The 72089-nt window shown below is 47.5% G+C and overlaps 1 protein-coding gene across 3 annotated transcripts; it reads right to left on the reverse strand.

Annotated features, from left to right (window-relative positions):
- Positions 1-10532: 10532 nt before the first annotated feature.
- LOC122934759 (gastrula zinc finger protein XlCGF26.1-like) lies at positions 10533-55672 on the reverse strand. Of its 3 annotated transcripts, XM_044290450.1 has the most exons (8): positions 55571-55672; positions 40631-40786; positions 40351-40518; positions 40144-40267; positions 39929-40026; positions 25931-25988; positions 16990-16993; positions 10533-11012 (listed from the first exon to the last, which is right to left on the reverse strand). In XM_044290450.1, the coding sequence occupies exons 2-8, from the start codon at positions 40736-40738 to the stop codon at positions 10955-10957; spliced, it is 618 nt and encodes a 205-aa protein (XP_044146385.1). In that variant the 5' UTR covers positions 40739-40786; positions 55571-55672; the 3' UTR covers positions 10533-10954. The 3 variants fall into 3 exon arrangements, with proteins under 3 accessions (XP_044146385.1, XP_044146384.1, XP_044146386.1); XM_044290449.1 differs by lacking the exons at positions 10533-11012; positions 16990-16993 and adding an exon at positions 17148-19931; XM_044290451.1 differs by lacking the exons at positions 10533-11012; positions 16990-16993 and adding an exon at positions 20120-20154.
- Positions 55673-72089: the final 16417 nt, after the last annotated feature.

The following is a 72089-nucleotide window of genomic DNA, read 5'->3' on the forward strand; positions in this document are numbered from 1 at the left end:
TTAGTTTGCTTGTATATGGAGGTGTATAAACTCTCATTTAAATGTGCCTGTTTTCCATCTACAGGCTACATTTAAGTGCACCTGTGAAGCCTGGGCCATACCAGCCAGTCTTGATTGGGACTTGCAGACTCCTCCCTACTCCCATTGCTGGCATGGTAGATGCTGGAGTGAACTTGTGAGTGGTCTGTGAGTCGGTCCTCACACTCCTGTAATTTGCCCACTGGCCCCTGGTATTGCCCATACAGCTAAGGTAGGTGAGTGTTAGGACCCGAGCTACTTGAGAAACCTTGGCGCGGTGCTCGGGCTCAGACATGTCCTCATGTAGGACATGTTGGCTAATCTCTCAATTTTAACACCAGTTTGGGGGCTTAGTAAGATCGCAGAGTGCACCTGTCCTTGTTATTAGATTGTTATACTGCTTATCACATCCACACAATTGATATCTTGTGTAGGATGTCTCTTGTAGTACTTGTGGTCCACTGCAGGCATCCTCCACTGTATGCATTTTTGCTAGGGATCACCATTAGCAACGGGCAACAAGTGAAGGATTTGCTCCCCTGTATATATGTGCATAACTGCATATGGGTTTGAGCATTTTCTGCCTGTTGAACACCACGCTATTTCTGTTAGTCTGCTTCCTGCTTCTCTTAGAAAGACAGAAAACTCCCCTCTTATAAATATTGTAACATAAGCAGTCTATTAGCTGTAACTGGGAAACAGCGGCATCTTGTGGCCAAAACGCAGAATGACAATCCTAATACTTAAATATACACAAACATTGAACAGTGAGAGCTGTTTCACAATCTCACAAAGGCAAAGAATTGTTCTTTCGTCTCTGGTGTCCTCTGAAGTTTGTGTTTGAGGGAGATACGTGTAAATCAGCTGTAGACAAGTTCTTTGTTGTTAGGTAAGTGTTGTCTCCGGGGTTTAAATGGTAAAAGTGTGACCCAGCTTTTTGACTTGTCTTTTACTATTCCTTGATTCATGATATCCAAGAACAGCCTGTCTTCTATGGACATTGCAACCCTGTTGTCTTCTCTTGTCCTGTGGAAAACTGTGTACCCTAAGTGATCTAGCTCACCATCGCAGGTGTGGTCTTCACAGGAGATATCTGCGAATGGACAAGGCACAGGAGCACCGTGTGGCAGTTCTTTTATCAGGAAAGTACTGTGACATGGCTGAAATAGGGAAGGACATCCATTTTCAAGTGTGTTGGTGAGCATAATGTTGACTGAGGTCGGCTTGTGTGCTCCTGTAGCTGGCCAGCTAAGACCTGTCCTAGGTTGCTAATATACAGTACAGACCAAAAGTTTGGACACACCTTCTCATTCAAAGAGTTTTCTTTATTTTCATGACTATGAAAATTGTAGATTCCCACTGAAGGCATCAAAACTATGAATTAACACATGTGGAATTATATACATAACAAAAAAGTGTGAAACAACTGAAAATATGTCATATTCTAGGTTCTTCAAAGTAGCCACCTTTTGCTTTGATTACTGCTTTGCACACTCTTGGCATTCTCTTGATGAGCTTCAAGAGGTAGTCACCTGAAATGGTATTCACTTCACAGGTGTGCCCTGTCAGGTTTAATAAGTGGGATTTCTTGCCTTATAAATGGGGTTGGGACCATCAGTTGCGTTGTGGAGAAGTCAGGTGGACACACAGCTGATAGTCCTACTGAATAGACTGTTAGAATTTGTATTATGGCAAGAAAAAAGCAGCTAAGTAAAGAAAAACTAGTGGCCATCATTACTTTAAGAAATGAAGGTCAGTCAGTCCGGAAAATTGGGAAAATTTTGAAAGTGTCCCCAAGTGCAGTCACAAAAACCATCAAGCACTACAAAGAAACTGGCTCACATGCGGACCGCCCCAGGAAAGGAAGACCAAGAGACACCTCTGCTGCGGAGGATAAGTTCATCCGAGTCACCAGGCTCAGAAATCGCAGGTTAACAGCAGCTCAGATTAGAGACCAGGTCAATGCCACACAGAGTTTTAGCAGCAGACACATCTCTAGAACAACTGTTAAGAGGAGACTGTGTGAATCAGGCCTTCATTGTAGAATATCTGCTAGGAAACCACTGCTAAGGACAGGCAACAAGCAGAAGAGACTTGTTTGGGCTAAAGAACACAAGGAATGGACATTAGACCAGTGGAAATCTGTGCTTTGGTTTGATGAGTCCAAATTTGAGATCTTTGGTTCCAACCACCGTGTCTTTGTGCGACGCAGAAAAGGTGAATGGATGGACCACGGATGGACTCTACATGCCTGGTTCCCACCGTGAAGCATGGAGGAGGAGGTGTGATGGTGCTTTGCTGGTGACACTGTTGGGGATTTATTCAAAATTGAAGGCATACTGAACCAGCATGGCTACCACAGCATCTTGCAGCGGCATGCTATTCCATCCGGTTTGCGTTTAGTTGGACCATCATTTATTTTTCAACAGGACAATGACCCCAAACACACCTCCAGGCTGTGTAAGGGCTATTTGACCATGAAGGAGAGTGATGGGGTGCTGCGCCAGATGACCTGGCCTCCACAGTCACCAGACCTTAACCCAATCGAGATGGTTTGGGGTGAGCTGGACCGCAGAGTGAAGGCAAAAGGGCCAACAAGTGCTAAGCATCTCTGGGAACTCCTTCAAGACTGTTGGAAGACCATTTCAGGTGACTACCTCTTGAAGCTCAACGTGCAGTCTGATATTCAGCATAAACCGTTCCTGTCTTCCAAATAAGAGGACTGTTTTCTGTAGTCTTACTTGTTTATTGGTAAAACAGGAGTATTTGATTATTGGAAAACAGGAGTATTGTTGGTAAATCTACAAGACTACAAATAGCATATATAAGAATAAAGCATAGAATGAAATGTACTGTGACATTACATTGACTCCGAAGCACATGTTAAAAATGGCTGCCTGTACATAGGACTGCATGTCTAACATCTAACAGTTATATCAACTCCCTGATTAACATACAACTAACTAAACAGCTCTGTCCCTGAAACAAAGTTAGATGTTTCACCAGATATGCTTGCACAAGGATGGTGGAGTTTGAGAAGGAGATCTGCATAAGACAGCTCTGTACTGTCTCCTGGAAAATAGAGACTGGAGACTTCTCTTTCCCAGGATTCTTTGCACTACCCACAATGCAGCAGTCTTTGTAATAAGAAAAACAAGGTGCAATACATTTTTAAGACCACTAGATATAGATATAACCAAGCCAATCACTACAGAAATACAGAAACTTAGACAGACGTAATTTGTAATGATTCTTATCTCTGCTGGGGCAGAACATTCGGTGATTGATTATTTCAGTGAAAAGCTCTCAAGCCGAGTTCGGTTTCAAGGTTTTTCACTGTAATAATCTATTACCAAAGTTATTAAACGAAGTCTCGTGCAACTTCGTGAATAACTTACTTCGGCTCATCAGAGCCCATATATTCTAATACTGTACGGAGACAAATCTCCGTACAGTATTATAATGAATTTTTTTGTGAAGCGACTTCGGATGTAGCATATGAAGTTGCTTTGCTCATCTCAATTAATGACCTATCCTCTGGATCAGTCATCAATATCAGATTGGTGGGGTCTGACTGCCGGCACCACTGCCGGTCAGCCGTTCGAAGAGGAGGTGTCTTCTGCCTGAAAAATTAGCGGCGGTGCTGTCTAATTCAAACTGCTTGTCCCATTCCAGTGAATAGGAAGAGCAGCCTATCAAGCATATACAAGGTGGAGTTCCATCGCGTCTGGCTGTCACAAATCAAACGTCTGACGGGCAGGTGGTGTCGCCACTGAACGTCAGCAAGGCGAGCCATGGCCGTGTAAAATCTTCTAAAATGGCCACAGATTTTCCTGGCCTGCCACAAGACGCCCTGAACCCCAGGGTATTTGGCAATGAATCGCTGCATGACTAAGTTCAGGACGTGTGCCATGCACGGCACGTGTGTCATTTTGCCCTGTTTCAGCATGCTCAGCAGATTGGCACCGTTGCTGCACACCACTTTACCAGCTGTCAAATTGAGTGGGGTTAGCCACTGATTGGCCTATGACCGCAGAACTGAAAGCAGTGCAGGACCGGTGTGGCTCTTGGTTTCCAGGCACAATAGCCGCAGCACAGCATGGCAACGTCTCACCTGGCACGTCGAATAGATTCTGGAGAGCTTGGGGGGTGCAGCGGAAGAGGCGGTAGCTGTGGAAAGGGAGTCAACCGAGGAGGAGATGGAGGATGAAGTAGGAGAAGAAGAGGCAGGCCTGCATGTAATCCATGGCGGTAACACCAAATCTACACTGTGAGGGAAGGCGCAAGGGTCCAATTATTGACGGAAGGTACGTGTCACCGAGATTCCTGGCCTCGGTAAGGTAAGAGACGGCAATTTCATGTGTCAGCGGCAGCTAGTGCTAGCTGACATGGTTTTGCTATTTAGTATGGCTGTAAAGCCGATCCGGGCCGGCTCTTACTGGGAGCAGCCAAAGTGCAGGGTGGGTGGCTTCTCCCCACATTCCAGGCCGAGTCTTGGTTTAGGCTATAAAACACAGGCAGCACTGTCAGGTGGTGGGAATTGACTCCTCTCTGACACTGAAGCTCTGTCAGTCTCTGTGTTGGGACCTGGGAGTTTGGGCCTGCGTAAAGGCCTGCTACCGTGTTGGCGTGAGAGCAGGTGGTTTCTGCTATGTCCAAAGACTTCTGCATTGCTGCTATAATATACTTTCTACATTAAAAAGTATATTATAAGTATCTCACACCCCTCAGTATGTCACAACTATCAATAGCACACCTATACCAGTCCTTTAAAGGACTTTTGTGGCCCTGTTAGCTAGCGTTTGGTGTCCCTAACAGTCTGTCCCTGCTCCACACAGCAACCTCTCCCTACACTGGCAAAACACTGAATGTAAAATGGCTGCCAGATCGGGTTTATTTATAGGGTGGGTGTGTGTCCATGTGCTGAAACGTCTCAATTGGCTGTCCTGTCCCACCTAATAGATGTGTCATGGGTCAAAGTTCAGTACAATGCAAAAGAATATGGCGCTGGCGGACATCGAACGAACAAAGTTTGCTGCGAAACGACCACCTGGCGAACCGCAAGGCCCATCTCTAGTTTTCAGATCCTTTAAGTTTTTTCACATTTTGTTATGTGCTAAAATAAAAAAAAAAGGTTCAAGTTTTTCCCCATCATTCTGTACTTAGTCCTTCATAATGAGAACATAATGTTAGAAATCTGATAATTTATTGAAAATCTAATTCTAAAATTTAGCATTAACATAAGTATTCAGACATTTACTCAGGACTTAGTTGAAGCCCCTTTGGCAGCAATTACAGCCTCCAGTCTTCTTGGGGATGATGCCACAGGATTTGCACATCTGGATTTGGGAATTTTCTGCAAATCCTCCGAACCTCTGTAAGGTTGGATGGGGGCTGTCGTTAGACAGCCATTTTCAAATCTCTCCAGAGATGTTCCATTGGGTTCAGGGCTCTGGCTAGGCCACTCAAGGACATTCACATACTTACGCTGCTCCAGTGTTGTCCTGGCTGTGTACTTAGGGTCATTGTTTTGTTGGAAGGAGAACCTTCAGCCCAGAGCACTCCACAACACTGTACTTTGCTCCTTTCAGCTTTCCCTCAGTTGTGACCAGTCTCTCTATTCCCCACAGCATGAAGCTGCCACCACCATGCTTCACTTCACTTTCCTCCAAACATGATGCTTAGAATAGAGGCCAAAAAGTTCAATCTTGATTTCGTTAGATCAGAGAATCATATTTCTCACAGTCTGACAGTTCTTTAGTTTTAGTTTTGATTTTTTGCAAATTTTCATGTGTCATTTACTAAGGGAAACGCTTCTTTCTGGCCATAAAGCCAAGATTGTTGGAGTGCTGCAGTAATGGTTAACTTTCTGGAAGATTCTCCCATCTGCACCCAGGATCTTTGGAGCTCAGCCAGAGTAACCCTTGGGTTCTTGGTCACTTCTCTTACCAAGGCCCTTCTTCCTGATTACTTAGTTTGGTGGAGCAGCCAGGTCTTGGAAGAGTCTTGGTTGTTCCAAATTTCTATCATTTAAGAATTATGGAGACCACTGTGCTCTTGGGAACTTTCAGTTCAGCAGAACATTTCTAGTACCCTTCTCCAGATAATCCCTCCTTGGCTTGGTTTTTGCTCTGATATGCATTGTCAGCTATGAGATTGTACATAGACAGGGCTGTCTTTCCAAATCATGCCCAATGTCATGAAGCAGCGGGTGTAAAGCCACTGTGCCACATGTCCTACCTCCTCTAAGGGCAGTGTCTAAGTGAACCCCTCATTCTTCACAGTACCTCTGATGGTTGGGATAGACTTTCCCCAGGGGAACACCAGGTCGCTAAATCTTGAGGAGGATAGGCACACGAGGCAGCTGGTTCCAGCAGACCAGGGGGTACCTGAGAAAGGTACCAGAGGTACAGGTGTCGTCAGCAGGCATTACCAGGAGCAACAATGCAGGACCGAAGGATGAGGCAGAGGCGTAGTCAGACAGGCAATAGGTTAGGGCAGGCAGCACAGGTACAGGTCAGGCAATCCGGGTCACAACAGGAGAGTCAAAGCAAGCAGACAGTGATGTAACAGGTAACAGAGTCCAGGAATACAGGTACAAGTCAGGACAACAGGAACACTAGCAGAAATCAGGAACCTTAGCAGGACACAAGGACCTTGACACTGAGGCATCTGGGAAGGGGGCTGAGTCACCTATATATGTGCAGAAGAGCTAGGATTGGTTGATAAGGTCACATGATCCAGCCCATAAAAGACAGGAAGTGATGCGCGTCGGCCCTTAAGGAAATGCTGCATGAAAGAAGCAGCAAGCAAGCTGTGGCCAGAGCTGAAAGGAAACCCTGACAGCAGATCACCGCTGAACACGGCGCCCGGGTACGCGACGGTAGGCAGGGGAACAGCAGCGCACAGCAGCCGCTGTTACAGTACCCCCCCCCCTTTACGCCCCCTCTTCTTGAGTCCACGACAAGACAGAAACATTTTAATCATGTTTGGAGCATGATTGTTCTCCTCTGGTTCCCTCCTCAGGACCAAAGCCCTTCCAGTCCACAAGATAGTAGGTTTTGTTGCCACGCTTCTTGAAATCTAGAATGTCTTTGACCTCAAATATCCTGTTAGAATCTTCAGATACTGGAGTTGGAGTAGAAGGAGCCGTCGAGAAGCGATTAAGAACCACTGGCTTTAGTAAGGACATATGGAACGCATTAGGAATCCGCAGAGAGAGAGGCAGATGTAACTTATATGTCACTTCGTTGATCCTCCTCAATACTTCAAAGGGTCCAAGGAACCTAGGAGCAAACTTGAAACTGGGAACCCTTAAGCTGATGTATGGAGAGCCATACCTTATCTCCAGGTGAGAACTGAGGCGGTTTTCTTCTTCTCTTGTCTGCATTTGTTTTCATGCGGGTCAACGCTTTGTTGATACAGTCCTTGGTGTCACGCCAAATCTTCAAAAAATCCCTTAAAGAGGAATCCACAGCTGGTACCCCAGAATATGTAGAAACAGAGAGAGGAGTATGAGGGTGTTGTCAATAAATGACTCACTAGAGTGGTTGTTATAGGAGAATTCAGCCTAAGGTAGTAATTGTACCCAGTTGTCATGTTGGGCTGAACCAAAATGTCAGAGATGGTTCTCTAATATTTGATTGACTCGCTCTACTTGCCCGTTGGACTGGGGATGAAAACCTGAAGAGAAGTCCAGCTCAATTTCGAGCAGCCGGCAAATAAATCTCCAGAGCTTAGAGGTAAACTGGACTCCACGATCGGAAACAATATGCCAAGGTAGACCATGCAAGCAGAATATGTGTTTCACGAACAGTTTAGCAAGTTCAGCAGCCGAAGGCAGTCCAGCCAAAGGAACGAAGTGCGCCATCTTGGAGAACCAGTCCACGACCACCCAGATAGCTGTACAGCCAGCAGAAGAGGGCAGATCAGTAATAAAGTCCATGGGGCATCGGGAACAGAAAGAGATAATAACAGCCTGGGTGGTTTGGTCCTGGAGACTTTATTCTGAGCACAGACGGTGCAGGCAGACACATAATCACGCACATCCTTAGACAGTATGAGCTACCAGTAGTGACGAGACAAAAGTTCTGTGGTCTTGCGGATCCCTGGGTGACAAGACAGTTTGGAGTTGTGCCCCCAAGTTAGAATACATTTTCTTTTGGCAGATGGCACGAATGTCTTCCTGGGAGGGATGTCTTTAACCAGGACAGAAGCCACTGTGATCAGGCGAGCAGGATCTACAATGTACTGGGGCTCCTCCTGCTGGTCGGAGAAGTCAAATGATTGAGACAGAGCATCCGCCTTGATGTTCTTCTCTGCCAGGCAAAAGTGAAGCTCAAAATCAAAACGGGAGAAAAAGAGTGCCCATCTGGCTTGGCAAGGGTTCAGAAGCTGGGCCGTCTGCAGATATATAAGGTTCTTGTGGTCGGTGAAGATTATCACTGGCTGCTGGGCCCCTTCAATAGATAACGCCACTCCTCCAAGGCAAGTTTTATGGCCAGAAGCTTTCTGTCTTCTATACAGTAATTCCTCTCAGCAGGGGAAAAGAGCTTGGAGAAAAATCCACATGTAAACATCTTGTCCTTGGAACCTTTCTGTAGTAAAACAGCACCGGCTCCTATGGAGGAGGCGTCCACTTCTAAAAAGATTTGGCAGGAGACATCGGGGTGGCACAGAAGCAAAAGACTTCTTTAATTGGACGTAGACGGCCTCTGCCTCAGGAGTCCAGACACTGGCATTCACTCCTTTCTTAGTAAAAGCAGAGATCAGAGATGTAAGAAATAAAAAATTCGGGATGAACTGACTTGAGATTTGCTTCGAATCGCGATTAAAAAAATGCCTATTTCCAGCCTGCAGAGAGCCTTTATAGGGGTGTAGAACATTGTGCCTTGCAGTAACACGCATAGGGAGTCTGCTTTGGTAGTGAAATAATACTGTGAGTCTGTATGACATGCAGATGACATGCGTCACTCTTAGAATCACTGCACACTTAACTTATTTGGACAGTCACGAGGCCAAAACGGACCAAATAACTCAAGTATGACCTTACAGGTCAATGTTAGTTAGTGTCAAGAAAAAGTGCACTCCTTTTACACATTTGTCAGCTGATTCCGCATAGGTGTCTACAGAACCTGATCTAGTAAACGCTTATACAAGTTGAGCCCCCCCGACAGAGTGGAGAGGGTGTCAGCAGAAAGTTTGTGTTGAAGTCACTGATTATTTTGCCCTTCGTCTGATCCGGAGGAACAATAACCCCCCAAAATACGGATCCTGTCTGTTGAGCATTTGCCTTTACTCGGTCAGTATTTGGTCAGTAATCCATCAGTATTGGCCCAGTCATGAAGTGGGGAGGGTGGGGACAGCATGAAAAGTCCAAAGAGTGGCACAATGACATAGTGGTGAGGTGGAAACAGCATGAGGGGAGCAAAGAGTGGCACAATGACAGAGTGTGGAGGTGGCAGCAGCAACATCAGGAGAAGGCCACTGGGTGACACAATGACAGTGTCTGGAGGTGGCGGCATCATCATCAGGGGAAGGCCACCGAGTGGCACAATGACAGAGTGTGGAGGTGGCAGCAGTATGAGGAGGCCACCGAGTGGCACAATGACAGAGTCTGGAGTTGGCGGCAGCAGCATCATGAGGAGGCCACCAAGTGGCACAATGACAGAGTCTGGAGTTGGCAGCAGCATCAGTAGGAGGCCACCGAGTGGCACAATGACAGAGTGTAGAGGTGGCAGCAGTATGAGGAGGCCACAGAGTGGCACGATGACGAGAGATTGTAGAGGTGGTAGCGGCATGAGGAGGCCACCAAGTGGCACGACGACAAGAGATTATAGAGGTGGCAGCAGCATGAGGAGGCCACCAAGTGGCATGATGACGAGAGATTATAGAGGTGGCAGCAGCATGAGGAGGCCACCGAGTGGCACAATGACAGAGTGTGGAGGTGGCATCAGTATGAGGAGGCCACCGAGTGGCACAATGACAGAGTCTGGAGTTGGCCGCAGCAGCATCATGAGGAGGCCACCAAGTGGCACAATGACAGAGTGTAGAGGTGGCAGCAATATGAGGAGGCCACAGAGTGGCACAATGACGAGAGATTGTGGAGGTGGTAGCGGCATGAGGAGGCCACCAAGTGGCACGACGACAAGAGATTGCAGAGGTGGCAGCAGTATGAGGAGGCCACCAAGTGGCACAATGACAGAGTCTGGAAGTGGCAGCAGCATCAGGATAAGGCCACCCAGTGGCACAATGACAGAGTGTGGAGGTGGCGGCAGTATGAGGAGTCCACAGAGTGCCATAACAACGAGAGATTGTGGAGGTGGTAGCGGCATGAGAAGGCCACAGAGTGGCACGACGATGAAAGATTGCAGAAGTGGCAACAGCATAAGGAGGCCACAGAGTGGCACAACGATGAGACATTGCAGAGGTGGCAGCAGCTAAGGAGGCCACAGAGTGGCATGACGACGAGAAATTGCAGAGATGGCAGCAGCATGAGGAGGTCACAGAGTGGCCGCTTTGTCTATTCATTTATAGGGAATATAGGACAGAACAGAAGGTAAAACATTTTCAACTTTATAAAGTGTTGTTTAAAACACAATGTAATAATACACGTTCTCCAGCACAAAAGGCTTTTTTAAATTGATTGCCCGTGAATTTCCCTTGAAGATTCGGATAATATATTGGTGAATTTAAATTTACTTTCTTAGAATTTTAATCAAGTTTTGGTTAAATTTAATAAACTTAATAATAAAAATTAATAATGTTGCCTAAGACAGGAGAGAATCGGCCAGGCATCTAGTAGCTACAGACAATAGGAAGACAAAGGTTCAAGATTGCTTGGAGCCCAGAAGAGTTGCGAAGTTCATCATGATTCAAACAATAACTACCAGCCCCTGGTCTCTTCATCAGGGAAAACTTCACGAGTTCCCAGTCATCATGGATGGGAAGGAGGACATCTTGTGGTGCACGGAGATGGAGAGGGTCTTCGGATTCTTCCCGCATTATACGGACGTCAATAAAGATTTTACCACATACAATCATGGCTGTAAATGTTGGCACCCCTGAAATTTTTCAAGAAATTAAGTATTTCTCACAGAAAAGTATTGCAGTAACAAATGTTTTGCTATACACATGTTTATTCCCTTTGTGTGTATTGGAACAAAACCAAAAAAGGGAGGAAAAAAAGCAAATTGGAAATAATGTCACACCAAACTCCAAAAATGGGCTGGACAAAATTATTGGCACCCTTTCAAAATTGTGGATATATAAGATTGTTTCAAGCATGTGATGCTCCTTTAAACTCACCTGGGCAAGTAACAGGTGTGGGCAATATATAAATCACACATGAAGGCAGATAAAAATTAGAGAAGTTCACTTAGTCTTTGCATTGTGTGTCTGGACAACAGAAAGAGGAGAAGAGAACTGTCTGAGGACTTAAGAACCAAAATTGTGGAAAAATATCAACAATCACAAGGTTACAAGTCCATCTCCAGAGATCTAGATTTGCCTTTGTCCACAGTGCACAACATTATTAAGAAGTTTGCAACCCATGGCACTGTAGCTATTCTCCCTGGGCGTGGACGGAAGAGAAAAATTTATGAAAGGTGTCAACGCAGGATAGTCCAGATGGTGGATAAGCAGCCCAACACAAGCTGTCCTGCAGGCTCAGGGAGCATCAGTGTCAGCACGAACTATCCGTCAACATTTAAATAAAATGAAACGCTATGGCAGGAGACCCAGGAGAACCCCACTGCTGACACAGAGACATAAAAAAGCAAGACTACATTTTGCAAAAATGAACTTGAATAAGCCAAAATCCTTCTGGGAAAACGTCTTGTGGACAGATGAGACCAAGATAGAGCTTTTTGGTAAAGCACATTATTCTACTGTTTACCGAAAACGGAATGAGGCCTACAAAGAAAAGAACACAGTACCTACAGTGAAATATGGTGGAGGTTCATTGATGTTTTGGGGTTGTTTTGCTGCCTCTGGCACTGGGTGCCTTGAATGCGTGCAAGGCATCATGAAATCTGAGGATTACAAACTGATTTTGGGTCACACTGTAGAGCTGGGTTTGCGTCCGAGATCTTGGGTCTTCCAGCAGGACAATGACCCCAAACATATGTCAAAAAGCACCCAGAAATGGATGGCAACAAAGTGCTGGAGAGTTCTGAAGTGGCCAGCAATGAGTCCAGATCTAAATCCTATTGAACACCTGTGGAGAGAACTTAAAATTGCTGTTGGGAAAAGGCACCCTTCGAATAGGGGAGACTGGAGCAGTCTGCTAAGGAAGATTGGTCCAAAATTCCGGGTGAGAGGTGTCAGAAGCTTATTAATGGTTATAGGAAGCGACTGATTTCAGTTATTTTTTTCAAAGGGTGTGCAACCAAATATTAAGTTAAGGGTGCCAATAATTTTGTCCAGCCCATTTTTAGAATTTGGTGTGACATTATGTCTAATTAGCTTTTTTCCTCCCTTTTTTTGGTTTTGTTCCAATACACACAAAGGGAATAAACATGTGTATAGCAAAACGTGTTACTGCAATACTTTTCTGTGAGAAATACATCATTGTCTTGAAAAATTTCAGGGGTGCCAACATTTACGGCCATGACTGTATAACAGCAGAGCAGAAGGCTGAATACAATTTTGTTTTTTGACCGAAATACCTCCAAAAAGATTTCACAAGATATAACAGCAGCGCTGAAAGCTGAATAAAATTTAGTTTTTCGACCAAAATACCTCCAAGTTTTAGAGGAGGACAATAAGAAAAAAAATATTTTGAACAAAAAGGTGTGCTTTTGGTGGGTTTTGAACTAATGGTGGTCTGTGGATGACACTATTATGGGGGATCTGTGGATGACACTGTTATGGGGGATCTGTGGATGGCACTGTTATGGGGATCTGTGGATGACACTTATGGGGGATCTGTGGATGGCACTGTTATGGGGGATCTGTGGATGACACTGTTATGGGGGATCTGTGGATGACACATATATAGCATCTTATGCTATATATGTGTCATCCACAGATTTCCCCCCCTCCATAACAGTGTCATCCACAGACCCCCAGCAACAGTGTCCTTGTGTAAAATAGTGAATGACCCCCAATACAGGGGGTGGGGGCCGGCATCTGGTGTTGTAATTGTAGCGGGGCCCGGTGCAGTCACTGTATTCTATTACACTGGGCCCAGATCACTGTAGTATTAATAGGTAACGTGTAGGCATGGGCGCTGTTTTAAACTATAGTAATCCTCTGCAGCATAGAGAAATCCATGTAGTACGGTACACACTTGAAACTCCTGTAGGCAGGCCGTTATTCACTACGTCACGCGCCTGCTCCTCCCACTTTATGAATTAAGCAGGTGATGACCCCCCCAGAAGACATCGAAACCTACCTGGCGATGTACAAGAAAGTGGCCATCAGGGAAAAGCTACCCCGTGACCAGTGGGCTGAGGTCGTCGCTCCATTCCTGGCATCCGATTCCCAGCGGGTGTATTTAGACTTGCAGAACGATCAAGTGGCCAACTACCAAAAAGTACTGGGGGTGAATATGTTGGTCCGGGTACATCAGTGGGGGTTTAAGCCAGCTGAGCCTGCGAGGACCCAGTATTATGACTTACTCCACCTCTTGCAAAAGTGGCTACAGCCTGATGTGCCGAGTCCCACGGCTATGCTGGCTATACTATTGGCTGATATGTTCTAGAGGGCTCTGCCACCCCCTCCCCAGCACTGGATCGGCCAGGTGTCTCCTGGCAACGCCCTAGAGATGGTGGACCCTCTACGGACCTGGCTCCGATAGTCTGCTGGCGGTGTCAGGAGCCGGGCTATGTAAGAGCTGACTGTCCTCATCAGGTAGAACCCATGGATACTAACTATGGCCACGTCAGTCGCTATATGTCAGGAAGCTGTGTGCAGCAGGTACACCAAAAACTCTAAACCCCTTGTGCCAGGTGGAGGTAGGAGACATTCCAGCAGAGACTCTGCTGGACTCTGGTGTCCCTAGTAAGGGCTCCCCTGGTACGGTCAGCAGAGTATACTGGCCGGAAAGTCGGGTCATTTGCATATCCATGGAGACTTGACTATCCCACTGCCCTGGTGTCTCTAACCACAGGGGCTGGCAGATTGACTCACGAAGTAGCAGTTGCCCAAAATTTACACTATGAATTTATAATAGGAGGAGACTTCCTGGCACTGTGGTCTGCTATGAGTGTAACTGATACCCATGAGACAGGGGTAACCCTAGCAGAGTGGCCAGACTGAGGGGGGAGACCAGAACCCTGGGAACCTGAGACTGAAGGGCCAGCGGTAGGAGTGACCGCCACTTCGGTGGAAGAAGGGGAGACAACCCTGCTAAGTGTGATGGTGGGAGACGTGAAGGACTTGCCGCCAGGTCCTGAATTGGCAGACCTCAATGTATCTGGGGATCATTTTGGTACCGCCCAACATCGGGACCCAACCCTATCCCGTGCCTGGGAAAATGTGTTAATAGTAGATGGTGAACCACAACAACCTGGGGCAGAGTCAGTGTTTCCCCATTTTGAGGTTCATCAGGATATGTTGTATCGGGTAAACCAACTACGGGGTGAGCCTATTGAACAGTTGGTGGACCCCAAGGCTTATCGCAAGCTTGTGTAAGATCTAGGCCATCAACACGTTCTCGGGGGTCACCTGGGGCTGCAGAAAACTCAGGATCGTATTCTACAGCGGTTTTACTGGCCCAGCATATTCAAAGAAGTGGAAGAGTTTTGTAAGTCTTGCCCGACCTGCCAGATAACTAGCCCCCAGCCACATTTCCATAGTCCCCTAGTACCTCTCCCGATTATTGAAGTACCATTTGACCGAATAGCTATGGACCTCATAGGCCCAGTACCTAAGTCCACCAGAGGGCATTAACACATCTTAGTTAATCTAGACTACGCCACTCGATACCCAGAGGCGGTGCCACTGCGACATACCTTGGCCAAACTCATAGCTAAGGAGTTAATGTAGATGTTTTCCCGAGTAGGACTACCTAAAGAGGTTCTGACCAATCAAGGGACCCCTTTTATGTCCAATGTGATGAGGGAACTCTGTAAGTTACTGCACATAAAACAACTACGGACGTCTGTTTACCATCCGCAAACGGACGGTCTTGTAGAACGGTTTAACCAAACATTAAAAATTTTTGTTGAATGACTGGGACCTCCTTCTGCCCTATCTCACCACTAGGCAAATAAAGTCATTCCTGGGAATGGTGGGCTATTACATGAGGTTTGTTCCCCCACTTTGCTACTTCAGCCGCGCCCTTGACAAGGATCTTGAAAGGACAAAAATAAACTATGGTTGGCTGGGATGATCAGGCAGAAGAGGCTTTCTCCGCTTTGAAGTCGGCCCTGTGCGGATCCCCGGTTTTGGTGACGCCTGACTTCAAAAGGGAGTTAATAGTACAGACCGATGCCTCCGTTCTGTACTGTCTCAGGAAGTCAACGGGGAGGAGCATCTTGAGAGTTGACAGCAACAGATTCCATATGCAAATAGCACACTTGAAATGAACTCTGGACCTTTTATCTGCTCATTGTAATTGGGATAATGAGGGATTAACACACACCTGGCCATGGAACAGCTGAGAAGCCAATTGTCCCATTACTTTTGGTTCCTTAACAAGTGGGAGGCACAGATGCAAACTGTTGTAATTCCTACACCGTTCACCTGATTTGGATGTAAATACCCTCAAATTAAAGCGGACAGTCTGCAGTTAATGCACATCTTGTTTCATTTCAAATTGTTTCAAATCCATTGTGGTGGTGTATAGAGCCAAAAATGTTACAATTGTGTCGATGTCCCAATATTTATGGACCTGACTGTACATACTTCCGGCTAGTGGTCAAATCTGGAGAATAGATCAGGTCCCGGAAGATATCGTTTACCAACTCCTGGAATACTTCGGGAGCATTGCACAGGCCGAAAGGCATGACAAGATACTCGTAGTGAAAAAAAAAAAAAGATACTCGTAGTGTCCATCACGAGTGTTGAAAGCAGTCTTCCACTCATTGCCCTTTCAAATGCGGATAAAGTTGTTGAATTTTGTGAAGACCTTAGCTCCCCGGATTCTGTCAAATGGTGCAGAGATTAGTGGAAGAGGGTATCGATTCTTGACTGTGACCTTATTCAGCCCTCGATAGTCGATTCAGACATCGCTTGCGTCTCAAGAAGTGAGAGTGGGTAGACTCGACCACGAGGAGGAGTAGCACCAGGCAGAAAGTCAATCAGGCAATCATAAGGACAATGAGGAGGCAGGGTCTCGGCCTCTTTCTTGGTACCTGAGAAATGTACCAGAGGTACAGGCGTCGTCAGCAGGCTGAGTCCTTACCAGGAGCAACAGTGCAGGACCGAAGGATGAGGCAGATGCGTAGTCAGACTGGCTATAGGTATGGCAGGCGGCACAGGTACAGGTCATGCAATCCGGGTTGGCAACAGGAGAGTCAAGACAAGCAGACAGAGATGTAACAGGTAGCAGAGTCCAGGAATACAGGTACGAGTTAGGAACACTAGCAGAAATCAGGAACCTTAGCAGGACACAAGGATCTTGACACTGAGGCATCTGGGAAGGGGGCTGAGTCACTTATATAAGTGCAGGAGGGCTAGGATTAGTTGACAAGGTCACATGATCCAGCCCATAATACACAGGAAGTGACGCGCGCCGGCCCTTAAGGAAATGCTGCATGAAAGAAGCAGCAAGCATGCTGTGGCCAGGGCTGAAATGAAACCCTGTCAGCAGATCACCGCTGAACATGGTGCTCGGGACCGTGGAGGTAAGCAGGGGAACAGCAGCGCACAGCAGTTACACCCAATCACCTGAATTTACCACAGATGACTCCTATCAAGGTGTAGAAACATCTCAAGGATGATCCAGAGAAACTGGAGCCCCCAGAGTTAACTGTCATAGCAAAGGGGTGTGAATACTCATGTCAGTGAGAAATTTTGGTTTACTTTCCTTTTTAATAAATTTGCAAACATTTTTAAAATTCTGTTTTCTCTTTCTCATTATGGGGTAATGAGTGCAGAACGATAGGGAAAATTTGAAAAAGTGAAAAAAAAAAAAAAAAGTCAAAGGATCTGAAGACTTTCCGAATACACTGTACAGGGTAGGTCAGTGATGGCTAACCTCCGGCATTTCAGCTGTGGGGAAACTACGACTCCCAGCATGCTCCATTCATTTCTATGGAGTTCTGAGAATAGCCAAGCAAGTACCCGAAAAAAGATCTGATTAATACGTGGGTTTCTGGAGTTATAGTGTCTGGGCTGTAAAACTTACCGAACTCCAAATTGAAGTCTGAAACACGTGGGAGGCCGAAAGTGGAGTCTCAGACACGTGGGACGCCGAAACTGGAGTCTCAGACACGTGGGACGCCGTATACGCACTTCACAGCAGACAGTCCTCTTGCTCTTGCTGCTGCAGAAGCTACCAGCGGATGGCTGAAAGAAAGACAGCATCTGGAGAGATAAGTACATACTCTCTGTATTCTGTCCTGCTGTGTGGGTGTCGATAACTGTTATATACATCCGAACGTGGGACGCCACAAACTTTCTTTAATGTATTGAAGTATCCTACATGTTGCTGTCCGCACTGCACATTGGAATCTCTTGTGCGCACACGATCAATCGATCGCTAGCGGCTTAGGACTGGTTGTACCATTAACCATTTTTGGACATTTGATTTAATACTTTTCTCCTTCAGCTGCGGTTCCTTAGGTGATACTTGATATTTATTTGACATTTTTATGCATATTCCATACACTGTTTCATCTATTTATCTGTTGTTTTATATAAGTGTCGCATTAAATTGCATCTTTACATTATTTCAGATTTCTGTGTGACTCTGACTGCTGAGTGCCCATCTATTCTATATATAATTCCACAATAGAAACCTAATCCGTCCCCTATTGACGTTCAATGGTGTTCATGACGGATCCGTCATGGCTATAGAAGACATAATACAACCGGATCCGTTCACGACAGATGCCTGCGGTTGTATTGTTGTAACGGAAGTGTTTTTGCAGATCCATGATGGATCCGTAAAAATTCCTAGTGTGAAAGTAGCCTAAGAGTTAGAGAGGTTATCCAGGAATTGATAATGATGACCTACTGTATCTTCACGATTGGTCATCATTGTCACATTGGCTGAGGTCCGAATCCTGGCACCCCCACTCATCGGAATTCGGCAGCTTTCCAAGCACAGAGGCATACATTGTATAGAGGCTGTGCTTGGTATTGTAGCTCAGCCTCATTCACTTTAATGGGGCTGAGCTGCAACTAGGTCATGTGACCAATGTACAGTGACATGATATCGCCTAGGAAGAGGCCACGGCGCTCACGAAGTGCTGGCCTCTTTTAAAAGCTGATCGCCAGGGGCCCCTGGTGGCGGGCACCGACCAATCTGATATTGAAAACCTATTCAGAGGTCATCAATATATATATTGCAGGATAAATCCTTTGAAACACCATCTTGTTACAGCACAGGTTCTAAATTGGTTAGGTAATTCATCAGAAGGCATCCTAGGCAGCAGGTCTAACAATGAAGCACCCCACCTGTTCTTACATTTCCTCTATGTGACTTCTCCGATGTTTAACAAGTCCTGATTTCTGTCTAAAACATTTCCCACATTCTGAACATAAAAACGGCTTCTCTCCTGTGTGAGTTCTTAGATGTTCTGTAAGACATGATTTCCCACTAAAACATTTCCCACATTCAGAACATGAATATGGCTTCTCCCCTGTGTGAATTCTGTTATGCTTAACAAGAACAGATTTTTGGGAAAAACATTTCCCACATTCTGAACAAGAAAATGGCTTCTCTCCTGTGTGGATCCGTAGATGTTCCACAAGATATGATTTCTGACCAAAATATTTCCCACATTCAGGACAAGAAAATGGTTTCTCCCCTCTGTGTGTTCTCAGATGATGTTTAACAAGAACTGATTTCTGTCTAAAACATTTCCCACATTCTGAACATGAAAACGGCTTCTCTCCTGTGTGGATTCTCTGATGTCTCACAAGAAATGATCTCTGACTAAAACACCTCCCACACACTGAACAAGAAAATGGCTTCTCTCCTCTGTGCATTCTCTGATGTTCAACAAGACCCGATTTCTGCACAAAACATTTCCCACATTCTGAACATGAAAATGGCTTTTCCCCTGTGTGGATTCGGAGATGATCCACAAGATTTGATTTTCGACTAAAACATTTACCGCATTCAGGACATGAAAACGGCTTCTCTCCTGTGTGAGTTCTCAGATGATGTATAACAAGACTTGATTTTTGACTAAAAGGTTGTCCACATTCGGAACATGAAAATAGTTTCTCCCCTGTGTGAATTCTTTGATGTTCCCTAAGATTTGATTTCTGACTAAAATACTTTCCACACTCAGGACATGAAAACGGCTTCTCTCCTGTGTGAGTTCTTAGATGTTCTGTAAGAATTGATTTCCTTCTAAAACATTTCCCACATTCAGAACATGTATATGGCTTCTCCCCTGTGTGAACTCTTTGATGTTCGCTAAGACTTGATTTCTGACTAAAATACTTTCCACATTTAGGACATGAAAATGGCTTCTCTCCTGTGTGGGTTCTTTGATGTTCCACAAGATGTGATTTCCTGCTAAAACACCTCCCACATTGTGAACATAAAAATGGCCTTTCATGTAAAGATCGATTAGATTTCTTTCTAAAGTGTTTGCCATGTAATATCTGCCCATGTCCTGTTCTTGTGTTCCCAGTCAGTGATTGATTAGACCAAAGTTTTTTGTGAACAGTGTTATTGGTGGATAGATCTCTACTGCGATGGGCTGTATTAGGAGATACTGAATTAACTTGTGCGATACTGTTTACGTCTTCGGATAAAAGGAGATGTCCATTAAAGATGTCCTTACCTGTAAAAAAAAAATAATTTCTCATTTTCCCACAGTAATTGATTTTTTTAATTAAACAAGTAAAGCAACAATATATAGGACAGAAAACAATACAGTGTATAATTTCATTAAAGTAGATGCACTTGTAAAAAGAGAGGAAAGAAAGAAATCATGATAGTGTGCATGAGCTCTTTGTCTGTACAGGTTTGAAAATATAACAAAGTTCAAAAACATTCCACAAATCCTGCAAAAAAAGTGTGTATAAGATATACAAGTGGAAGCAAATGCAGCATAGCATAAATAAAGACATGTTACGTGTCATGGTCAGGTAGGCACACAACCCGACAAGCTACGATAAACACTCTGGCATTCATTGCACCTGTGACTATAAGAGGGAAATCTGCTTCCACCCTCGCCTAACACATTATAATTCCAAGGAGTAACACAACCCCAAAAACATCCACATACAACGCTGCCACTGTCCATCATTATGGCCGAAGGAACACTCCAGACACACAGCACTCACAGGAGCGCACTACGTTCCGGCATATGAGAGGCAAATCTCAAGCGCACTGGCCTTCAATGGTAACACGGCAAAGCAGTACTTAGAGGTTGTGGGTATGTTTAGAGCAGCAAGGAATGCCTTACTAAAATGAATATGTGATATACAAAAAGGTTATAAAAAGATGGCAAGAAGAACACACAGATAAGCAAACAGTACAGAAATAAAATGGGGATAAAATAATGAATCGCATACCAATTAGATTGGTTCGAGATCCATGCTCGGAGAATCGCTGAAAGTTACATACAAGTAGAAAGTTGTATGGCATAATTTTAATTTGAGCCAAAAGTTCTTGTAGGAATCTCTGAGAAGGATAATATGACCAGCAGGTTTTACAGGATATTTTTACCAACCCAATCATTCGGTAGGTTTCCTAAGGCCAAAAATCCAGAGGTCTGAGACCAAAGAAGTTCCCCAGTTCCCCAATCATAAAAACACAGGTTATTTATTACAAATCATGAATTATAACATGCCTGCTTTTGAAGTGTATCTTCTGATTAATGGATCCATACAGCCCTGGTCCCAACCATTGGATGGGGTGGAGACATATGTCTGTGGCATGTATTAATTCAATTAGCACCTCTGTGTTAACTGCCAAGCAGTACAACACAGTCAAAATACCGTTAAAACAAATCAGCACAAATATGCAAAATTCTGCAGTTGCTTTTTAAAATTGGAATCAGGACTAATTCTTATTGTCCTAGATGACTGAAACCCGAAGCAGATCTTATGGTCCTGCGGAGCCATACATAGGCATTGGGGAAGAGTTTTTGAGTGGGTGTACATACAGCATCCGGATTTCTAGTATCCCATTGGTTGGGTTATTAGGCTATGTATATGATCTACCAATGACTGACTGAATACAACTAGCAAAAAAGTATTTAACTCAAAAGTTGATATACTCCAGTCGACCACTCCAGTTATAGGAGAACTAATCAAGCTGTCGAAGTCTCTGATTTTAATGGGATGAGGAGTTTGTATGAAAAGTGTAGGCTATGTAGGCTGGCCAACGTAATGACATCATCACGCGCCCGCATGAGATTTCACGCTGGATCTTCAAGCAAAATGGCCGCGGCTGCCTCTTCACGATCAGGTAAGTGTGATTTTTTTAAATTTAAAATGGATCCCAGATGCCGTGATCAGCGATGAGGGGTTCAATGATTGAGGGTGGGGGGCGCGACACAATCGCCGTTTCCTGTCATTGCATGCGCTATTTACAAAGAAATGTGCTTCATGATGAAGTAATTTGTGACAAAGCTAATTTTTTTGTAAAGTTCGGCACCAATGACTGACTGGAAACAACTGGCAATAAAGTATTTAACCCATAAGTTGCTATAGTCCAATCAACTACTCTAGTTATAGGAAAACTAATCGAGATGTTAAAGTCTCTGATTTTAATGGAATGAGGAGTTTGTATAAAAAGTGTTAATCTCAGAAAATTTGAGAACAGGTGGGATTCATGGTTGCATAGTCCCAGGTTGGCGACTCTTGCTCTCTTGAGAACTAGAGCCGGGCCAACTAATGTAGACAGAACTGCTGCAACGGTAACGAGCAATGAAGAAGCCTATAGTGATTAACTATATGTACAGGCTGGGTGGAATAGGGTAATCGTGAGAGAAGTGAATTGCAGGTTGAAGTATCCATGCTATGTGACTATTATGGAGAGATATGCCATATTTCTGGGGCACTGCACAAAGAAGGTAGACGGTGAGCAGGTAAACTATGAAGGGAAGGCATTGCTCACATGGTGCGCGTCTTCTCTTTAAACAGCCGACACCCAGGAGCCCCGACAATCTGATGTTGATGACCTATCCTGAGGATAGGTCATCAATATTTAAATCCCGGAAAACCCCTTTAACTTTGTCTTCATGATAAATTCCATTTGCTGAAGTGAGAAAACCCCTTTAAGTATCCCTAGGTAGCCAGCCATTGGCTAGTGAAAATTAGGGTGCCTCGCTCGCCCTTTAAGAACCGGATCGAGCGCGCACCCAACAGGCAGCAGAAGGCAGTGTGGGCAGGAAGCAGGCTTCGAAAAGCAACAGCCAGCTACTCCTGCAGCCAGGAGGCGAAGACTCCACACAGGAGCTGAGGAACCCACCAAGGAGAGTGGAGCCATGTATCATAAATATTTCCAATAAATCTGCCATGTACTTATGGTCAGAGAAATCCACTAGGATTTTTATTAGTTCAAATCTAATATATAAATCTGAGTGTATGTGTGTGTGTTTATGTCCTCTAATGGAATCCGCACCATCGCATTTAAAATCATAAAATTCGGCACACAGGTACATCAGGTAGCCGGGAAGGTTTTAGACCGGGTCTCAGCTCTCTAGCAAGTACTTTTCCTGAGATATTCCAAAAAAATGCATTAACCAATAGAAGCCTGGTCACATGACCCTTATCAGCCAATAGAAGCTCACAGGCCGTTGGTCTCCACATACACAGTTTTACTCCAGGTTTCCATAACAACCCAGCCATTTTTCTTCACTGCTGTAGGTGAGCTCTAGCAGGAGGCATGCCTAGGCTCCTTGCTGCAAGAGTGACTCCCATCTGGGCACCTTACTGGCTCATTTGCATACTAAATATACTGGATTTTCAGAAGATAGAAAACATCTATTGATGGAACAAAGGCACATCTGGAAATAAGGTACTAAGTGCTATTAGGCCATGGCTTTACTTCAATAGCAATTATCCTGGTGACAGATTTCCTTTAAAGCCGCAGGGTGCTGTGGATGACACTGTTAAGGGAGCGGAGTTATGTGGAGATCACAGTTCAGGGGGCAGGTAGGGTGACCGTTCAGGCCACCCTCAAATGATGAACTTAAAACCCTCGCCCCCAGGTCCCGCTAAAAAACGCCCATATTCTGGTTAGACCACGCCCCCTCCCAGTCCGCAGCCAACGGGGATTGAAAATATGAAGGTAAAAATCAACTTCTGTCAGCTGCACGGGTGGGAAGGAGGGTGACTTTCTCCCTGCAGCTCACTCTCAGACAGCATAGTGCTGCTGTCTGAGAGTGAGCTGTTCAGTGGATGTCAGTGTCAAGGGGGTGGGGTGCTGTGGAACTCACTGTTAATGGGGCAGGCTGCTGTGAAGGTCAAAATTAAGGGGGTGGGCTTCTGTGGAGGTCCCATTTTAAGGAGACAGGGCACCGTGTGGGGGGGCAGTGTTAATTGATGGAGGTCACTGTTAAGGCGGCGGGGTACTGTAGATATCACTGTTATAGTGGATAGAATCGATATCTTTTAACGACAAACACAAACATTAAATAAAATAAATGAAATATACCCAAGCGAAGCCGGGTCCTTCAGCTAGTTAATATAATCTTGTCAAGAGGTCTGTTAATGTTATTGAGCTGAGGAGGAGGTCTGGTGCTTGTGCTGAAGGACATAAATGATTTTCTGGGGCTCTGAAGTGTCAGACACTGGACTTTCAGTTTATAGACATGTGAACGTGCACAACAAAAGCAAAATGGAGGAACGAGAAGCAGAGCGGCAGTGGAAAAATACTTAAAGGCTATGTACACCTTTGAGGGCATTTTTTGTTATTATTGCATTGCATTCATTTTGAGCTAAAAATCTTTTTTTTTCAATTGGTTTTTATTAAAAATGTTGAGCCTCTTTCTCGGTACAGCCTTGAGATTCTCTAGTAGCAGGCTCTGTATTTTTTTTATCTCTGATCTCTGACCTCAACATTCATCATAGGTCAATTCTTATCTTACTGATAAGAATGTGGCTTAAATAAGTGTTTTTGAGCTATTAGTGATTTAGAGATAAGGTTTATTAGATAACCTGCAAAAAGTGAAAACAAAAGTACTTAAAGCTTATTTGCTACAAAAAACTGAATAAAAAGCGATAAAAAAATAAAAGGAAAAGAAAAAAAGCTATGGGTCTTGGGATTCAGCAATGCAAAAAAAAAAAGGGGGTTTTATTGTGCAAAAGTAGTAAAATGTAATCAAACAAATTATGTATTTGGTATCACTATGATCGTTGTGACCCAGAAAATAAAGTCATTCTGTTTTTTATGCCGAAAAGTGAATGCTGCAAAATTTAAAACTTAAAAACTCAGCAACAGTAATGCTGTTTTATCGTATCCCCCTCCTATCAGTAAGTTATGTCTACCCACCAATGACACCATTAAAAACTACAACTTGTTCCTCAAACAAAGGCAAACAACAAACAAACAAGCCCTCATACAGCTACACAGATGGAAAAATCTAAAAGTTATAGCTCTTAGATAACGACTATAAAAAAAGATCACCAAGGCCCTGTCACGGAAAGTGTACAGAAAACTAGAAGACACAAATTGAAGATCCGACTGACTGGATCCAAAACTAAGGAACCAAAGGGAGAGCCCTGCAACAGACCTGGCTCTCTCCCTAACTGCTCAGCCTATGCAAAAATCTCAATGGTAGATGATCGCATATCCTTGTTCCTCGACTGTATAACACCTGATCACCCTATAATAGTGAGGGGACACGACCACCGGCTCCCTACACTTGATACTGAGGGAGTCAGGGTCACCTGGGATCCAGCAAACAGGAAAACAAATGAATGAACAAAACTTATCTGTAGAAGACTCAGTAGTAGCATCCAGCATGCACACACTCCAGGAAGTTGTATAAACCGCAAAGTGATGCAGTATGGGAAGGGATTTAAAGGGATGCAATCAGTGCAACTACATGACAGCTGAGAGAGGCTAACGAGATGAGAAAACGAAAGTAAAACAAAAAGGAACCTCAAGGAGGAGGTTCTGAAGAACGTCTGTCAGAGCTTCTCAGATGTCTGGTGGTGGCAGGCCCAAAACAGGCTGATAAGAGTTAAAGGGAACCTGTCATCAACATTATGTTGACCTCACTGAGGATAGCATATAGTGACAGAAATGCTGATTTTATCGGTGTTTCACTCATGAGCTAAAAGTAAGTGGTTGCTGATAACCAGCTTTATCATCATTGCAGCCCAGGCCTTGAAAAGAGTCAAATCTACTTGAGAAGAGTCATGGTTATTCATAATCTCCTGCTCTCCCGCCCATCTGCTGATGATTGGCAGTTCTCTCCTAGAGAGAAAGGGAGAAAACTTGGCAGAAGACTGTCAGTCATCAGCAGGTGGGCAGGAGAGCAGGAATTTATGCATAACCATGACCCTTCTCATGTGGCCATGACTCTATCCAGGCCCAATCTGCAATGATTGTGATATTGGCTCTCGGCAACCGCTTACTTTTAACTTTTAAATGACCGACCGCTGAAATCAACTCACCTGTCTCTACTTTATATTGCCGTTAGTATGGGCAGCATAAAGGTGATGACAGGTTCCCTTTAAATATGGACATGATTCACGTGATTAAAACATAACTCATAACAATGATGATAATGAGGAGGATGTTTTTCTGAACTTTCAATCAGTTTTTCCATTAATAAAGAGATTTACAGTCAAACAAGATTTATAAAAAAAAGGCTCTTACCATTCACAGACACTGATATGGGTTCTTCGAGTCCACTCATCGTTCCTCCAGAACTTTCCTGCAAGGATCCAACATTAAAGACTTGAGAAAAAATGAAACGGAACCCAATTTTATCTTATATCTAGGTTAAGTTCGAAAACCCTGTCAAGACAAGAACCAATCTGCCCTGAAGGAGAAGGATCTTATCAAAGTGGTGATTGGACAGGATCAACATTCAGACAAGCATTTTACACATCAACTGAAGTGTTTCTGACATTTTTCTGCATGACATGATCTGATCCTATCCTGGAGAGGACACTGTGGTCATCACCACCAGTTCTTACATTATTCAGTAATGTCACAGCTTTTTATCACCGCTGGAGACTGAACCTTCTTTCCTCCAGACTGGCAGAGCTCACTCTTGTGCTTTGTGAGGACCTTACTGTGAAAATCTGCTCACAGTAGTTCTTGTATGTATATACACTGTATAGACAAATATATTTAACAACCACACATTACACCTCCAGCTGCTAAATCCATAGACATTGATATGGAGCGGTTCCCCCTTTGCTCTTCTGGGAAGGCTTTCTACAAGGATTCAGGATTGTGTTTGTGGGAATTATTGCCCATTCTGTCAGATGAACATTTGTTGGAGGAGAGAGCCTGGCTCGCATTCTCCGTTCTAGTTTACCCCATGTTAGTTGAGATTGAGATCAGGGTTGTCGGTGGCTAAAGTTCTTCCACACCAAACTCCCCCAAACATGTGTTTGTGGAGCTTGCTGTGTGCACTGGGGCACAGTCATGCTGGGACAGAAAAGGACCTTCCCCAAACTGTTCCCACAGAGTTGGTCTGCTGAAGCATTAAAGGGGTTGGCCTCTTTCTGGCTTCTTTTGACCAATGTTTCAGTAAGATGACTTCATGACACTCATTGTTATAGCCTTTGTTGATATTCTGTGCCTTTTGCTTTGTTTCATAGGTCTTGTCCCCTTGTTTGGCAAATCTTCAGTGCAGGCAATGTGTCCATAACATGGCCCCTGATGGAGGGTCATGTGAAGAGGCAAAAATAACTTCAGACACAACACACAGCCTTCTCACTCAAATACACCACATCTGCACTTGCAGTGTTGAGAATTTAACGCTAGTGTATTTGAATGGAGGAGACTGAGTGATTTACCTGGTCACATGACCCTCCATCAGCAGCCAGGAAAAAAAAGACATGGCCAACCTTGTGAAATATAGAAAATGGTACAAAATATCAGCAAAGACCATATTAGTAAGTGCCATATAATCATCTCACAAACACATTGATCAAGAGTAGCCGGAAAGTGGCCAACCCCTTTAATGGAACTAAAGGGCTGAGGTGACCCCTGAAAAGACAACCCTATAGAGCAGGGGTGGCCAACCCGCAGCTCGCGAGGTGAGCGGTCCAGCCAGCTCTTACTCTCTAGGCTGCACTTCTACACATCCTAGTATCTCCTCTTATAAGAGAACATGGAGCGTGCCGCGCTCGGCGCGCGCTATGTTCTCTCCGGCCAGATAGTGGAGAAGGGGGAGGTAGGGAGTCACTCCCTCCTATGACGCGGCAGCCACTAAAACCAGTGAAAAGAGCGGGCTCTGAAGCTGCCCGCACCACTGCCACCAATGAATGTGAGGCTAATTAAAGCAGGAGGAGGGACGGGGGAGGTAATAAACTGCTAGTGAGCTCGGCAAACGGCAGCAGCCTCCTCCTCTTCCTGAGTGTCCTGTCCTCAGCATCAGCCCGAGCCCCAGCCCCAGAGTCAGTGTGCGTTAGTGCACTGAGCAGCCAGAGTTGGTACCCCACCCACACACAATGCAAAAGTGATTTTGTACATATGTATCAGGCAGCCAGTAAGATTGGGGTTTTAATGACTCATTAACCCCAATCTTGCCACTGCCATGTTTTAAACATGATGGGGGTCATTTATTTTTAATGTCAGGCTGGGCACATGTTTTTGGACTTGACCCAATGTGCCTCACATTAATAGCAAGTGACCCAACTCAACAACTCAAATTGAGATGATTGAACTTTTGGAAGATGGCCGATTCTGAGTGAGGGAACCCTGGAGTTTTGAAAAATCGTGCCTATGGAGAAGTATCCCATTGTAAAACGAGCTGCACTGAAGCTTCTCTCAATGTTTGGCTCAACCTATGTTTGTGACTCTGTTTTTTCCACCCTGAAACATGTGAAATCTAAGCATCGCTCTGTTCTTACTGACACAGAAGGTAAAGAATTGCCTTGAGTAGCAACGACTGAATACAAGCCAGATGTGAAACACATGGAGTAAAACAAAGTCTCACTAAAGCCGTCCTACATTACAGGTAGGAAAGGTGGTTTAAATACACTTTTAAATGTTTGAAAACTTAATTGCAGCAATACTGTCGTGTGCACGTATATTTGTGTAAGGGTCCATTTAGACGTCTGCAAGTGTTTTGCAGTCTGCAAATTGCGGATCTGCAAAAGACGGACACCGGCTATGTGCGTTCCACATTTTGCGGACCGCACATGGCTGGCATTCTGATAGAAATGCCTATTCCTATCCCTGATTGCGGACAAGAATAGGACATGTTCTATTATTTGCGGAATGTATGGGTTAGTACCCGTTCCGCAAAATTGCGGAACGAAACCGGACCCATTTTGCGGACGTGTGAATGGATGGACCCTTAATGTATAGCTTATGGCTGCTGGCAGTCATACTTTTTATTTATTTTCTGGCTCTTTGTGTCTGTAAGGTTGGCCACCCCTGCTATAGAGTTATCTCTCCTCCACCATATTTTACAGCTGGCACCGTGCAGTCAGACAGGTAACGTTCTTCCTGGCATTCACCAGGCTCGTTCATCAGACCGCCAGCTAGAGATGTGTGATTGGTAACTCTACAGAAGACGTCACCACTGCTCCAGAGTTGGCATGCTTCACACTACTCCATCCCACGCTTGGCACTGTACTTGTGAAGCAAGGCCTGCATGCAGCTGATCAGCCATGGAAACCCATGCCATGAAGCTCCCGGCGCAGCACAGTTTTTGTGCTGATGTTAATGGCAGAGGAGGTCTGGACTCTGCAGTTATGGAGTCAGCAAAGTGTAGGTGACTTTTATGCACGATGCTCCTGCGCACGCGTCTGACCCCGCTCTGTAACTGTACATAGTTTCCACTTCATGGCTGAGTTGCTGTGGTTTCTGCCACTCACAGGGAATGGTGGAATATTTAGGAGTGAAGACATGTCAGGAAGTGACTTGTAGCATCAGTGGCTCATATAACAGGACCACGCTAGAATTTAGAGAGCTTTTTAGCATTCTGTCACCAATGTCTGTGAAAGCAACTGCATGGTGGGGAGCCGGATGTTATACACCTGTGGTAGTGGCAGACTGCATGGCTGGGGGCTGGATGTTATACACCTGTTGTAATGACAGACTGCATGGCTGGAGGTTGAATGTTATTCACTGTGGTAATGGTAGACTGCATGGCTGGGGGCTGAATGTTATACACCTGTGGTAGTGGCAGACTGCATGGCTAGGGGCTGGATGTTACACACCTGTGGTAGTGGTAGACTGCATGGCTGGGGCTGGATTTTATACACCTGAGGTAATAGCAGACTGCATAGTGAGGGGCTGGATGTTATACACATGTGTTAGTGGTAGACTGCATGGCTGGGGGCTGGATGTTATACACCAGTGGTAATGGCAGACTGCATGGCTACTGGCTGGATGTTATACACCTGAGAAAATGGCAGACCACATGGCCGGGGGATGGATGTTATACACCTGTGGTAGTGGTAGACTGCATGGCCAGGGGATGGATGTTATACACCTGTGGTAGTGGTAGACTGCATGGCCGGGGGATGGATGTTATACACCTGTTGTAATGACAGACTGCATGGCTGGAGGTTGAATGTTATTCACTGTGGTAATGGTAGACTGCATGGCTGGGGGCTGAATGTTATACACCTGTGGTAGTGGCAGACTGCATGGCTAGGGGCTGGATGTTACACACCTGTGGTAGTGGTAGACTGCATGGCTGGGGCTGGATTTTATACACCTGAGGTAATAGCAGACTGCATAGTGAGGGGCTGGATGTTATACACATGTGTTAGTGGTAGACTGCATGGCTGGGGGCTGGATGTTATACACCAGTGGTAATGGCAGACTGCATGGCTACTGGCTGGATGTTATACACCTGAGAAAATGGCAGACCACATGGCCGGGGGATGGATGTTATACACCTGTGGTAGTGGTAGACTGCATGGCCAGGGGATGGATGTTATACACCTGTGGTAGTGGTAGACTGCATGGCCGGGGGATGGATGTTATACACCTGAGGTAGTGGTAGACTGCATGGGCGGGGGATGGATGTTATACACCTGAGGTAGTGGTAGACTGCATGGGCGGGGGATGGATGTTATTCACCTGTGGTAGTGGTAGACTGCATGGCTGGGGGATGGATGTTATCCACCTGAGGTAATGGCAGACTGCATGGTGGTGGGCTGGATGTTATACACCTGTGGTAGTGGCAGACTGAATGGCTGGAGGCTGGATATTATACACCTGTGGTAGTGGTAGACTGCATGGTGAGGGGCTGGATGTTATACACCTGTGGTAATGGTAGACTGCATGGCCGGGGGATGGATGTTATACACCTGTGGTAGTGGCAGACTGCATGGCTGGAAGCTGGATATTATACACCTGTGGTAATGGTAGACTGCATGGCCGGGGGATGGATGTTACACACCTGTGGTAGTGGTAGACTGCATGGCTGGGGCTGGATTTTATACACCTGAGGTAATAGCAGACTGCATAGTGAGGGGCTGGATGTTATACACATGTGTTAGTGGTAGACTGCATGGCTGGGGGCTGGATGTTATACACCAGTGGTAATGGCAGACTGCATGGCTACTGGCTGGATGTTATACACCTGAGAAAATGGCAGACCACATGGCCGGGGGATGGATGTTATACACCTGTGGTAGTGGTAGACTGCATGGCCAGGGGATGGATGTTATACACCTGTGGTAGTGGTAGACTGCATGGCCGGGGGATGGATGTTATACACCTGAGGTAGTGGTAGACTGCATGGGCGGGGGATGGATGTTATACACCTGAGGTAGTGGTAGACTGCATGGGCGGGGGATGGATGTTATTCACCTGTGGTAGTGGTAGACTGCATGGCTGGGGGATGGATGTTATCCACCTGAGGTAATGGCAGACTGCATGGTGGTGGGCTGGATGTTATACACCTGTGGTAGTGGCAGACTGAATGGCTGGAGGCTGGATATTATACACCTGTGGTAGTGGTAGACTGCATGGTGAGGGGCTGGATGTTATACACCTGTGGTAATGGTAGACTGCATGGCCGGGGGATGGATGTTATACACCTGTGGTAGTGGCAGACTGCATGGCTGGAAGCTGGATATTATACACCTGTGGTAATGGTAGACTGCATGGCCGGGGGATGGATGTTATACACCTGTGGTAGTGGTAGACTGCATGGCTGGGGGATGGATGTTATACACCTGTGGTAGTGGTAGACTGCATGGCTGAGGGATGGATGTTATACACCTGAGGTAATGGCAGACTGCATGGTGGGGGGCTGGATGTTATACACCTGTGGTAGTGGCAGACTGAATGGCTAGAGGCTGGATGTTATACACCTGTGGTAGTGGTAGACTGCATGGTGAGGGGGCTGGATGTTATACACCTGTGGTAATGGTAGACTGCATGGCCGGGGGATGGATGTTATACACCTGTGGTAATGATGCTGAATGACACACCTGAAGTCAATTATCAAGGTTTTTGTCCCAATACTTTTGCCCATATAATTTATTACAATTTTATCAGGTCTCCCCTTAGAAGTTTCTTCCCAAGACTAAATGTATTTACTTCTAATCTTTCCTTAATACTGAGGTTTTCTTATAACTTTTGTTGTTGATCTTGTACTTTTTTGTATGATTTCACCCCTCAAACTGATCTACATATTCTATATGAGGCTGTGCTAATGATCACAGTCTGCATTAGAAGCAGCTGTCTGGCATTGTACTGTTAGGTTGTCTGTACATGGTCAGGTACCTGATGCAGTTTTAAAGCTAAAACCAGGTATTACTCATAAAGGTATCAATCATGAGAGTGAACTGCATCAGGTACCTGATGGTGTATGGACACCATTAGGCCTCTTTCACACTGGCGATACGGATTGTCTCGGGGTCTGTTCAGAATTTTTTTTTTTTTAATTTTCAGATCCGTTTTTGTCTCCAGATTGCATGCAGTATGTGCGCTGTATCCGGACTGCACGCGTTTTTCGCTGTTGTGATAAAAAACTAAAGAATACCACTCTATATCTCCGAGCAACCAACCCCATTGCATCCAGATGTCTTCTGTTTCACGTAAGCCCCATTCACTTCTATGTAGCCAGGGCTGCGTGAAAAACGCACAATATAGAACATGCTGCAATTTTTCCTGAATACAAAGATGATGCATGAAAAACTCATGTGCACAGACCCACTGAAGGGAATGGTCAGGATTCAGTGCGGATGCTCTGCGTTCACTACACACTACATCACACCCGGATGGAAAGCTGGAAGGCCTTAGTTTACGATTTAATCAGGGGTGCACCACCAATAAGGCCAGGTGAGGCAATCGCCTCAGGCAGCACCAGGTAGGGGCATGAGGGGGGCAGCCGAAGGGCCATGGGCTGAAGGGAAGGAGTTGGGTTAAAAAATTGGCATAGGATGGGTGACAAGTGTCTAATCAGTAGGTGCCCAATTTGAATGGAGCAGTGTTCCAGCATTCGCGCTGCCGCTCCATTCACCCCTATGGGGCTGCTGGAGATAGCCGAGCTCCACACTTATCTTCTCTCTGGCAGTGTCACAGACTTTGAATGAAGCAGTAGCAGGCATGCTTGGCCATTGTCCCATTTAAGTGGGTGACATGGGACCACTTTTCTTGTGATCACTGGAGTGACAATGGTTGGACCTCCACAGATTAGGCACTTATAGACTATCCTGTGGATAGGTGGTAAGCTTAAATCTTGTGCAACCACTTCAAAGGGAATCTGTCACCTCAATGAACCATGGTCCTTTATATGCCTTGTACTACCGCAAAACTCTGCTACAGTATACTGCCAGACTCATGAGCTTGCAAACATAATGGGGAGGACCTCCTGAGTGCAAGCTTATGAGTTCTCTTAGTGTAATACATTAGAGATCTGAGACGACATGGTGGAGGGAAGAGTAGAATTAAAATACTGATCGGAGGTCAGTGTCAGCAGTATTACTCTCAGTTAATCAAGGTGACAGATTCCTTTTATCACAATCTTTTATGAACCCAGAAACCATTTCCAGCCAATAACCAGATGCAATGGCGCGTACAGTATACTCCACTGCTGCTGGGGGAGGTCAGTAGATGGAGCGTACAGTATACTCCACTGCTGCTGGGGGAGGTCAGTAGACGGAGCGTACAGTATACTCCACTGCTGCTGGGGGAGGTCAGTAGATGGAGAGTACAGTATACTCCACTGCTGCTGGGGGAGGTCAGTAGATGGAGAGTACAGTATACTCCACTGCTGCTGGGGGAGGTCAGTAGATGGAGAGTACAGTATACTCCACTGCTGCTGGGGGAGGTCAGTAGATGGAGCGTACAGTATACTCCACTGCTGCTGGGGGAGGTCAGTAGACGGAGCGTACAGTATACTCCACTGCTGCTGGGGGAGGTCAGTAGATGGAGCGTACAGTATACTCCACTGCTGCTGGGGGAGGTCAGTAGACGGAGCGTACAGTATACTCCACTGCTGCTGGGGGAGGTCAGTAGATGGAGAGTACAGTATACTCCACTGCTGCTGGGGGAGGTCAGTAGATGGAGAGTACAGTATACTCCACTGCTGCTGGGGGAGGTCAGTAGATGGAGAGTACAGTATACTCCACTGCTGCTGGGGGAGGTCAGTAGATGGAGAGTACAGTATACTCCACTGCTGCTGGGGGAGGTCAGTAGATGGAGAGTACAGTATACTCCACTGCTGCTGGGGGAGGTCAGTAGACGGAGAGTACAGTATACTCCACTGCTGCTGGGGGAGGTCAGTAGACGGAGAGTACAGTATACTCCACTGCTGCTGGGGGAGGTCAGTAGATGGAGAGTACAGTATACTCCACTGCTGCTGGGGGAGGTCAGTAGATGGAGAGTACAGTATACTCCACTGCTGCTGGGGGAGGTCAGTAGATGGAGAGTACAGTATACTCCACTGCTGCTGGGGGAGGTCAGTAGATGGAGAGTACAGTATACTCCACTGCTGCTGGGGGAGGTCAGTAGATGGAGAGTACAGTATACTCCACTGCTGCTGGGGAGGTCAGTAGATGGAGAGTACAGTATACTCCACTGCTGCTGGGGGAGGTCAGTAGATGGAGCGTACAGTATACTCCACTGCTGCTGGGGGAGGTCAGTAGATGGAGAGTACAGTATACTCCACTGCTGCTGGGGAGGTCAGTAGATGGAGAGTACAGTATACTCCACTGCTGCTGGGGGAGGTCAGTAGATGGAGCGTACAGTATACTCCACTGCTGCTGGGGAGGTCAGTAGATGGAGAGTACAGTATACTCCACTGCTGCTGGGGGAGGTCAGTAGATGGAGAGTACAGTATACTCCACTGCTGCTGGGGGAGGTCAGTAGACGGAGAGTACAGTATACTCCACTGCTGCTGGGGGAGGTCAGTAGATGGAGCGTACAGTATACTCCACTGCTGCTGGGGGAGGTCAGTAGATGGAGAGTACAGTATACTCCACTGCTGCTGGAGGAGGTCAGTAGATGTAGAGTACAGTATACTCCACTGCTGCTGGGGGGAATCAGTAGACGGAGCGTACAGTATACTCCACTGCTGCTGGGGGAGGTCAGTAGATGGAGCGTACAGTATACTCCACTGCTGCTGGGGGAGGTCAGTAGATGGAGAGTACAGTATACTCCACTGCTGCTGGGGAGGTCAGTAGACGGAGAGTACAGTATACTCCACTGCTGCTGGGGGAGGTCAGTAGATGGAGAGTACAGTATACTCCACTGCTGCTGGGGGAGGTCAGTAGATGGAGAGTACAGTATACTCCACTGCTGCTGGGGGAGGTCAGTAGATGGAGAGTACAGTATACTCCACTGCTGCTGGGGGAGGTCAGTAGATGGAGCGTACAGTATACTCCACTGCTGCTGGGGGAGGTCAGTAGATGGAGCGTACAGTATACTCCACTGCTGCTGGGGGAGGTCAGTAGATGGAGAGTACAGTATACTCCACTGCTGCTGGGGAGGTCAGTAGATGGAGCGTACAGTATACTCCACTGCTGCTGGGGGAGGTCAGTAGACGGAGAGTACAGGATACTCCACTGCTGCTGGGGGGAGGTCAGTAGATGGAGAGTACAGTATACCCACTGCTGCTGGGGAGGTCAGTAGATGGAGAGTACAGTATACTCCACTGCTGCTGGGGGAGGTCAGTAGATGGAGAGTACAGTATACTCCACTGCTGCTGGGGGAGGTCAGTAGACGGAGCGTACAGTATACTCCACTGCTGCTGGGGGAGGTCAGTAGATGGAGAGTACAGTATACTCCACTGCTGCTGGGGGAGGTCAGTAGATCGGAGCGTACAGTATACTCCACTGCTGCTGGGGGAGGTCAGTAGATGGAGCGTACAGTATACTCCACTGCTGCTGGGGGAGGTCAGTAGATGGAGAGTACAGTATACTCCACTGCTGCTGGGGGAGGTCAGTAGACGGAGAGTACAGTATACTCCACTGCCTGCTGGGGGAGGTCAGTAGATGGAGAGTACAGTATACTCCACTGCTGCTGGGGGAGGTCAGTAGATGGAGAGTACAGTATACTCCACTGCTGCTGGGGAGGTCAGTAGATGGAGAGTACAGTATACTCCACTGCTGCTGGGGGAGGTCAGTAGATGAGAGTACAGTATACTCCACTGCTGCTGGGGGAGGGTCAGTAGATGAGAGTACAGTATACTCCCCTGCTGCTGGGGGAGGTCAGTAGATGCGAGAGTACAGTATACTCCACTGCTGCTGGGGGAGGTCATTAGATGGAGTAGTACAGTATACTCCACTGCTGCTGGGGGAGGTCAGTAGATGGAGAGTACAGTATACTCCACTGCTGCTGGGGGAGGTCAGTAGATGGAGCGTACAGTATACTCCACTGCTGCTGGGGGAGGTCAGTAGACGGAGCGTACAGTATACTCCACTGCTGCTGGGGGAGGTCAGTAGATGGAGAGTACAGTATACTCCACTGCTGCTGGGGGAGGTCAGTAGATGGAGAGGTACAGTATACTCCACTGCTGCTGGGGGAGGTCAGTAGATGGAGAGTACAGTATACTCCACTGCTGCTGGGGAGGTCAGTAGATGGAGAGTACAGTATACTCCACTGCTGCTGGGGGAGGTCAGTAGATGGAGAGTACAGTATACTCCACTGCTGCTGGGGGAGGTCAGTAGATGAGAGTACAGTATACTCCACTGCTGCTGGGGGAGGTCAGTAGATGGAGAGTACAGTATACTCCACTGCTGCTGGGGGAGGTCAGTAGACTGGAGCGTACAGTATACTCCACTGCTGCTGGGGGAGGTCAGTAGATGGAGAGTACAGTATACTCCACTGCTGCTGGGGGAGGTCAGTAGATGGAGCGTACAGTATACTCCACTGCTGCTGGGGAGGTCAGTAGATGGAGAGTACAGTATACTCCACTGCTGCTGGGGGAGGTCAGTAGATGGAGAGTACAGTATACTCCACTGCTGCTGGGGGAGGTCAGTAGACTGGAGCGTACAGTATACTCCACTGCTGCTGGGGGAGGTCAGTAGATGGAGAGTACAGTATACTCCACTGCTGCTGGGGGAGGTCAGTAGATGGAGAGTACAGTATACTCCACTGCTGCTGGGGAGGTCAGTAGACTGGAGCGTACAGTATACTCCACTGCTGCTGGGGGAGGTCAGTAGATGGAGAGTACAGTATACTCCACTGCTGCTGGGGGAGGTCAGTAGATGGAGAGTACAGTATACTCCACTGCTGCTGGGGGAGGTCAGTAGATGGAGAGTACAGTATACTCCACTGCTGCTGGGGGAGGTCAGTAGATGGAGAGTACAGTATACTCCACTGCTGCTGGGGGAGGTCAGTAGATGGAGAGTACAGTATACTCCACTGCTGCTGGGGGAGGTCAGTAGATGGAGAGTACAGTATACTCCACTGCTGCTGGGGGAGGTCAGTAGATGGAGAGTACAGTATACTCCACTGCTGCTGGGGGAGGTCAGTAGATGGAGAGTACAGTATACTCCACTGCTGCTGGGGGAGGTCAGTAGATGAGAGTACAGTATACTCCACTGCTGCTGGGGGAGGTCAGTAGAGGAGCGTACAGTATACTCCACTGCTGCTGGGGGAGGTCAGTAGATGGAGAGTACAGTATACTCCACTGCTGCTGGGGGAGGTCAGTAGATGGAGAGTACAGTATACTCCACTGCTGCTGTGGGAGGTCAGTAGATGGAGCGTACAGTATACTCCACTGCTGCTGGGGAGGTCAGTAGATGGAGAGTACAGTATACTCCACTGCTGCTGGGGGAGGTCAGTAGATGGAGAGTACAGTATACTCCACTGCTGCTGGGGGAGGTCAGTAGATGGAGAGTACAGTATACTCCACTGCTGCTGGGGGAGGTCAGTAGATGGAGAGTACAGTATACTCCACTGCTGCTGGGGGAGGTCAGTAGACGGAGAGTACAGTATACTCCACTGCTGCTGGGGGAGGTCAGTAGATGGAGCGTACAGTATACTCCACTGCTGCTGGGGGAGGTCAGTAGATGGAGCGTACAGTATACTCCACTGCTGCTGGGGGAGGTCAGTAGATGGAGAGTACAGTATACTCCACTGCTGCTGGGGGAGGGTCAGTAGATGGAGAGTACAGTATACTCCACTGCTGCTGGGGGAGGTCAGTAGATGGAGAGTACAGTATACTCCACTGCTGCTGGGGGAGGTCAGTAGATGAGCGTACAGTATACTCCACTGCTGCTGGGGGAGGTCAGTAGATGGAGAGTACAGTATACTCCACTGCTGCTGGGGGAGGTCAGTAGATCGGAGCGTACAGTATACTCCACTGCTGCTGGGGGAGGTCAGTAGATGGAGCGTACAGTATACTCCACTGCTGCTGGGGGAGGTCAGTAGATGGAGCGTACAGTATACTCCACTGCTGCTGGGGGAGGTCAGTAGATGGAGAGTACAGTATACTCCACTGCTGCTGGGGGAGGTCAGTAGATGGAGCGTACAGTATACTCCACTGCTGCTGGGGGAGGTCAGTAGATGGAGAGTACAGTATACTCCACTGCTGCTGGGGGGAGGTCAGTAGATGTAGAGTACAGTATACTCCACTGCTGCTGGGGGAGGTCAGTAGACTGGAGCGTACAGTATACTCCACTGCTGCTGGGGGAGGTCAGTAGATGAGAGTACAGTATACTCCACTGCTGCTGGGGGAGGTCAGTAGATGGAGAGTACAGTATACTCCACTGCTGCTGGGGAGGTCAGTAGATGGAGCGTACAGTATACTCCACTGCTGCTGGGGGAGGTCAGTAGATGGAGAGTACAGTATACTCCACTGCTGCTGGGGGAGGTCAGTAGATGCAGAGTACAGTATACTCCACTGCTGCTGGGGGAGGTCAGTAGATGGAGCGTACAGTATACTCCACTGCTGCTGGGGAGGTCATTAGATGGAGCTTACAGTATACTCCACTGCTGCTGGGGGAGGAGAGTACAGTATACTCCATGCTGCTGGGGGAGGTCAGTAGATGGAGCGTACAGTATACTCCACTGCTGCTGGGGGAGGTCAGTAGATGCAGTGTACAGTATACTCCACTGCTGCTGGGGGAGGTCAGTAGACGGAGAGTACAGTATACTCCACTGCTGCTGGGGGAGGTCAGTATACGGAGAGTACAGTATACTCCACTGCTGCTGGGGGAGGTCAGTAGTGGATAGAGAGTACAGTATACTCCACTGCTGCTGGGGGAGGTCAGTAGATGGAGCGTACAGTATACTCCACTGCTGCTGGGGAGGTCAGTAGACGGAGCGTACAGTATACTCCACTGCTGCTGGGGGAGGTCAGTAGACTGGAGAGTACAGTATACTCCACTGCTGCTGGGGGAGGTCAGTAGATGGAGAGTACAGTATACTCCACTGCTGCTGGGGGAGGTCAGTAGATGGAGCGTACAGTATACTCCACTGCTGCTGGGGGAGGTCAGTAGACGGAGCGTACAGTATACTCCACTGCTGCTGGGGGAGGTCAGTAGACTGGAGCGTACAGTATACTCCACTGCTGCTGGGGGAGGTCAGTAGATCGGAGCGTACAGTATACTCCACTGCTGCTGGGGGAGGTCAGTAGATGGAGAGTACAGTATACTCCACTGCTGCTGGGGGAGGTCAGTAGACGGAGAGTACAGTATACTCCACTGCTGCTGGGGGAGGTCAGTAGATGCAGCGTACAGTATACTCCACTGCTGCTGGGGAGGTCAGTAGATGGAGCGTACAGTATACTCCACTGCTGCTGGGGGAGGTCAGTAGATGGAGCGTACAGTATACTCCACTGCTGCTGGGGGAGGTCAGTAGATGGAGAGTACAGTATACTCCACTGCTGCTGGGGGAGGTCAGTAGATGGAGAGTACAGTATACTCCACTGCTGCTGGGGGAGGTCAGTAGACGGAGAGTACAGTATACTCCACTGCTGCTGGGGAGGTCAGTAGATGGAGAGTACAGTATACTCCACTGCTGCTGGGGGAGGTCAGTAGATGGAGCGTACAGTATACTCCACTGCTGCTGGGGGAGGTCAGTAGATGGAGAGTACAGTATACTCCACTGCTGCTGGGGGAGGTCAGTAGATGGAGAGTACAGTATACTCCACTGCTGCTGGGGGAGGTCAGTAGATGGAGCGTACAGTATACTCCACTGCTGCTGGGGGAGGTCAGTAGAAAGCTCCATTACATCAGTCTATACAGGATTTGTAGAAACCTCAGCTTCATCTACCTGATGATCCAGTGGGACATTTGCTTTCTCTTCTGGACAGTCCTGTGAATACTGAGGACTGGGAAAACTCTCTGGTGGATTTCTCTGACTGGATCCATCTGTAGGAAAGACACATAGTGACTGAATACATTGTCTATATGTGATGATCAGATGATGGGGGAATCTGACTCTCAGAACTGTTCTCTCCTCTACAGTCATGGAAGGTCTCCTCTTACCCAGTGATGTGAGGGACTGGTGATTCTCCATCATGACGTCCTTGTACAGATCCTTGTGCTCTTCAAAATACTCCCACTCCTCCATGGAGAAATAGACAGTGACATCCTGACACCTTATAGGAACCTGACAACACAAGGACACAGTCATTACCAGACCCCTCCCTTGGCGTTATTGCATAATGTCCCAGCATTCCCAGCAGCGCTCACCTCTCCGCTCAGCAGCTCAGTGATCCTGGTGGTAAGTTCTAGGATCTTCTGCTCATGTATCAGGGAATGAGGTAGAGGCTCCGTGATGGGACTCTGGGTCCTGCTCCATCCTCCTGACACACGGGGTGTCACACACTCACCAGACGACTTCTTCACTACTGTGTAATCCTGTGTATGGGGAGACGCCGATCACTACAGAGATTCTAAGAATCCTTCACATTTCCAGACATTTCCCTGGTTTATTACTAGAGATAAGAGTGATGTCATGTGAGACTCTCACCTCTCCAGTTATCAAGGAGATGATCTCCAGGGTGAGGTCTAATATCCTTGCAGCCATGTAGTTTCTGTCCTTCTCCATCCTTGGTGGATCATCAATGGAAAGGACCATTGTCTTTCAAAAGAAAGTTTTAGCTATGAGAGTCTTGTACCTGGGAACCTGAGGAAAACATGGAGGATTGAGAGCAAAATCACATTTGGAAGAACATCTTACATGAAGTAAAGTGTCTCATGGAATGAGAATTATTAAAGGAGTTGTCTCACCATAGGGTATAATTCCCTACACATAGGATAGAGGATAAGTATATGATCGGTGGGGGTTCAATCACTGGGATCTCTACCAATCACAAGAGTGTATAGAGCGGTGGTCATGGACTTGTGCTACTGCTCCAGCCAACTCCATGGGACTGCCGGAGATCGCCGAGCTCTGTATTCAGCTTCTCTCAGTCCCATAGAGTTGAATGGTGTGACCACCGGTTCATACATTCTGGCACCTCATACTTGTGATTGGTGGGGATCCCAGTGATCAGACCCCCACCAATCAGATACTTATCTTCTGTCCTATGTGTAGGGAATACATTCCTATGATAAGACAACTCCATTAAGGATTACTGATAGTACACTATACATTGCATCTTTCATATGAACGTTAGTCGGCAGTGCATCGTCCTGTGTAAAGAGGTAGAAATGAACAGCTGCATGAATGATCGCAAGGACTGAATGATCGTTCAAGTGGCCATTTATTGTAATTATGTGCCTGTTGTGACACAGTGAGAGGTTTTGTCTGGGAAAACTGTTATTTTTCTCCCAGCATGTGCTTCTGGGCTGATTTATAGCCAGGTGAGGTCAAATACCGGACCAGTATTGCCACATGGTGTGAATTACCACCAACACCGCAAGGTGACTTTTTGCTTGTTTATGACTGCTTCTTTTGTCACTTGCCTAAAGTGTGAATAAAACACTGTATTGTTTGATCCAAACAAGTTGTTGCCTCTATACCGCATCCGCTAATCCTATCTACCAGAGCGAAATTGGTGGAGGATGTGAGCATGAGCAGTGAGGCTGGCGTAAACGCCGATTTTTTTGGTTTCTGCATTTTTCAGGCACGGATGTATGCCGTACATTAAACCAGCTGTGTTACAACCAGAGCCTCACGACAAAATAGAGGCTGTTGTGAAGGCCCTTATATAGGCTAATCTGCAGTAGCGAGAGACAAACCTGAAGCAACGCGAGGCTAAGTAGCAGGAGACTATTCAGTTGCTGCTACAACACGTGATGGCTTTGCAGACGGCAGGAGCAACCACGAGCGTCCACGATGCCCGGAAAGCAGTCCGTGTCGCGATTCCTAAGATTACCCCCGCAGATGACATCGAAACCTACCTGGCGATGAACAAGAAAGTGGCCATCAGGGAAAAGCTACCCCGTGACCAGTGGGCTGAGGTCCTCGCTCCGTTCCTGGCATCCGATTCCCAGTGGGTGTATTTCGACTTGCCGGACAATCAAGCGGCCAACTACCAAAAAGTCAAGGGTGAGATTCTGGCAAGACTGGGGGTGAATGTGTTGGTCCGGGCCCAGCGGGTGCATCAGTGGGGGTTTAACACAGCTGAGCCTGCAAGACCCCAGTAAGTATAACTTACTTCACCTCTTGAAAAAACGGCTACAGCCTGACGTGCTGAGTCCCACTGCTATGCTGGATCGTATGTTAGCCGATATGTTCCGGAGGGCTTTGTCATACAATCTCCAGCACTGGATAGGTCAGGTGTCTCCTGGCAATGCCCTTGAGATGGTGGACCTGGTGGAACGATATGAAGCTACCAGGAATCTAAAGGAGGGTTCTGTCAGGAGGGGCGTCGGCAAACCCCGAAAATCCCCACTCCTGGCCTAAAGATTTGAGCCGATAAAACCAGCCCGGGATGTACCCATGGCAGACCTGGCTCCAATTGTCTTCTGGTGGTGTCAGGAGCCTGGCCATGTAAGGGTTGACTGTCCCCAACGGGATGAGCTCATGGACACTAACTATGGCTACCGTCAGTCGCTATATGCCAGGAGGCTGTGTGCAACAGGAACCTCAGAGTCTCTAAATCATTTGTGCCAGGTGGAAGTGGGAGACACTCTGGTGGAGGCTCTGCTGGACTCGGTGTCTGGTGACCCTAGTAAGGGCTACCCTGGTACGATTCACTGAGTATACTAGCCAGAAAGTCGGGGTGATGTGCATTCATGGAGACTTGAAAGACTACCCCACCGCGCTAGTGTCTCTAACTACAGTGGCCGGTAGATGGACCCACAAGGTGACTGTCGCCACAAATCTACATTATGAACTCATAATAGGGAGGGACTTCCCGGGCTTCCTGGCACTGTGGCCTGCTATGAGAGTGACTGATACCTATGAGACAGGGGTAACCCTAGCAGAGTGGCCCGGCTAAGGGGGGAGACCAGAACCCTGGGAACCTGAGACCGAAGGGCCAGCAGTAGGGGTGACCGCCACTTCGGTGGAAGAGGGGAGACAACCCCGCTATGTGTGATGGTGGGAGACGTGGAGGACTTGCTGTATCGGGTAAACCAACTACGGGGTGAGCTTATTAAACAGTTGGTGGTCCCCAAGGCTTATCGCAAGCTTGTGTTAGATCTAGCCCACCAACACGTTCTCGGGGGTCACCTGGGGCTGTAGAAAACTCAGGATCGTATTCTACGGCGGTTTTACTGGCCCAGCATATTCAAAGAAGTGGAAGAGTTTTTTAAGTCTTGCCCGACCTGCCAGATAACTAGCCTCCAGCCACATTTCCGTAGTCCCCTAGTACCTCTCCCTATTATCGAAGTACTATTTGACCGAATAGCTATGGACCTCATAGGCCCAGTACCGAAGTCCGCCAGAAGGGCATCAACACATCTTAGTCATTCTAGACTATGCCACTCGGTACCCGGAGGCGGTGCCAATGCGACATACTTCGGCCAAACTCATAGCTAAGGAATTAATGGAGATGTTTTTCCAAGTAGGACTACCTAAAGAGGTTCTGACCGACCAAGGAACCCCTTTTATGTCCAAGGTGATGAGGAAACTCTGTAAGTTACTGCACATAAAACAGCTACGGACGTCCGTTTACCATCCGCAAATGGATGGTCTGGTAGAAAGGTTTAACCAAACATTAAAAAATATGTTGAAGAGGGTGGTGGCTAAAGATGGGAAGGACTGGGACCTCCTTCTGCCCTATCATGTTCGCAGTGCGAGAGGTACCCGAGGCCTTTACTTGGTTCTCGCCATTCGAACTGCTATATGGCAGAAACCCTCGCGGTCTCTTGGATGTAGCCAAAGAGACGTGGGAACAACAACCCACTCCACATAAAAGTGTCATTCAGTATGTTACCCAGATGCAAGATCGGATAGAGACAGTGTTGCCTTTTGTTAGGGAGCATATTGAGGCAGCTCAGCGAGTCCAGGGTTGGGTCTATAATCGTCAGGCTCGGGTCTGAATCTTTAACCCGGGTGATCGGGTTTTGGTTCTGGTGCTGACCGTGGACAGTAAGTTCCTGGCTAGGTGGCAGGGGCCCTACGAGGTAATTGAAAAAAATTGGAGATGTAAACTACAAGGTACACTAGCCAGGGTGGCGAAAGCCGGAGCAGGTTTGCCATGTGAATTTACTCAAACCGTGGAAAGATAGGGAAACCTGTACAGAAGACAGCCCGCGGCCGGGTTTTCTAGGAGAAGAGGTACCGGCCCCTCTGTCTGATGCAAGAGAGGCGGCTGCCACAGTAAAAATTGCTGACAGCCTCTCCTCTAAACAGACTCAGGAGGCCAGGGAGTTCGTTAGTCGGATGTGTTCTCGGACCTCCCTGGACGCACTTCCATAATCCAGCATGACATTGTCACTGAGCCTCAAGCAAAAGTCAGAATAAAACCATACCGGGTACCCGAGGCTCGGCGACAAACCATAGGATGTGCAGCTAATGTTGCAGCTAGACGTCATTGAGGAGTCAAAAGTGAGTGGGACAGTCATATAGTATTGATACCCAAGCAGGATGGGAATTTGTGGTTTTGTAACGACTTTCTAAAACTTAATGAGTTTTCCAAATTTGATACGTATCCCATGCCCCGGGTGGATAAGCTTATTGAGAGGTTAGGACGAGCCTGGAATTTTTCTGTTTTGGACCTCACGAAAGGGTACTGGCAGGTGCTCTTAACGGACTCTGCCAAAGAGAAAACTCTGACTGAGGGGCTGTACCAATATAAGGTGTTACCCTTTGGTCTGCATGGCGCCCCCGTCACTTTTCAGCGACTAATGGACATTTTGCTTCGTCCACATCATCTGTACGCTTCGGCTTACCTGGACGATATTGTCTTCCACAATACCAACTGGGAAAGTCACCTACTCAAAGAACAGGCGGTAGTGGACTCCCTTCGGAAACTTGGCCTAACCGCTAACCCCCCAAAAATGTGCGATAGGGTTAGAAGAGACTAAGTACCTTGGGTATGTAATTGGGCGCGGAGTCATCAAACCCCAAGTCAACAAAATAGAGGCGATATGGAATTGGCCCGAACTGTCACCACTAGGCAAATAAAGTCATTCCTGGGAATGGTGGGCTATTACATGAGGTTTGTTACCCACTTTGCTACTCTAGCCGCGCCCTTGACAGGACTCTTGAAGGGACACAAGTTAATGATGGTTCGCGGGGATGATCGGGCGGAAGAGGCTTTCTCCGCTTTGAAGTCGGCCTTGTGTGGGTCCCTGGTTTTGGTGATGCCCGACTTCAAAAGGGTGTTTATAGTACAGACCGATGCCTCCGAAGTAGGCCTTGGTGCTGTACTCTCTCAGGAAGTCAACGGGGAGGAGCATCCTGTGGTCTTCCTCAGCCGAGACCCGGTATAGTATAGTGGAGAGAGAGTGCCTGGCTATCAAGTGGGCACTAAAATCTCTCTGCTATTATTTGTTGGGGAGAAAATTCTACCTGGTGACTAACCACTCCCCTCTCAAGTGGATGAGCCAGACGAAGGACAGAAATGCCCGGGTCACCCGATGGTTTCTCTCCCTACAAAACTTTAAGTTTTCAGTGGAACACAGGGCAGGCCGGTTACAGGGAAACGTGGATGCCCTGTCCCGGTTACACTGTCTGGCGTGTGTATACCCCCTCAGGGTTAAAAAAAGGGGGGAGGTATGTGACACAGTGAGACATTTTGTCTGGGAAACGGGTATTTTCCTCCCAGCATGTGCTGCTGCGCTACAGCCAAGTGAGGTCAAATACCGGACCGGATTTTAAGTACCGGTCCAGGTTTTGGCAGCACCTGGCTGTCCTTAAATAGGCAGCTGGGTTCACAAGCGAGCTCTGTGTTTGGATCTGGGAGCCTTGTGTCTGGATGAAGGCTTGCTACCTGTTTGGCGTGAAAACAGGTTGGTGCTGCTATGGTCAAGGACTCTTTGAGGCAGAATTGCAGTATGGTGTGAATTACCACCAACACCGCAAGGTAACTTTTTGCTTGATTATGACTGCTTGGTTTGTCACTTGCCTGAAGTGTGAATAAAACACTGAACTTTTTGATCCAAACAACTTGTTGTTGCCTCTATACTGCGTCTGCTAATCCTGTCTACCAGAGCGAAACCCCACACTGTGTAAATGGTCTTTAAGGCCGTTTTTAGAACCAATTGAAGTCAATAAGGCTAATCACATGGAAGTTTTTTCAATGGGGCCAGCAGAAAATGAGGGATGAGCAAGGACTGCACCACATTTGTATTTTGCAGATCTGTGATTTGCAGACCACAAAAGTGATATGGTCGTGCGAATGATCTCTAAGATAAAAAACAAAACAAAAAAAAAACTAACTAGACTTACCGGTAACTCTGTTTCCTTGAGTCCACCATGACAGCTTAACCATGATATTGACCCCTTGACCTTTGTAGGGGCAGTAACACAGAGAGTTTAAAAGGCCACCACCCACTCTCACCTAATTACCAAGTGGTTGCAGCCCTAAATTTTTATTTTTTGTTTAATTTTTAATTCTTGTATTACTTCATGTAACACCCCAGAGTTGTGTTACTAAACTCTTCTACCCCGCTACAATCTGTTAAGAGCCTTAACCTTGTCATATAATGTAATTTTGCATTTCACAAATGTGCATAAACCTTGTTAAATCTAATCATTGCTGTAATTTTCATGTTCACCAACAGGTGGCAGCAATGTTCTGGGAAGGACTTAGGTTTAGTTTAGTACATCTAGGCTGTAATAGTTCATTCCAGTTTAGCTTGCCCCTGTGAGCAGAGTGGGCTGTGCCCATATCCTGCCTCATGGGTGGAGAAGGAAGTTAGAGGCAGTGTGCCAGCCACCCCTGTTGGGGAAGGCTGTGTGTTAGTCTTCAGGAGTCCCCCTGCATAGGGAAGAAAGCCAGGATCTTGTCTCGGCTGAGACATTGATCACCATCCCCAGCCTGAGCCCTGCAGTCTCGGTTGGATGAAGCAAGCAGACAAACTCCAGAATTCCAGGAAGAAAGCATACCATGTGAAGATAACTGTGAGTAGAGTCCAGAGACCCAGGAGAAGCCATATTCCTCCTCAGCTAGTCAGTCCCCAGACAGCAGAAGATAGAAAGTGCAGAAGCCAAATTCCTGCCACAGTATAGAGCTACAAAGCAGACTTCCTTTCCTGCAAGCTCCAGGTTGATAGAGCAGAAGATAAATTCCTGCCAACCATTGCCAATACCTGCTGGGACCTAAGACTAAAGCTGTATCTTGCTTGGACAAAGTTACAATCAGTAAAGACAAGTTTGAACTTCACCCAAGGTCTGGATCTCAATTTCTGCAGCAAAATCCCTCTGTTATTCCTACTAGCACTATACTCAATTTACTGCAAGTGAGCCAGGATCCAGGAGTCCAGCCATACCCAGGTAGGAGACACTGTTGACACAATTGCCACTACCATACAGAGACATTGCACCACTCTGGCATTCCTAACCTGGTGCGGGAGTTATAACACCTTGGAGGGCCCTGTGACAGTACCCTGCGCACGCTGCGATTGGCGTCACAAACAAAACTATAGACTATCACCTACACCTGACCCAGCCATTGCATAATTTAGCGTCAGAGTGCATACCCCAGTCCAGCTCATTGCATTCATACTCTAGCCCCTCTTATAACCTCAGGGGGGGAATTTACAAGCCGTCATGGTGGACTCAAGGAAACAGAATTACCGGTAAGTCTAATTATGGTTTTTCCATTTCGTCCACCATGACGAAGGCTACTTTCACACTGCCGTTTTGAATTCTATTTGTGAGATCCGTTTCAGGGATCTCACAAATGGTTCAAAACGGATCAGTTCAGCCCCAATGCATTCTGAATGGATAAGGATCCGTTCAGAATACATCAGTTTGGCTCCGTTCCGCCTCCATTCCGATCTGGATGCGAAGCAGCGCTTTGGTGTCCGCCTGGCGATGCGGAGCCAAACGGATCCGTCCTGACTTACAATGTAAGTCAATGGGGACGGATCCGTTTTCACTGACACAATATGGTGCAATTGAAAACGGATCCGTCCCCCATCGACTTTCAATGTAAGTCAGGACGGATCTGTTTTGACTTAGACTTTTTTTAAAAGAATAATGCAAAAGGATCCGTTCTGAACGGATACAAGCGTTTGCATTATAGGTGCGGATCCGTCTGTGCAGATACCAGACGGATACGCACCTAACGCAGGTGTGAAAGTAGCCCTAACCATGAGAAATTATGAATGTATTTACATTAGACCAGGTGGCGGCCCTACAGATTTTGTCTAGGGAAACGCCCACTCTTTCAGCCCATAAAGAAGCCATTGCTCTTGTGGAATAGGCTCTTATATTTGTGGAACTAGTGAGGCCTGACATTTGGTAACTGCATGATATAGTTGACTTAATCCAACGACCTACAGAAGCCTTGGATGCTTTTCTACCCTTGTTTTGACCAGCAAACTGAATAAGGAGATTGTCATCCCTTCTAAAAAAAAATGTTGTCGCCAGGTATTCTATAATAGTCTCCCTGACATCCAGGAGTTGGAATTGTTCTTCAGATAAATTCTTTACATCTTCAGGAAAAGAAGGGAGGACAATTTCTTGGTCTCTATGAAAATCAATGACGGCTTTCGAAAGAAAACCCGGATCCAGTTCCAAAACTATCCTGTCCGGAAAGATAGAGAGATAGGGCTCTCGGCAGGAGAGAGACTGAATCTTTCCCAGGCGTCTAGCTGATGTTATAGCTATTAAAAACGCAGCTTTGAAAGTAAGATGTTTAATTGAAATGTCCTGTAAGGGAGTAAATGGAGATTTCATTAGACCCTTCAAGACCAGGTTTAAATCCCACTGGGGAATCCTTGGGGTTATAAATGGCCTTAATCTAGAAGCAACTCTTACAAATCTTCTTATCCACCTATGGCTGGCTAGATCTGTATCATAGAATGCCCCCAAAGCAGATATCTGTACCTTTAGTGTACTGAGTCTGAGGCCCATATCTAGCCCCCTCTAGAGAAAATCTAAAATCTTCTCGATACTTGGGGTAGAATTTATTGGTGAATCTTGTGCAAGCCAACTGCAGTATTTTCTCCAGATTTTTAGATAGATTGCAGAAGTAACTCTTTGCCTGATGGATTTTAGTGTATTAATAACCTTTTCTGAAAGACCTTTACTCTCTGAGAGCTCGCGTTCAGGATCCATGCTGATAATTTGAACAGGCTGGGATCTTGGTGAAGGATGAGACCCTGTGATAGAATGTCCTTCTGGAGAGGTATTTTCCATGGATCTTCCAGAGTTAATTCCTTTAGGATGGGGAACCAATTTCTCTTCGGCCAATAGGGAACCACCAGTATTACTGTTACAGGATCAGTTGTTATTTTCTGCAGTACTCGAGGGATTAGGGCCCAGGGAGAAAAAGCGTAAGCGAGGTTCCAGGTCCACCTAACTGAAAAGGCGTTGACTGCCCATGGCTCTTCTTTGGGGTTTAGAGAACAAAAACTGCCCACTTTCGCGTTGTTGTTTTTTTTACGCGAATAGGTCTATTTGAGGGACTACCTTTGCTCCCCATCCCATACCGCTTGCATCTGTCATGATCTGGATTTTTTAACCAGGTTACGTCCCTTGACAGATTCTTCTTTTCCATCCATCAGTTTAAATCTGTTTTTACGCGAAGGGGGATGGTTATCTTTTTCTCTAGGGAAGACTGTTTTCTGTCCCAGTTCCCTAATATCCAGGACTGAGTTATCCTGGTATGGGCCTGGCACCATGTCACTGCGGTGATGCACGAGGTCATCATTCCCAGAAGGCTCATGGCACTCCTGATAGAACATCGACTTTGGGATCGGAAACTCTTTATCTTTACCTTGAAGAATACCAACTTTTCTTGTGGTAGAGATGACATCTGGGTAATAAAATTTAGCATCACCCCTAGGAATTTCATTTGAGTAGATAGTGCTACACAAGACTTTTTCCGATTTATTAACCAGCCCAAATCTGTGAACTTGTGAATCAGGTAATCCGTTTGACTGGATGTTTCTAGTTCTGAGTTTTAATCCCTCTGTCCTGAGAGGGGAGATCATTTCCACCACCAATTTTGTGAACACCCTTGGGGCGGAAGATATCCCGAAGGGAAAGGCAGTGAACTGAAAATGATTTACCACACTGGCGTTGTCTATTAATGCAAATCTGAGGTATTTTTTAGAATTTTTGTGTATGGGGACGTCATGAAGGCTCAGTTTTTGATTAAAGGGATAATGGAAGAGATAGACTCCATTTTTAATTTTCTGTAGGTAATGGCTTTGTTTAACTCTTTTAGATTTATAATGGTATGGGAAGACCCATCTGGTTTTTGGACTAAAAAAATGTTTAAATAATAACCTTTTCTAGTTCGGGAACTTTCTTTACCACTTTTTAGTCTATTAAATCTAAGACTCCCTGCCAAATTTTTCCTAACACGCTCTGGCTGTGGGAGGTTATCCAGAAATTCTTGGGAGGAGTTAAGGAGAATTCTATCCTGTATCCGTTTTCTATGATGTCCAAAGCCCAGGGGCTCCGGGTCATGGATTCCCACTGGGACAGAAAACTTCTCAACCTTCCCCCAACTTTGGCGTCATTCTTTATCGGATTGTTTATTTTGGTGGATTAAGGAGGAAACCCCTGCCTTTCCCCCATTTTTGATATCTCCACCTCCCCGATTTTCCTTTGCCCCTGTAGGATCTAGACTGAGGGTTAAAGGCACGAAAGGGCTTCTTTTTACTCTCTTCAGGAAACCCTTTCTTTTTGTCAGCTGCTTTTTTAAGAATAGAGTCTAAGGCCAGACTGAAAATGTAGTGTCCAGAAAAAGCAATAGAGCATAACTTAGAACATCTAAAGCTATCTCCCCCCCCAAGACTTCAACCACAATGCTCTTCTCGCTGAATTAGAGAGAGCCGCAAGGATTCAGCTGAGGCATCCGCCAAGAATGCTGTGTCTGAACTGAGAAGGGAAATACAGTTTAGGATTTTCTCTCTAAGAGTCATGTTTTTAATATGGTTTTCTAATTCGCTGATCCAAAAATACAGTCATTTCCATAAATATTGTGACATCGACACAATTCTAACATCGACACAGCTCTATACACCACCACAATAGATTTGAAATAAAAGATGTGCTTTAACTGCAGACTGTCAGCTTTAAATTGAGGGTATTTACATCCAAATCAGGTGAACGGTGTAGGAATTACAACAGTTTGCATATGTGCCTCCCACTTGTTACAAGGCCAAAAGTAATGGGACAATTGTCTTCTCAGCTGTTCCATGGCCAGGTGTGTGTTATTCCCTCATTATCCCTATTACAATGAGCAGATAAAAGTTCCAGAGTTAATTTCAAGTGTGCTATTTGCATTTGGAATCTGTTGCTGTCAACTCTCAAGATGAGATCCAAAGAGCTGTCACTATCAGTGAAGCCATCATTAGGCTGAAATAAACACAACAAACCCATCAGAAGGATAGCAAAAACATTAGGCGTGGCCAAAACAACAGTTTGGAACATTCTTAAAAAGAAGGAACGCACCGGTGAGCTCAGTAACACCAAAAGACCCGGAAGACCACGGAAAACAACTGTGGTGGATGACCGAAGAATTCTTTCCCTGATGAAGAAAACACCCTTCACAATAGTTGGCCAGATCAAGAACACTCTCCAGGAGGTAGGTGTGTGTATGTCAAAGTCAACAATCAAGAGAAGACTTCACCAGAGTGAATACAGAGGGTTCAACACAAGATGTCAACCATTGGTGAGCCTCAAAAACAAGAAGGCCAAATTAGAGTTTGCCAAACGACATCTAAAAAAGCCTTCACAGTTGTGGAACAACATCCTATGGACAGATGAGACCAAGAACAAGGTGTACCAGAGTGATGAGAAGAGAAGAGTATGGAGAAGGAAAGGAACTGCTTATAATCCTAAGCATACCTCCTCATTAGTAAAGCATGGTGGTGGTAGTGTCATGGCGTGGGCATGTATGGCTGCCAATGGAACTGGAGCTCTTGTATTTATAATGATGTGACTGCTGACAAAAGCAGCAGGATGAATTCTGAAGTGTTTCGGGCAATATTATCTGCTCATATTCAGCCGAATGCTTCAGAACTCATTGGATGGCGCTTCACAGTGCAGATGGACAATGACCCAAAGCATACTGCAAAAGCAACCAAAGAGTTTTTTAAGGGAAAAAAGTGGAATGCTATGCAATGGCCAAGTCAATCACCTAACCTGAATCCGATTGAGCATGCATTTCACTTGCTGAAGACAAAACTGAAGGGAAAATGCCCCAAGAACAAGCAGGAACTGAAGACAGTTGCAGTAGAGGCCTGGCAGAGCATCACCAGGGATGAAACCCAGCGTCTGGTGATGCCTATGCGTTCCAGACGTTGGGTTTAAATCTGGGCTCTTTCACTCCCTATAAGAGAGGAGCAACCAGGTATCAGGAGACCATACAAATTAAGCATCTCAGAGTGATACATTTTCTCCCCAGAGGGAAACTTACGGTTGGAGTACCAGAGGGGGGGGGGGGGGGGTCTGTAGGATCCATCTGGCCTGCAAGGGCATCAGGAGCTGACATCCTATTCCGGAGGAGGAACACCACACTGGAAGCAGTGGTGTCTTGTTTGAATCTGCCACTTTTACAGCAGGCGCCGCTGACGTCATCAGTGCGCGCATGTGGGTTCCAAGCTCCGCCCCCTGCAGGACGAGAACAGAGCACATCGCTGCAGCTACGGGCTGGGGTTGGCATGCAGCGTGTTCTGTAGTGCGCGGTCAGCTTCCACAGAAAAAAGGAAGGAGGACCATGCGCATGGGGAGAGATAACAGGCCCCCGCTGTACAGGAACGAGATCTACTCCAGTATATCCTTCATTGTCCAGCTTTAGAATAAACTGCAGGTGGGCAGAGGAAAAGGGGGGGAAAAAACACACAGGTATTTAAAATGAAAAAATCTTCACCTCCCACAGGAGGTCTCTCTGTGAGGTGCCCCAAAGGGACAGGAAACACTGAGGGTGAGAGTGGGTGGTGGCCTTTGAAACTCGCCATGTTCCTGCCCCTACAGAGATCAAGGGGTCAATCTCATAGTTAAGCTGTCATGGTGGACGAAATGGAAATATATATATACATAAGAAGCTATATAATATCTCTATACTGTGGGTGATAGTGTAAAATGGGTGTATGTAATATATATATATATATATATATATATACAGTACAGGCCAAAAGTTTGGACACACCTTCTCATTCAAAGAGTTTTCATTATTTTCATGACTATGAAAATTGTAGATTCACACTGAAGGCATCAAAACTATGAATTAACACATGTGAAATAATATACATAACAAAAAAGTGTGAAACAACTGAAAATATGTCATATTCTAGGTTCTTCAAAGTAGCCACCTTTTGCTTTTATTACTGCTTTACACACTCTTGGCATTCTCTTGATGAGCTTCAAGAGGTAGTCACCTGAAATGGTCTTCCAACAGTCTTGAAGGAGTTCCCAGAGATGCTTAGCACTTGTTGGCCCTTTTGCCGTCACTCTGCGGTCCAGCTCACCCCAAACCATCTCAGTTAGGTTCAGGTCCGGTGACTGTGGAGGCCAGGTCATCTGGCGCAGCACCCCATCACTCTCCTTCATGGTCAAATAGCCTTTACACAGCCTGGAGGTGTGTTTGGGGTCATTGTCCTGTTGAAAAATAAATGATGGTCCAACTAAACGCAAACCGGATGGAATAGCATGCCGCTGCAAGATGCTGTGGTAGCCATGCTGGTTCAGTATGCCTTCAATTTTGAATAAATCCCCAACAGTGTCACCAGCAAAGCACCCCCACACCATAACACCTCCTCCTCCATGCTTCACGGTGGGAACCAGGCATGTAGAGTCCATCCGTTCACCTTTTCTGCGTACAGATTTCCACTGGTCTAATGTCCATTCCTTGTGTTCTTTAACACAAACAAGTCTCTTCTGCTTGTTGCCTGTCCTTAGCAGTGGTTTCCTAGCAGATATTCTACCATGAAGGCCTGATTCACACAGTCTCCTCTTAACAGTTGTTCTAGAGATGTGTCTGCTGCTAGAACTGTGTGTGGCATTGACCTGGTCTCTAATCTGAGCGGCTGTTAACCTGCGATTCCTGAGGCTGGTGACTCGGGTGAACTTATCCTCCGCAGCAGAGGTGACTCTTGGTCTTCCTTTCCTGGGGCGGTCTGCATGTGAGCCAGTTTCTTTGTAGTGCTTGATGGTTTTTGTGACTGCACTTGGGGACACTTTTAAAGTTTTTCAAATTTTTCGGACTGACTGACCTTCATTTCTTAAAGTAATGATGGCCACTCGTTTTTCTTTACTTAGCTGCTTTTTTCTTGCCATAATACAAATTCTAACAGTCTATTCAGTAGGACTATCAGCTGTGTATCCACCTGACTTCTCCACAACGCAACTGATGGTCCCAACCCCATTTATAAGGCAAGAAATCCCACTTATTGAACCTGACAGGGCACACCTGTGAAGTGGAGACCATTTCAGGTGACTACCTCTTGAAGCTCATCAAGAGAATGCCAAGAGAGTGCAAAGCAGTAATCAAAGCAAAAGGTGGCTACTTTGAAGAACCTAGAATATGACATATTTTCAGCTGTTTCACACTTTTTTGTTATGTATATAATTCCACATGTGTTAATTCATAGTTTTGATGCCTTCAGTGTGAATCTACAATTTTCATAGTCATGAAAATAAAGAAAACTCTTTGAATGAGAAGGTATGTCCAAACTTTTGGTCTGTACTATATATATACATGAGAAGCTATATAATATCTCTATACTGTGCGGTGATGAGTGAGGAGAAGTCCTGTCCGCCATGTACACAGGCATGTATTCACAGACGCCGCGTGTCCGCCATGTACAGACGCCGCGTGTGCACTTATCTACATACTACTGTGCAGACAATCCCCGGTCACGGCCGTCATCTTTGAGTCACCGATCTCATCCCATTTCTAGGGACATTCCCCTCACACTGAGGTTCTATCACCAGGAGAAGACATCACTGTGTGAACTGTGGGGTCCGGGGACCAGGATGGGACTGACGGGGGCAGCCCCGGTTCAGCGCGGCCTCCCCTCCACAGTTCCTGCTCATTAGAGCTCCGGCCTCCGCTGTGCAGGGACAGTGAGGAGAGGACACAGCGCTGCAGCCCCTTCATCTAGAAGAGGTTGTCCCCACCGATCACACACTGACTCCATATCCTAGTGATATCACAGAACAGTGTGTGATGGAAGACCCCTCTAATCCAGGAGAACAGCCGCTCTTACAGGGGTCTGGGGGTCTCCTAATATTCCAGGGGGAGAGCAGACATGTCTGAGGAGAACTCCCCTCCTGTGAGCAGAGACTCTCTATGGCCGGTGCTGCCCCCTGCTGGCTGGACCTGCTATATATCACCTATAGAACCGCTCCATTCTAATAAACCCAGAACCAAGACCAATAACTGACCTGCAGATCTCACCTCGGTAGATGCTAGAGTGGAGTTGTGAGAAGGAGGTCTGTGATGTTTCTGGTCACATGCTCCTTCATGGTCACAAATGTGGGAAGTGCTGACAAACCCGGACTGCAGGAGCTTGTGGAAGGAGGAGGGGCAGTGTGTAAGCTGCCTAGTGAGGGAGGACGAGCTGCAGTCCTGGAGTACACAGAGCTTCACGGGGAGCAGGGGAGGGGGCATGTGGTGTATTCTGGAGACATGAGGGTGCAGATCTGGGGGGGGGGGACTTTATGGGGTGTAAATCTGTGAGGGGGGCATGTGGTGTATTCTGGAGACATGAGGGTGCAGATCTGGGGGGGCTTTATGGGGTGTAAATCTGTGAGGGGGGCATGTGGTGTATTCTGGAGACATGAGGGTGCAGATCTGGGGGGGCTTTATGGGGTGTAAATCTGTGAGGGGGGCATGTGGTGTATTCTGGAGACATGAGGGTGCAGATCTAGGGGGTTTTATGGGGTGTAAATCTGTGAGGGGGCATGTGGTGTATTCTGGAGACGTGAGGGTGCAGATCTGGGGGGGGGACTTTATGGGGTGTAAATCTGTGAGGGGGGCATGTGGTGTATTCTGGAGACATGAGGGTGCAGATCTGGGGGGGGGGACTTTATGGGGTGTAAATCTGTGAGGGGGGCATGTGGTGTATTCTGGAGACATGAGGGTGCAGATCTGGGGGGGCTTTATGGGGTGTAAATCTGTGAGGGGGGCATGTGGTGTATTCTGGAGACATGAGGGTGCAGATCTGGGGGGGGGGACTTTATGGGGTGTAAATCTGTGAGGGGGGCATGTGGTGTATTCTGGAGACATGAGGGTGCAGATCTGGGGGGCTTTATGGGGTGTAAATCTGTGAGGGGGGCATGTGGTGTATTCTGGAGACATGAGGGTGCAGATCTGGGGGGGGGGACTTTATGGGGTGTAAATCTGTGAGGGGGGCATGTGGTGTATTCTGGAGACATGAGGGTGCAGATCTGGGGGGGCTTTATGGGCTGTAAATCTGTGAGGGGGGCATGTGGTGTATTCTGGAGACATGAGGGTGCAGATCTAGGGGGGTTTTATGGGGTGTAAATCTGTGAGGGGGCATGTGGTGTATTCTGGAGACATGAGGGTGCAGATCTGAGGGGGAACTTTATGGGGTGTAAATCTGTGAGGGGGGCATGTGGTGTATTCTGGAGACATGAGGGTGCAGATCTAGGGGAGGGTTTATGGGGTGTAAATCTGTGAGGGGGCATGTGGTGTATTCTGGAGACATGAGGGTGCAGATCTAAGGGGGCTTTATGGGGTGTAAATCTGTGAGGGGGCATGTGGTGTATTCTGGAGACATGAGGGTGCAGATCTAGGGGGGGAGGGGGCTTTATGGAGTGTAAATCTGTGAGGGGGGCATGTGGTGTATTCTGGAGACATGAGGGTGCAGATCTGGGGGGGGGGGCTTTATGGGGTGTAAATCTGTGAGGAGGGCATGTGGTGTATTCTGGAGACATGAGGGTGCAGATCTGGGGGGGGGGGGGGGCTTTATGGGGTATAAATATGTGGGGGGGGGCATGTGGTGTATTCTGGAGACATGAGGGTGCAGATCTGGGGGGGGGGGCTTTATGGGGTGTAAATCTGTGAGGGGGGAATGTGGTGTATTCTGGAGACATGAGGGTGCAGATCTAGGGGGGGGGGGGCTTTATGGGGTGTAAATCTGTGAGGGGGGCATGTGGTGTATTCTGGAGACATGAGGGTGCAGATCTGGGGGGGGGGGGGCTTTATGGGGTATAAATCTGTGAGAGGGGCATGTGGTGTATTCTGAAGACATGAGGGTGCAGATCTAGGGGGGGGCTTTATGGGGTGTAAATCTGTGAGGGGGGAATGTGGTGTATTCTGGAGACATGAGGGTGCAGATCTAGGGGGGCTTTATGGGGTGTAAATCTGTGAGGAGGGGGCATGTGGTGTATTCTGGAGACATGAGGGTGCAGATCTGGGGGGGGGGGTGGCTTTATGGAGTGTAAATCTGTGAGGGGGCATGTGGTGTATTCTGGAGACATGAGGGTGCAGATCTAGGGGGGAGGGGGCTTTATGGAGTGTAAATCTGTGAGGGGGGCATGTGGTGTATTCTGGAGACATGAGGGTGCAGATCTGGGGGGGGGGGGGGCTTTATGGGGTGTAAATCTGTGAGGAGGGCATGTGGTGTATTCTGGAGACATGAGGGTGCAGATCTGGGAGGGGCTTTATGGGGTGTAAATCTGTGAGGGGGCATGTGGTGTATTCTGGAGACGTGAGGGTGCAGATCTGGGGGGGGCTTTATGGGGTGTAAATTTGTGAGGGGGGCATGTGGTGTATTCTGGAGACATGAGGGTGCAGATCTGAGGGGGCTTTATGGGGTGTAAATCTGTGAGGAGGGCATGTGGTGTATTCTGGAGACATGAGGGTGCAGATCTAGGGGGGGCTTTATGGGGTGTAAATCTGTGAGGGGGGCATGTGGTGTATTCTGGAGACATGAGGGTGCAGATCTGGGGGGGGGGCTTTATGGAGTGTAAATCTGTGAGGGGGGCATGTGGTGTATTCTGGAGACATGAGGGTGCAGATCTGGGGGGGGGGGCTTTATGGGGTATAAATATGTGAGGGGGCATGTGGTGTATTCTGGAGACATGAGGGTGCTGATCTGGGGGGGCTTCATGGGGTGTAAATCTGTGAGGCGGGCATGTGGTGTATTCTGGAGACATGAGGGTGCAGATCTAGGGGGGGGGGCTTTATAGGCTGTAAATCTGTGAGGGGGTGTGAGGGCAATTGCACAATTACCCCTGTGTCTATGATTATGGGTTCCGAATTCAAATAGCGTAATGTTTACAGAGAAGTCCGATACACGCAATGGTTGTAATCAGTAATCTATTTTATTATAAATTAGCAGACAATCTTATAGTGTTAGGCAATACAATTGCAGTGTTTGTGAGAGGGGAGGCAAGGCCCTACAGCCTATTTATACCTGCAGGCACACAGCCACAGGTGCGGTACATCGGCGTTACAAGCACTTCCGGTTCGGCTGGGTCACTATCTGGGTGATTCTGGGTGTGCTAGTGGCGGTTCGGCAGTGAAGCATTTTTCCACAGCAAGGCGCTGTTACTCCTGGTTGGACGAAGGCTGCTGGGGCTTGCTGGCAGCCTGCAACATGTTACGATCGAGGCTGTTATCCGGGGGGCAGGGTTGGCGGGGGCTACTTTCATTTTCGTAACTGTCTCGAGGGGCGCGCACTGGGCTCACAGCCGGCGTGCTCGGCCCTTCCCAGTGCGTGTCGCAGCGGTCGGGGTGTGCGGGCGCCACCCGCTGGTCATTTTTTGCTGCGCAGCTCAGCAGCTTCGCCAGCACATCCAAGTGCTGCTCGTTATGTTCTCCACGTTTAGCTGGATGTTGCTGGGGGTCCTTTTGGTTAAAAAATAATAATAATCAAGTTGGTTTTTCCTTAATTTCCGGTAGTACAGTCAGCTACACTAGGTGTGCGCTGCAGTCCTATCCCTATCTTGTCTTCCTGTAATCAAAGGTAGGTATGGTAGGGGCCTTGTTTGCCATACTATGGGCAGGGGGTTAGGCTGTGTTTTTCATCACAGGTGTGCCTTTTTTCCACCTCATGCACAGGCACTAGACTTCCTGTTGGCACTTCTAGTAGTTCTACAGTTCATGTATGGGGGTAGTTGGTACCTGCAGACAGTCATAGCATTTCCATTAAGGTATATGTCCAAAAAACAACACTGGTCCAGTCACGGTTACAGGCATGTTTTTAGAACATTTCAGGGGCCAGTGTGCCGTTCTGCCACATACAGGCCCACAATTGCGCGCTAGTCAGGGCACAGCTTGGAGGCCTGTCTCTGTTGCTGGAAAAAAATAAATAAATTTGTATGCAAGGTCTGTCAAGACTACAGACTCGATTTTAAGTCCTGTCACAACTACAGGCAATGGGGCTATGTCTGTCACGACTACAGACCCAATGTCAAGACCTGTCACAACTTCAGGCAACGGGGCTATGTCTGTCATGACTTTACTAGTCCTGTCACGACTACAGGATCGGGGTATAGTGTTGCACGACTGTAGGTTTAAGTGTTACGCACGGTTGTAGGTGGCGGTTCTCTATACTTCATTTATAATAAGGTGTTGGTATGGTTATTCAGGGTGGCACAGTGTTTGTTGTTTGGGGTGCTAGCTGGTCACCTGATTTAGCTCTTTTAGTAGGGAGATGTCTCAAGAGTTTCTTGCCGAGGGCTCTTCCTCCTCTCGCGACAGTGGTGATCTACAATCAGTACAAGACAGTATGCCTTCATTGAGGTTATGGACCATCCCGAAGTTCACGGCAGAATTGTCTAAAAGAGGAATTCCGTTCTCAACCTCAGCTAGAAAGGCAGAGCTTTACAGATTCGGCTTCACCAAGCCAGGAAGTGATTTCCATGAATACCATCCAGACGTCACCAACTCCTACACGCTGTCATTAACACGATGGCTTCTTCAATGTCTGACATTCAGGCTAGACTGGACACAGTCGAAGCCAGTACTGCTGCTTCTGGTTTGATGGGGCAGACACCGGCAATAGCCACTATTCCTCAGTGTAATGTTCCTGTTGGCTTCAGTCCTACTCCCATTATTGCACCGTCTCATTTCATACCCGCTAGCATACGACAAGACATCCTTGCAGGGAGAGATGTCAATCTGGCATCTCTTCTCATAGCTACTCATGAGGTCCCAGATAACAAAACCATAACTTGCGGTGAGGTCTCGGTGATATTAAAGTCTAGGGACTTTAGATTGAATAGGAAGCTCACTATTGCTGAATTTGTGTTGGCTTTTAGCTTGTATCGGGATGTAGTTTGTACGCTTAGCCCACTTAGGAGGGAGGAGTTAGACCTCTATATGTATAAAGTCGTAGACTTGGGGTATAAATATGGTGGTACTGCTTTCTACCACTATCACCGCTCATTTTAGGCTAAGGCAGCAGCCGCTCTTGCACAGTGTCAGCATACGGTCGATTGTTCCATCATTGACACAGAGCTATTTTGTTGCCATTTTGCGGGTCTTAAGGCCCCAACCTGTACGGTATGTAACTCCTACGCTCATACTGCTGGCTGGTGTTCCAATATTAGCCACGCAACAGAACCTGTCCAGCCTGCTGCGGTTCCAGACCCATCAGTTAGCAGGGTGGTCTCCGGAGTGGATAAGTCGGGTCAATCAAATCTAGGCAAGTCGAAAATTTGTAACAATTTAAACTTTTCTGCATGCCACTACAGCCAGTGCAGATTGTTGCATTTATGTGCCATTTGCTTTAGGGCCCACCCCCGAGTTGCATGCCCTCAAAAGGGCAATAATCCTGCGTGACTAAGCGTGGTGAATGTGAAACTCCTTACTTGTTTGTTAGCCGCTCATCCAGACCCAGGTTGGGTTCAGTTTGTACTCAACGGCTTAGTCAACAGTTTTCATACAGGTATGCTCGCCCTCCCTCGCCCATACAGGTATGCTCGCCCCACATGAGTGCAAGAATTTATTATCGGCATTCAAAGACCCCGAAGCTATTTCTCAGTTAATTCAAATGGAGTTAGATAGGGGTTATTTAATTGGCCATTGAAGCAGCCCCCTTTTGATTAATCCGGTTGGGGTAGTGTCCAGCAAATTTTCTAATAAAAAGAGATTGATTTATGACTTGTCGGTCCCACATTCCTTACCCATACCCAGTTTGAATTCATTGATCCCCTTGGAAGAATTTTCCATGAAGTATGCGTCTATCGATTAGGCTATTCAGGTCATACTTAGGTTGGGTAAAGGAGCCTGGTTATCTAAAGCAGATATTATAGATTCTTTTAAGCTACTCCCCATTCTACCAGACCTATGGCGGTGGCATGGTATCAAGTGGCAAGACTGGACACAGTCAAAGCCAGTTCTGCAGTATTTCTTTGCTAGCAAATTAATGTTTGGGTCAAAATCTTTACAACATAATTTCCATTTTGTCCACCATGACGGCTTAACCTGGAGATTGACCCCTTGACCTCTGTAGGGGCAGGAACACAGAGTTTAAAAGGCCACCACCCACTCTCACCTTAAGTGTCTCCTGTCCCTACGGGGGGCACCTCACAGAGAGACCTCCTGTAGGAGGTGAGAAGATGGCAGTGTGTTATTTTTAATACCTGTGGGGATCGCTTATCCCTTCCCTCTGCTTTACGGTGGCTCCGTCCTAAGCTAGGCAGAGGAGGACTATGGAGTGAATCTCGTTCCCATTCTTGCAGGGCCTGAATCCCTCCCCAAAGCGCAGGGTCCCCCTTCCCTCAGTAGGAAGATGACCGCGCACCGTTGAACGCGCTGCATGCGGACCCATTAGTGTGAAGCCGCAGCGTCGTTCTCTGTTTCGGCCGGCAGGAGGTTGAGAAGGCGGAGCTATGAGCCGGGACGCGCGTGCACAAAGATGACATCAGACGCCGCATCCATCGCTCAAGGGCGGGAGATTTGAAAGGCACTAGCATCCCAGTAAGGCTCCTGCTCCAGATGTCAGCCCCCGATACCCCTGCAGACCAGGTGGACTCCAAAGATGCCCCCTCGGCTGCTCAAATCGTGAGTTCCCCTGTGGGGAAGGAAAACATGTATCATGTTGTTATGCTACCTCTTGCAATAGCCTACTGATACTGGGTTGCTACTCTTTTAGGGAATTAAAGAGCCCAGAACTAAGGCCAAAATCCCTAGATGCGCTACTTGTGGCAAAAGATTGCTGGAAAATCACAAAAAGAAGCTTAATGAGCTTGTCAAAGAGGAGCAACCATCCATACTTATGGAGGTCAAATCAATGATTTAGAGCAAAATAAAATCCTCGCTAGCCTCTCTCTCAGATCTGCCCCGCCTGCAAAAAGATTGCTAGTGTCCGCTCCATCCTCCTCTGAATCAGAGGACATGGACGAAGACGATTCCACCTCTAGACAGAACATAGACACATTGTCAGAGGGAGAAATAGTGTAGGACAGGAAAAAGTGTTTATTTTCATCTAAAGAGATGGAGGAATTATTGGGCGCCGTGAGGGCAACCATGGGCATTGAGGAGGTGCAAAAACCCTGATCGGTCCAAGACGAGATGTTTAGTGGGCTCAGAGTCAAGAAATCTAAAGTTTTTCCAGTGAACGAAAATATAAAGGATATGATCATGGATGAGTGGACGGACCGTAAAAGGAGACTGGGAGTCCCCAGAGAATTCAAAAATAGATTACTGTTTGACCCAACCAATATAAAAATATTTAACAAAATTCCGAAAATCGACGTCCAGGTAGTCAAAAAGACCTCCCTTCCCTTTGAGGACTCCTCCCAATTAAAGGATCCAATGGAGAGAAAGGTGGATTCTCTCCTGAAAAAGTCCTGGGAAACATCCATGTTCGGTATAAAAACGAACATAGCTGCAACCTCCGTAGCTAGATCAATGTACTTCTGGCTTAAAGAACTTGAAAACCATATTAAGAATAAAACCGGGAGAGAGGAAATTCTAAATTCCATTCCTCTCCTCAAATCAGCTACAGCATTTTTGGCAGATGCCTCAGCCGAGTCCGTGCCGCTAAGGATGCTGCTCTTTCAAATTCCGCAAGGAGGGCCCTGTGGATGAAATCTTGGGGAGGCGATAGAATGTCAAAATCTAAATTATGCTTTTTCAGGGGAATATGTTTTTGGTCCCGTACTGATTTCTATCCTCAAGAAAGCGACACATAAAAAGAAGGGATTGAGGAAAACAAAAAGAAGCCATTTGGTCCCTTTAACATCCAATCCAGGTCCTATAGGGGGAAAGGGAAAACGGGTAGCTGGAGCTACTAAAAAGGAGCAAAGGGCAGAGGGTTACTTCTCAATCCCCAAAACAAACAGTCTGACAAATAATGACGCCAGAGTGGGAGGAAGGTTGAGGAGATTTCTAACCTTTTGGATATTTTAATAAACGGTTATCGGATAGAATTTTCTTCAACCCCTCCAAAAAAGTTTCGGATAATCTCTCACAGCTCAAAAGTTCTGAGAAGGATTTGGCAAGGCAATCTGCAGTTGATAGAGTCAGGTGTGGTAGTAAAAGTCCCCTGTTCAGAAGAAGGAAGGGGTTATTATTCCAACCTGTTTTTGGTACAGAAGCCAGACGGCTCCTTTCGTACCATCATAAACCTAAAGAGGTTAAATACGTCCATTGTTTACAGGACGTTCAAAATGGAATCTATAACGTCCATCACTCCTCTAATCAAAGTAGGAGATTACATGACATCCATAGATTTAAAGGACGCTTACTATCACGTCCACATACACGAAAACTCACAAAAATATCTCAGGTTTGCCCTGATAGACAGCACTGGAGTGGTAAACCACTTTCAATTCACGGCTCTACCCTTCGGAATTTCCTCAGCCCCAAGAGTTTTCACATATTCTTGATTTTCTCCATAGGGGGCTGGATTTGGGTTTGAGACCTAGTACACTCAAAGTACAGATCTCGGCCTTAGGAGCATGCTAGGACACAGACCTGGCCAGCCATAGATGGGTGAGAAGATTCGTAAGAGCTGCCTCGAGATTAAGACCATCAATAACCCCAAGGGCCCCTCAGTAGGACTTAGAACGGGTCCTGAAAGGACTAAGGAAACCACCATTTACCCCAGCACAGGACATTTCTGTAAAACATCTGACGCTCAAAGCTGCCTTCTTAATAGCTATAACGTCAGCTAGACATTTAGGAGAGATCCAGGCTCTCTCCTGTCGGAAACCCTATCTTTCTATGTTTCCCGATAAAATTGTATTAAAGTTGGATCCAGGTTTGCCTCCAAAGGTCGTTTCTGACTTTCATAGAGATCAGGAAATTGTCCTCCTGTCATTCCCTAAAGAGGTGACGAGTACATCTGAGGATCAATACCAACTTCTGGATGTCCGAGATACTGTCTTACAATACCTAAAGGCAACAGAAGAATTCAGGAAGGAAGATAATCTTCTCGTTCAGTTTGCTGGTCCAAACAAAGGAAAGAAAGCATCTAAGGCCTCCATTGGGTGCTGGATCAGGTCCACCATATCCTACTGCTACCAGATGGCGGGTCTTGATAATCCTACAGAGATAAGGGCTCATTCCACAAGAGCGGTAGCCTCCTCATGGGCAGAAAAATGGAGGTGTTTCCTTAGATAAAATCTGCAGAGCAGCCACCTGGTCCAGTATTAATACCTTTTTATAAGCACTATCGAATTAACGTCCTGGCTTCTGCTGACTTGACCTTCGGTCAAAAGGTCTTGCAAGCAGTTACCCACCCTACTAAATAATCTGGTAGTTCTCCAGGTTAAGCCGTCATGGTGGACGAAATGGAAAAACCGTAATTAGACTTACCGGTAATTCTGTTTCCTTGAGTCCACAATGACGGCTGGTATATTCCGCCCCCTGAAAATTTAAAGAGGGGTTCGAGTATGAATTAATATTAAAAAAAAAAATAAATGTTAAATACTCCCAAAAAAATTTAATTTTTTTTTTTTAAATAATAATAATAATATATATATATATATATATATATATATATATATATATACAGTATATATACATAAAATGAAGGCTGCACCCACTTGGTAATTTGGTAAGCAGGGTGAGAATGGGTGGTGGCCTTTTAAACTCTCTGTGTTCCTGCCCCTACGGAGGTCAAGGGGTCAATCTCCAGGTTAAGCTGTCATGGTGGACTCAAGGAAACAATTACCTGTAAGTCTAATTAAGTTTTTTTCACTTCGTTTGCACGCACATCAGTGGGCAGCATAATGTAGCAGCGGATGCTCCTGTCCCGGTTTAATATTCAACTCTTTTTTTTAGGTTTTTCCGGGCGCAGATCGTTTGCCGACGCCAACTCCTCATCATTTCCAGTTGCTGATGGATTAGGGGCACATCTCGCTGTAGCCAGAAGCCTTATGGTCAATTCATTGTCCACCAATACCCTTAGGACTTATAAAACGGCCTGGCTATTGTTTGGTAGATTTAAACATACATACCCCCCTGCGGGAGAGGGGCCTATAACTTGCATACTCGCATTTGTTGCCTTTTGCCACTCTCATCTACACTTGGCCCATAGCACTATTAAACTGTACCTGGCCGGTATTCAACATTATTGGTATTGCCAGTATCCCGACCAACCGTCTATGTTCTCAGCCCATCCAGTTAAGGCCTTATTAAAGGGTATTCAGAAGGTGTCCGTCAAGAAACGACCCACTCGACAGCCTTTTACTGGTAGCATGTTTAGGTCTTTATCAGACATGTTGCAGAATAAACCGTTTGGTTGGCACATCAGCCTACTAATTAAAACAGCCATGTACTTGGCTTTCTATGGGTTCCTCAGGCCGGGTGAGTTTTCCTGCGCTAGCACATCTTTAAATTACTTACGCAAGAGTCAGCTGCGCTGGAGTAGCTCTTGCTATATTCTTACCTTATTAGCCTCCAAGACGACCTGGCCGGGGGAACCTGTAACAGTCAAGTATTTTGCCACTGGTAATAAATGTTGCCCGGTGAGGGTATTGCATCAGTGGTTGCAGTTTATCAAAGCTGAGCCAGTGGATTCCCCCTTGCTCAAGTTGGACGATGCTCCCTTGAATATCAATACGTTCCTCAAGTTCATCCGCATATTGTTAGCCAATTCCGGAGTTAACCCTTTGTCTATTACTGGTCACTCTTTACGTATTGGCACAGCTTCAGCTGCTTCGGAGGATAACGTACCGGTCCATATCATAAAAAAAATGGGTCGATGGAGTTCTGCTTGCTATACTCATTATATTCCCGATCTTCATCATGAATTGTCACTTGCCTTTCAAGATTTGGTTATGTAATTATATGTCATAAAGATTCTTTTGCTATATCTATGGTCTGTTATTTTTGGCCCCTTTAGGCCGCCCTTCTACAGCAGTTCCGGCATAATCTTGCTGCTATTAGGTAGAGTTAGGTAGGGTGTGTTCTTACATGAGCCGATCCGAGCACAAGTGTTAGGCAATACAATTGCCGTGTTTGTGGGAGGGGAGGTGGGGCCCTACAGCCTATTTATACCTGCAGGCACACAGCCACAGGTGCGGTACGTCGGCGTTACACCCCTCCCCTTTTTCTTTGGTTGCCCCCTTTAGGCCGCCCTTCTCCAGCAGTTCCGGCATAATCCTGCTGCTATTAGGTAGAGTTAGGTAGGGTGTGTTCATGAGCCGATCCGAGCACAACCATAATTATTGGTAGACGCCAAACAGCCGTGCGTCACATAAAACCACAAAGACAGAAGAAACTAAACCTATTTATCAGAAAGAGGATCTTAAACTTCTATTTATAAAAATAGAACAGGAAGGGGGGGGGGGGGTTGTCAGCTGATTCCCCCCCAGCGTGCCTGCAAAGAGCTGACACTTTTTTAATAACCTCTATATGAATTCTGGTTCAGATAGATATAGGATATACAAGATGGAGTTCTATCTCTCACAGGGGGCATGTGGTGTGTGGGACCCATGCAGATCAAACAAGGGGTTAAATCTGTGAGGAGGGGGCATGTGGTGTATTCTGGGGGACATGAGGGTGCAGATCTGGGGGGGGGCTTTATGGGGTATAAATCTGTGAGGGGGCATGTGGTGTATTCTAGAGACATGAGGGTGCAGATCGGGGGGGCTTTATGGGGTGTAAATCTGTGAGGGGGGCATGTGGTGTATTCTGGGGCTATGAGGGTGCAAATCTGTGGGGGGGGGACTTGATGGGGTATAAATCTGTGAGGGGGCATGTGGTGTATTCTGGAGACATGAGGGTGCAGATCTGGGGGGGCTTTATGGGGTGTAAATTTGTGAGGGGGGCATGTGGTGTATTCTAGAGACATGAGGGTGCAGATCGGGGGGGCTTTATGGGGTGTAAATCTGTGAGGGGGGCATGTGGTGTATTCTGGGGCTATAAGGGTGCAAATCTGTGGGGGGGGACTTGATGGGGTATAAATCTGTGAGGGGGCATGTGGTGTATTCTGGAGACATGAGGGTGCAGATCTGGGGGGGCTTTATGGGGTGTAAATTTGTGAGGGGGGCATGTGGTGTATTCTAGAGACATGAGGGTGCAGATCGGGGGGGGCTTTATGGGGTGTAAATCTGTGAGGGGGGCATGTGGTGTATTCTGGGGCTATGAGGGTGCAAATCTGTGGGGGGGGACTTGATGGGGTATAAATCTGTGAGGGGGCATGTGGTGTATTCTGGAGACATGAGGGTGCAGATCTGGGGGGGCTTTATGGGGTGTAAATTTGTGAGGGGGGCATGTGGTGTATTCTAGAGACATCAGGATGCAAATCTGGGGGGGCTTTATGGGGTGTAAATTTGTGAGGGGGGCATGTGGTGTATTCTAGAGACATGAGGGTGCAGATCTGGGGGGGGCTTTATGGGGTGTAAATCTGTGAGGGGGCATGTGGTGTATTCTGGGGCTATGAGGGTGCAAATCTGTGAGGGGGGACTTGATGGGGTATAAATCTGTGAGGGGGCATGTGGTGTATTCTGGAGACATGAGGGTGCAGATCTGGGGGGCTTTATGGGGTGTAAATTTGTGAGGGGGCATGTGGTGTATTCTGGGGACATGAAGGTGCAGATCTGGGGAGGGGGGCTTTATGGGGTGTAAATCTGTGAGGGGGGCATGTGGTGTATTCTGGGGCCATGAGGGTGCAGATCTGTGGGGGGGGAGGCTTTATGGGGTGTAAATCTGTGAGGGGGCATGTGGTGTATTCTGGGGACATGAAGGTGCAGATCTGGGGAGGGGGGCTTTATGGGGTGTAAATCTGTGAGGGGGGCATGTGGTGTATTCTGGAGACATGAGGGTGCAGATCTGGGGGGGCTTTATGGGGTGTAAATCTGTGAGGAGGGGGCATGTGGTGTGTGGGACCCATGTGCTGCTGTCTGTGGGAGAGGGGTCACATAACGAGTGGCTCTGGCAATGTGGGGGTCAGTGGGGTATATGTGAGTGACCCATGCAGAAGTACTTGTCCTTCTGTCTGCTAGAGTGGGGTGGCATGAGAAGTGGTCCTAGGACTTTTTAGTGTAGTCTCTAAAGTCAGGGGGCCGTCAGTTGTAATATGTTTATGGGGTATAGGAACTACACCGTCTGGAGTAGGGATGTTGCTGTGAATTAGCTCAAGGGAGTTACAGGGAATTGTACGGCAGGTCTGTCTGGAATGTGGCTCCTAGGTTTGGGCTTCATGTGCTGGTTTGGAGTTTAATGCCTCATCTTAAATTTTCTACTTATGTGGCTGTGGTGACATGTTTGTGGTTTTACACCACATAAATCTTATTCCTAGTAGCTTAATGACACAAGAGAGGAGTGTCCAGTCACTAAAGCCAGGGGAGAGGAGCGCTCCGGGGCCGGATCCCGTACAGACACAGAGGAGCGCTCCAGGGCCAGATCCCGTACAGACGCAGAGGAGCGCTCCAGGGCCAGATCCCGTACAGACGCAGAGGAGCGCTCCGGGGCCGGCTCCCGTACAGACGTAGAGGAGCGCTCCGGGGCCAGATCCCGTACAGACGCAGAGGAGCGCTCCGGGTCCAGTACAGAAGCAGAGGAGCGCTCCGGGGCCAGCTCCCGCACAGAAGCAGAGGAGCGCTCCGGGGCCGGCTCCCGTACAGAAGCAGAGGAGCGCTCCGGGGCCGGCTCCCGTACAGAAGCAGAGGAGCGCTCCGGGGCCGGCTCCCGTACAGAAGCAGAGGAGCGCTCCGGGGCCGGCTCCCGTACAGAAGCAGAGGAGCGCTCCGGGGCCGGCTCCCGTACAGAAGCAGAGGAGCGCTCCGGGGCCGGCTCCCGTACAGAAGCAGAGGAGCGCTCCGGGGCCGGCTCCCGTACAGAAGCAGAGGAGCGCTCCGGGGCCGGCTCCCGTACAGAAGCAGAGGAGCGCTCCGGGGCCGGCTCCCGTACAGAAGCAGAGGAGCGCTCCGGGGCCGGCTCCCGTACAGAAGCAGAGGAGCGCTCCGGGGCCGGCTCCCGTACAGAAGCAGAGGAGCGCTCCGGGGCCAGATGCCGTACAGACGCAGAGGAGCGCTCCAGGGCCAGATCCCATACAGACGCAGAGGAGCGCTCCGGGGCCAGATCCCGTACAGACGCAGAGGAGCGCTCCGGGGCCGGCTCCCGTACAGACGCAGAGGAGCGCTCCAGGGCCAGATCCCGTACAGACGCAGAGGAGCGCTCCAGGGCCAGATCCCGTACAGACGCAGAGGAGCGCTCCAGGGCCAGATCCCGTACAGACGCAGAGGAGCGCTCCGGGGCCAGATCCCGTACAGACGCAGAGGAGCGCTCCGGGGCCAGATCCCGTACAGACGCAGAGGAGCGCTCCGGGGCCGGCTCCCGTACAGACGTAGAGGAGCGCTCCAGGGCCAGATCCCGTACAGACGCAGAGGAGCGCTCCGGGTCCGGGTCCAGTACAGAAGCAGAGGAGCGCTCCGGGGCCGGCTCCCGTACAGAAGCAGAGGAGCGCTCCGGGGCCGCCTCCCGTACAGAAGCAGAGGAGCGCTCCGGGGCCAGATCCCGTACAGACGCAGAGGAGCGCTCCGGGGCCGGCTCCCGTACAGACGTAGAGGAGCGCTCCAGGGCCAGATCCCGTACAGACGCAGAGGAGCGCTCCGGGTCCGGGTCCAGTACAGAAGCAGAGGAGCGCTCCGGGGCCGGCTCCCGTACAGAAGCAGAGGAGCGCTCCGGGGCCGCCTCCCGTACAGAAGCAGAGGAGCGCTCCGGGGCCGGCTCCCGTACAGAAGCAGAGGAGCGCTCCGGGGCCGGCTCCCGTACAGAAGCAGAGGAGCGCTCCGGGGCCGGCTCCCGTACAGAAGCAGAGGAGCGATCCGGGGCCGGCTCCCGTACAGAGGCAGAGGAGCGATCCGGGGCCGGCTCCCGTACAGAAGCAGAGGAGCGCTCCGGGGCCGGGTCCAGTACAGAAGCAGAGGAGCGCTCCGGGGCCGGCTCCAGTACAGAAGCAGAGGAGCGCTCCGGGGCCGGATCCCGTACAGACACAGAGGAGCGCTCCAGGGCCTGATCCCGTACAGACGCAGAGGGCCGGCTCCAGTACAGACGCAGAGGAGCGCTCCTGGGCCGGCTCCAGTATAGACGCAGAGGAGCGCTACGGGGCCAGATCCCGTACAGACGCAGAGGAGCGCTCCGGGGCCGGATCCCGTACAGACGCAGAGGAGCGCTACGGGGCCGGATCCCGTACAGACGCAGAGGAGCGCTACGGGGCCGGATCCCGAACAGACGCAGAGGAGCGCTCCGGGGCCAGCTCCCGTACAGAAGCAGAGTAGCGCTCCGGGGCCGGATCCCATACAGAAGTAGTAATTCTAGGCTCAGTGTCACACTCTAGTCAGCTAATTAATCCGTACCCCCTGAGCAATGGGGAGCTGAGATTGGGACTTTGGGGTTTTCATAAACTGTAAGCCATAATCATCCAAATTATAACAAACTATCAGAAGAACGCGGCTTCGTACAGATATATTTCATCTATTTCATTAAATGTTTCTGTGTCGTTAAAAGATATTTACAGTATCCCCCATAACAGTGACCTCTACAGCACCCGCCCCACTGTCTGCTGAGCTGTGTATCTAATCCTATCCTGTGTGATACTGTCTGCTGAGCTGTGTATCTAATCCTATCCTGTGTGATACTGTCTGCTGAGCTGTGTATCTAATCCTATCCTGTGTGATACTGTCTGCTGAGCTGTGTATCTAATCCTATCCTGTGTGATACTGTCTGATGAGCCATGTATCTAATCCTATCCTGTGTGATACTGACTGCTGAGCTGTGTATCTAATCCCATCATGTGTGATACTGTCTGCTGAGCTGTGTATCTAATCCTATCCTGTGTGATACTGTCTGCTGAGCTGTGTATCTAATCCTATCCTGTGTGATACTGACTGCTGAGCTGTGTATCTAATCCTGTCCTGTGTGATACCGTCTGCTGAGCTGTGTATCTAATCCTATCCTGTGTGATACTGTCTGCTGAGCTGTGTATCTAATCCTATCCTGTGTGATACTGTCTGCTGAGCTGTGTATCTAATCCTATCCTGTGTGATACCGTCTGCTGAGCTGTGTATCTAATCCTATCCTGTGTGATACTGTCTGCTGAGCTGTGTATCTAATCCTATCCTGTGTGATACTGTCTGCTGAGCTGTGTATCTAATCCTATCCCTGTGTGATACTGTCTGCTGAGCTGTGTATCTAATCCTATCCCTGTGTGATACTGTCTGCTGAGCTGTGTATCTAATCCTATCCCTGTGTGATACTGTCTGCTGAGCTGTGTATCTAATCCTATCCTGTGTGATACTGACTGCTGAGCTGTGTATCTAATCCCATCATGTGTGATACTGTCTGCTGAGCTGTGTATCTAATCCTATCCTGTGTGATACTGTCTGCTGAGCTGTGTATCTAATCCTATCCTGTGTGATACTGTCTGCTGAGCTGTGTATCTAATCCTATCCTGTGTGATACTGTCTGCTGAGCTGTGTATCTAATCCTATCCTATGTGATACTGTCTGCTGAGCTGTGTATCTAATCCTA

The sequence above is a fragment of the Bufo gargarizans genome, chromosome 4 (genome assembly GCF_014858855.1).
Source record: "Bufo gargarizans isolate SCDJY-AF-19 chromosome 4, ASM1485885v1, whole genome shotgun sequence".
Classification (NCBI taxonomy): domain Eukaryota; kingdom Metazoa; phylum Chordata; class Amphibia; order Anura; family Bufonidae; genus Bufo; species Bufo gargarizans.

Coding starts and splice junctions, on each gene's coding strand:
- LOC122934759 (XM_044290449.1), bottom strand. CDS start 40,738: ATGGTCCTTTCCATTGATGATCCACCAAGGATGGAGAAGGACAGAAAC. Junction 40,519..40,630: donor TCTCCTTGATAACTGGAGAG/GTGAGAGTCTCA, acceptor CCCCATACACAG/GATTACACAGTAGTGAAGAA. Junction 40,027..40,143: donor CCAGTCCCTCACATCACTGG/GTAAGAGGAGAC, acceptor TCTTTCCTACAG/ATGGATCCAGTCAGAGAAAT.